At 40.1% G+C, this 72,089-nt stretch overlaps 4 protein-coding genes and 1 long non-coding RNA gene across 7 annotated transcripts; 3 read left to right on the top strand and 2 right to left on the bottom strand.

Annotated features, from left to right (window-relative positions):
- Positions 1-5,346: 5,346 nt before the first annotated feature.
- On the bottom strand, positions 5,347-10,761 carry LOC115745352 (FACT complex subunit SPT16). 3 transcript variants are annotated; one of them, XM_048283498.1, is made up of 4 exons: positions 10,594-10,761; positions 9,759-9,857; positions 5,670-8,932; positions 5,347-5,560 (listed from the first exon to the last, which is right to left on the bottom strand). In XM_048283498.1, exon 3 carries the CDS (start codon positions 8,904-8,906, stop codon positions 5,706-5,708), a length of 3,201 nt encoding a protein of 1,066 aa, XP_048139455.1. In that variant the 5' UTR covers positions 8,907-8,932; positions 9,759-9,857; positions 10,594-10,761; the 3' UTR covers positions 5,347-5,560; positions 5,670-5,705. The 3 variants fall into 3 exon arrangements, with proteins under 3 accessions (XP_048139455.1, XP_030536734.1, XP_048139457.1); XM_030680874.2 differs by lacking the exon at positions 9,759-9,857 and having other exon boundaries at positions 10,594-10,760; XM_048283500.1 differs by lacking the exons at positions 9,759-9,857; positions 10,594-10,761 and adding an exon at positions 9,502-9,584.
- Positions 10,762-12,845: 2,084 nt separating this feature from the next.
- LOC115745428 lies at positions 12,846-13,450 on the top strand. Its single transcript, XR_004015928.2, has 2 exons — positions 12,846-12,987; positions 13,042-13,450. It is a non-coding gene; the product is annotated as an uncharacterized LOC115745428 (long non-coding RNA).
- Positions 13,451-45,552: 32,102 nt separating this feature from the next.
- LOC115745437 (peroxidase 5-like) lies at positions 45,553-46,862 on the top strand. Its single transcript, XM_030680971.2, has 2 exons — positions 45,553-45,759; positions 46,095-46,862. The coding sequence occupies exons 1-2, from the start codon at positions 45,556-45,558 to the stop codon at positions 46,860-46,862; spliced, it is 972 nt and encodes a 323-aa protein (XP_030536831.2). The 5' UTR covers positions 45,553-45,555.
- A 4,163-nt stretch (positions 46,863-51,025) lies between these two features.
- On the top strand, positions 51,026-52,280 carry LOC115745435 (peroxidase 5-like). The gene is made up of 2 exons (XM_048284585.1): positions 51,026-51,236; positions 51,503-52,280. The coding sequence occupies exons 1-2, from the start codon at positions 51,033-51,035 to the stop codon at positions 52,268-52,270; spliced, it is 972 nt and encodes a 323-aa protein (XP_048140542.1). The 5' UTR covers positions 51,026-51,032; the 3' UTR covers positions 52,271-52,280.
- A 17,535-nt stretch (positions 52,281-69,815) lies between these two features.
- On the bottom strand, positions 69,816-71,440 carry LOC115745424 (aspartic proteinase PCS1-like). The gene is made up of 2 exons (XM_030680958.2): positions 70,352-71,440; positions 69,816-70,200 (listed from the first exon to the last, which is right to left on the bottom strand). The coding sequence occupies exons 1-2, from the start codon at positions 71,378-71,380 to the stop codon at positions 69,859-69,861; spliced, it is 1,371 nt and encodes a 456-aa protein (XP_030536818.1). The 5' UTR covers positions 71,381-71,440; the 3' UTR covers positions 69,816-69,858.
- Positions 71,441-72,089: the final 649 nt, after the last annotated feature.

Genomic DNA, 72,089 nt, shown 5'->3' with positions numbered 1-72,089 from the left:
CTGCAATGAGCGCATAAATTTATTGACGTATGCCCATTATTCGATCGCTTTAAAAACACCATACCATTCATTACTGGAAAAGGATTAGTGTCCACATCCATCGTGGACTTCCCTTTGTCCTCGCCGAATTTGATCTTCCCTTGTCGAATCGCTTCTTGAATGTTCCTTTTGAGGACTAAACAATCCGAAGTGTTATGGCTCCACGAATGGTGCCATTTGCTGTACTTCTTCCCCGCTAATTCTTCTTTGGATGGTATCTTCTCGTCCTTCATTACCCCGATTTTTCCGTCGCCTAGCAATATGTCGAAAATTTCCTCTGCCCGATTCGCGTCGAATGAATAGTACACTGCCTCTTTCGCCTTAGCCATTATAGTTGACTTCTCTTTCATCCTTGCTGGCTTCGGTGCTTGGCAAGTGTATGGCTTGTTGATGGTTAACTGGGCGACGGCCACTTCGACAGGATCCGTTGATTCTTCGTCGAAATCGGGTGGCTCGACAAAACTTACATCTCCTCTTCGGGTATGCCTCTTGTCTTTTTCCTTGAGCAGACTCTTATGCTTTGCCGCCATCGTGGACAACTCAAACAGATCTGCACATGGATGTCCCACCATCCTATCTCGTATTTCGAATTTCAACCCATTAAAGGAGAATTCAGCGAACGTCTTTTCGGGTAAAGGAACTAAGCACTTGTTCCTAGCCCGTTTGAACCTTGCAATAACCTGGTCGACAGTCTCATTTGTCATTTGCTTCATTGTTGACAAATCTGCTACCGACAAGTTCGACACCGCTCTTTGAAACCGGACATGAAATAAACGTTCCATCTGCTCCCATGTTAACACCGAATTGGGTAGTAGTGCGGTATACCATGTAAAGGCTGTCTTTGACAAGGATAATAGAAAGAGCCTTAATTTTCAGTGATCCGCATGTGTAGCATCTCCACATAATGCTAGAAAACGATTGATATGTTCATACGTGGACCGATCATCCTCGCCAGAAAAACGTGTGAACTCGGGTATTTTAAATCCTCTTGGATATGGGATCGTATCCATCTAATCTGGGTATGGTTTTCGGTAAAGGCTGTCTTTGACAAGGATAATAGAAAGAGCCTTAATTTCCAGTGATCCGCATGTGTAGCATCTCCACATAATGCTAGAAAACGATTGATATGTTCATACGTGGACCGATCATCCTCGCCAGTAAAAAGTGTGAACTCAGGTATTTTAAATCCTCTTGGATATGGGATCGTATCCATCTAATCTGGGTATGGTTTTCGGTAAACATTAGCTCGGTATCCTACCATTGGGTCAATGTATACGGGTATCCGGTCGAACACCGGCTGATGGTACTGCGGTTGATATGGCATTTGATACCCGGGTTGTGGTGCATGATACATAGGTTGCACAACAAACTGAAACATAGGCTCGGGACCTAGTGGTTGTAGAACTTGATTTATCTGCTGATATCCAGGTCGTAAGGCTTGATGTCCAAACCGTCTTGGCCCCCTAACTTGAGGAAATTGGTCCCGCCCCCTAGCTTGCCATTGCCCCCTAAAGGGTACCGCCTCCCGATTTTCGATGATCATGGATATAGGTTGTTCATTGATAGGGACGGGGTTATGCTGGGCAGCAGCCTCCCGACAAGCAATATTCTCGTCTTGTCGAACACGGTGTCCCGGAAACATAACAGTGTCCACAGATATATCTTGTCGAATATGATGTCTAGGGAACATACCCGTGTCTGCATTTACCGGAGGTCTAGGTTCGTTGGCCGGTAACGCCTCCCCTCATTGCGGAATCCGCGCAGGTGCTAAAGGCTGAGTATTCTGTCCTACATGGCCTACATTTAGCGGTGTCGTTATCGGTAACCCGCCACTTGCTGCTGGTACAAACCCATTCCCTTCTTGAACATGAGGTGGGTTAACCGTAATCCCATGTTGTCCTGCAGCACATTCGTGATATGTATTGATGATTAATGGCCCGACAACCTCTGTCATTCACTGGACTATGTGATCAGCAAACTCGTTCTAGACTTCTTTGATGGTACGCCTTATTGACGTTAACATGACAGGCGTCATTTCCGGATTCCTCCTTGGCTCCTCGACGTTACGTCGAGAGACCTCGATGTCCTCTTGATGGGCTATGGATGACTCCATTCGTTGTATTTCTTTCAGGGGTTCGTCTCCACCACCGTCTAAGTTGCAACGTCCTCGCGTGCGTGGCATAGCACTTCTCTCGAACCGACACCAATAGTCCCACCGGGCGTGCCAAAAAAGATTGTTGCGCGTCGAAATCCTTCGACAGGGCTTTTTTGGTTATGGGTTCTAGGCCCAAAATGGCTATAGCCCACAAAGGGTTACTCACGCGAAAATCTTTTATCGAACTTAATCCGTTCGTTTTTCGAAAATGAGTTTTGGGTCGGTTTTTGACAGAGAGTGTCAAATGCGGTAGATTGACACAAACAGATTTTCAACAACTTCGACGGCCCAATATGTGCAATAGTAGCAGTATGTAACAAATTTCGACACGACCCCGGAATTAAATCGACAGGATCGGGAGATGATGTAGGACACAAGGCTGGAATTTAATCAACAAAGATCGACGGGGGATTGTAGGACACAATACTAGAATTGAATCGACGATGCTGGACAAGATGGGTGAAGGGTGCAATACCGGAATTTAATCGACGGTGCTGAACCTAGTGAGTAGATGTCGGAATCTAATCGACGACACCTAACTATGGATATGATACTCGTCGGAATTGAATCGACAACGGGGATCCGAAAACTACAGCTAGGCTAGGCTAAAGGTTAAGAGCTAGTTGAAAATGCAAGTGTTTGGGGTTTGTTTTGTGTGTGTGTATCTTGCTACTGCGAGGTATTTATAGGCGAGCTCTTTGGTAACCGCCGAGCGGTTTCTTCCTTTGGCCCCACGCTTTGCTCTTTTCCATAAGCCACATGGATGACGGTTTCCCGGTCTTCGCACCTTTTCTTTTTACCTCGTGGGTATTACCGCCAACCGCTTCGATCGTAGCCCCCTTCCGCGTGCTTTTCTTACTCCGGAAGGAAGTGGCGCCAGAATTTACCCCGACACGTGACACCTTTTTGATTGGCACGTACCTTGCTTCAGTGTTCCTTCTTGTAGCTAATTATTGCTCCCTCACGTGCTTGTCACGAGTCTTTCTTAGATTATTTTAAGTGTCAACAAGATGGAATCAAGGATTGCTCATTAACACCGGGTGTATCATTGGTGACATAATCGGATGCTACCGCATCACCCAACGTGTAGCGGTTTATAACAAGCTATATCAGCAAACGGGACTGTTGTATCTTAACCAAAACGAGTGACAAAAGAGAGGCATATAATAATAATAATAATAATAATAATATGCAAACAAAGGGCTCGGATCTGTGTTTTCCAACCGAGTTCATGGGCTGAAGGAGCGAAGTCTCTGCAATGAATTACAATGAAAATGACAGATTCGGATCAGAAGGATTAACTAATCCAATCATTTACTATAAGGGAATAGCCCGAAAACGCCAAATCTCACCTAATCCTTTCGAACACTTACATGGCCAACGCCAATGAAACAGCCCCATCAGTTGAATGCTGACAAAAAAAGCAGAAAGGGACATCCACGATTAGGTTGCGAGCAATGTTTTATCACCTTTTCATGAGAAAAAAAAAGAAGAGTTGCAATGCCCTTATCAATTTGTAGAAGCACATTCCAACATCTTCCACTACTTTCCTACTTACCCGTCAAACGTGTCGAACCTCGCTGTCACGTTCCTTCTAAGCTAAAACTAACACTCGCGTCCGTTAGCATTGCAACTCGTATGCAGGTCATAAGAAGAGCACGAGGAATTGATGATGGTATGGATGCAGTCAAAGAAGCTGCAAAGGCTTGGTACTTGCATCGATCTGGGTCGGAGGAGAAGCCTATTCGTGAATGTTGCGAGACGGCCACGAGTTCAGGTCCTAAACCGTCTCGTTACAAGCTTGAAGCCTTGAAGATGGAGACATCTGAGCCTGCCGCAGCAGACTCCGAGAGATGATAAAGGAATCCGTAAGGAGAATTCTCTTCTCGACTCGTATGAAGTAGAGGCTATATACAGGCAATTCGACCAGTTCACACAATACCATCGGCATGGAAACGACAGTTATTCTAGAGCCAGAGCTCATCATCATCAACATCAGAAAGATAAAAGTAATGTGGGTAGCAAATTAGGGAGGAAGGTGAAGGTGTTTTGGCAAAGGCATGCATTGATATGTGGGACTCCCGAAGATGTGATCGATTCGATCGCTTTCAAGACTCGCACAGCATCACAAGCCAGCTTCGCCTCGTCGTCCTAGATCTTCCACTTCATTTGTTGGGTCATTGTATAGCTAAGGATTCAGTACAGATTTATATCCTTTCTTCTGGGCATCTAGTGTACATACGGCAGTGAAAGTCACTCAACTCTTGTTTGGGTCTAAATCGGGCAATTCATGCCGCTAACAAGCATGTATCTCACCAGATAAGTGATGAAGTACTTGTGTCTGTGATGAACCTACAGTGTCGATATCGCTCCAATATGGAAAACCGGAAAAGAGAAAATAGTGAGTTTGTCTCATGGAATTTAAGATCTGGGTAGGTTTGCATGAGTATTCTCTTAGCCATCCCTCAACTCTGCTCATACGTGAATCTAAGATTCATACTGAACAACCCTGGAGTTACTTTATATGTAGCGACAATGGCGATTGTACTCGTTCAGAAATTCTTGGTCGGGGCAGACCTGGGGAGTTCACTTAAGCACGGTAAGTTTTCTAATGTATTTACAATGGGCAGGACAAGAAAGCTCAAGAAGTGGATTAAACATAAGCTATTCTTAACAAAAATAAAGGATTTGCATCATGGACACGAGTCACCGAGGAGTTACGGGCTTCAATTCCAGAAGTTTGTATTCTTTACAAAACGATGTTATCAAAGCATGCCAAAACTGATCTCTCAACTAAGTTCAAGAACTAAAGCTGCCATCCACCACAGGCACAAGGCGGCAATTTTGCTATTTGGAATTTCAAACAGCTCTCATCAATCAAATAAAGGTGTGCAACTCCTTCGACTTCTCTCGAAAGAACACCTAATTAACCACTCCAATCACTCAAAAATTGACCCACTCAGCTGTATAGTTCATATCGGTTTAACCTCGTGCTCCAACGCCACTACAGACGTACACGATTCTTCAAAAGAACGTTGCAGAGAGGTCCTTCAAAACAAATATATTGCTGTTCACTAACAATGCATATCATCATGGACAACAAACAAATCAACAAATAGGTAAAGCAAAAGCAGCAATCACACTATCAGTTCAATTAAACAGTCGAGAGGAGAGAGATTTCTCCTTTAATCATTGACATTGCAGATATTTTACTTTTCTATGCAGCATCATTCACATGCATGCAGAAGCCAAATGAAAACTAACAATGCATCTTGACGATCAAACCTAAGCCATTCAAAATATGATAGTCAAACTGCATTTACAGAAGACAGGACGAACTGAGAACCGAACCAAGCAAAGCTATTTCTAAGCAAGCTCTAATAACGTCTACCGCATCTTTGCTCGCTTAGGCAGGCCACTGCTAGGTCCAACCCTACCCTTCCCAAAGGCCTTCATGACGAACTGAGAACCGAACCAAGCAAAGCTATTTCTAAGCAAGCTCTAATAACGTCTACCGCATCTTTGCTCGCTTAGGCAGGCCACTGCTAGGTCCAGCCCTACCCTTCCCAAAGGCCTTCATCTTCCTCCTCTTTCTCTCCTCCTCACTGTCAGATTCATCACCTTTCTCTCTATCTGCATTGCTTGCTTCTCTCTCCAACTCCTCCCATGTCTTCCCCTTCTCTTCCTCTGATTCTTCTTCTGAATCTTGGTCGTCATCCTCCTCAGACTCCACCAATGACTCACTATCAGAGGCCTCTTCTTCCGAATCGGATTCGGACTGCGCATCAGATGGTTCATAACCTTGGTCTGATTCCTCCGACTTTTCACTATCTGAGTCACTGACTTCCAAATTCAAAAACTCCCAGCCCCCATCATCTATGAAGCTCTGCGGATCATCAGTTATGGTCTTCAATATCTGTCGCCAGTTCAGATTCAATCTGCTTTCATAGTACTTGATGTCTGTTGTGTCAAGCCATTCCTTGATTCCATCAAGAGATGTAGAAGGGATGGAATCAATTCTAAGTACATCCCGCTTGAAGTCCTTGAAAACTATAGTCATATCAAAGTTCTTCTGTCCAAGACCAACTCTCTCCAAGTTCACAATCTCAATCTCGCTCAGTGTCACCACAAGGAAAGGAGTCTCTATTAGTTCTACCAGGCAGGTTGACGTTGGAACAATGAAAGCTGAAGCCTTGTAGGGAACCCCATGAAAGCCAAGCTCTCTTAGAGGCTGATCGAACTCAAGGTCCAGCCCACCAAAATGGGGCTGGCTCCAGAGATCATTTACCCTATTCACAAAGTTCTGGAAATCCATGTTAATCTTGTTCTTCCTGTCTCTCTCCCGTTGCTCCTCTTCAATCTCATCAGGATCATAGGCAGATCTCTTCCCACCACCTAAGGTTTGGACCACATCCATCACCTCAACATAGAACTGCACGTCCTTGGTTTTCCGATTACCAACCATTATATGATTGTGCAGGTGAAAATGCAAAATGGTTATCATCTCCTTCTCTGCCGGCTGGAAAAACGCATGTTTAATATTCCCAAACATGATGTCTACACGCTCATCCTGCCTGGTGGTAGAATACCGAAAACCATTGACATGAGCCTCAAGTGTACCAGGTAACTTCCTTCCACGACCTCCAAAAGCAGGACGGATCCAAAGGTCAGACAACTTTATTGGCTTCATTCTGTTCCCTGCAAGTTGGAGTTTCTCTTGAGTAACTAAGGTTGCCCTTTCAGCTCTCTCAGACTCTCTAGCCATAACTTGTCGCCTCAGAGTTTTTATCTGCTGCACGACTTCGCTTATGTGCCTGGAGTCCTTGGAACGGAAAGCTACTTCTTTCAGATAAATAGCGCCCTGGAACTTGGACGTGTTGCTGTCATGAGGATTGAAAGGAGTCCCAGGTACATTAAAAATAATCCGAACGTAGCAGTTGCGATTGGTGTCCTGCTGGCTTGAGACTGTCCTTATGGTTGCGACATGGAACGGAACAATACTCCCATATATAGGCAAAAGGACAGCTTCATTCTTCTGGTCAACCTGAATCATGGAATCTCTAGGAGGTGGTAAATCATTCACACTTTTATAAGCAACAAGGTCCGTAGAAGTCTTGGCAGCATTTCTGTTGTCTCCAGTCCCGGAGCGTCCACCAGCAAGCCGCCGTGCAGTTTCCTCATTTTTTTGACGAGCCAATTCTGCCTGGTGCTGCCTTCTCAGCTCCTCCTTTGATTCCTGGTTGTCTGACCTGAGCGTCGTCTTGGACATGATTGGGTCCGCACCATTAGCTTCAGGTTTGGCTTTTGGCCTTTCCTCTTCTTCCTCATCCTCATTGAATGAGTAAGCCACGTCCTTCACAGCTTTAGAACTCATGTGAGTCGCAACATCCGATTTTTCTTTTCCAACAATGACTGTATCAGCAAGCAGCATAGAGAAATTTTGATTCTTTGGGTTGTTAGTCTGGTTTTGCAAATTCTGGAAACCAAGCGATACATTAAAGACCATGTTTTCTTTGACAATTCTCTCATTTTTGGCATTAATGTTCAACCCTGACTCCCGAAATTCCAGACCCATTCCCGTCCCAGCTGACTTCGTCAGGTTTGGTAGTAGTTCAGGAGCATCCTTCTCAACTACTGAAAAGGCTGCCTCATAAGCTGCATTGAGCTTGTTCCCGGGCTTCAACATGCTAACTGCTGCTTCATGGGCCTTTAGAAGCACTTCATACGCTTTACTCTGCAGGGGATTGGCATCAATCAAGAATGTCCTTGCGCAATTAGAGCAGTAACTGTTATAACGAGATCCAACGGCGCATATAATCACGCTTGCAGAATCATAATAAAGCAATTCCTCGTTGCTGGCCGCACTGGGCCTAAGATCAAACTCTCCTCCACTCTGGAAAATAGGAGGATAGCAAATATCAATGCTATCTACCTTCAGCTTTACCTTAGCTCTAGATGGATCCAATATGGCTTTCTCAGTTTCATCCATCAACAATGAATGAGTCACTTTCTTTTCCTCATCAATAACATTCTCCAGTTTCGGAACCACATAATTCTTCAACACGTTAGCCGTCAGATGTGCTGCCTTTTTCACATTCAAAAGCTCAGCGTCATCCTTGACAGCAAACAATTCAGACAACCCATTGGTCACATCATTAAGCTGAAAGTCAGCAGCCTTAAGCTTCTCACCCCATGTCTCCAAAAGCTTACCTTCAGGAGCCTCTCTTGCTATATACCCGACAACAGGTACTTCTTGACCATCTGCCTTGGAAAGAGAGCGGATGGCACTGAAAATTGCCTCCATTAGTGCAGTCCCATCATCACTTCTCGCCTTCACATGAATCACAACTTCAGCTCCCACAGCTTCCTTGGCAGTTCTTTCGACAGGTCGAAGAACATCAGCCTTCTTTTGGCTGCATAAAAAGTGGATCTGCCTCTTCATGAAAACCATTATAGTCTCTGGGAACTCATAACCCAGCAACCACATGTTTAAAGCTGAAGATTTGAGATACCGAAGGTCCTCTGAATTAGGAGGAGCAGCTATAGCAAGAACATCAGAAGAACCCCACAAGTCATTCCTATGGTCATTCCAGTGAGTATAAAGAGTCTTCAAACGCTTGGCAAAATTGTCCAACTGAATCTTATACATAGGCCCAGCTGCTGCAGCCTTTCCATTAACATTTTGACCATTTCCACTCCGATGATCGCCCATTTAGAAACACCACACTTAACACCAGCCTGATAAGAGGCCAATGAAATACAAATCAACACAAAACAATACATGTTTCTTATTTCTCATAGTAATCAGACAGACATCATAGGACTTATAGGAAGAAAATTCTTAGTAGAGCTGATATTTTCCTTATCAAACATGAAAATAAACTATTGGCAGAAGAGACTCCAGGTTTATCAATGTGTCTAGAGATTGAAACACCTAGAGCCAATACATCTGTGCAGCAGGCTCATAACACTGTATTTCAAAAAATTTATGTTATTGCATGCAAAGCAATTAAGTGTCATAAATACCAATCTACTCTCCCGTTTTCTTTCCCATCTTAATCCTTCTCAAATAATAAACAGTATTGAGGCTAATGCAAACTGCCTTTTACACTAATGGATACATAGTCATGACATCAACAATTTTATGGCAATTAAAAAAGCATAAACAGATGCTATTCTACAACTATCTATACTATCTTTTAACGGAGAGTGTAGATGTAAACTTTGTCCCCAAAATATCCTTACAAAATTAAGGCACGTTAGGTAGTAGATTGTTGATTGTAATCTAATGGGCGTAACCGTCCAACCTGATGTGACGCAAGTGGTGGGCGTACCCCAAGTCAGATCTTGCACATTTTTAATCACTAGATGAGCGATCCACAGGCAGACATCAACAATTTTATGGCAATTAAAAAAGCATAAACAGATGCTATTCTACAACTATCTATACTATCTTTTAACGGAGAGTGTAGATGTAAACTTTGTCCCCAAAATATCCTTACAAAATTAAGGCACGTTAGGTAGTAGATTGTTGATTGTAATCTAATGGGCGTAACCGTCCAACCTGATGTGACGCAAGTGGTGGGCGTACCCCAAGTCAGATCTTGCACATTTTTAATCACTAGATGAGCGATCCACAGGCAGACAGGCAGCCACTGCTTTGCTACATTATAGAACAGATCAGGAAGTCAAGTGGCACCTCAACTTATCTACATCCCTTCGCAAGGTTAATTGAATGAGAGATTAAGATTGCAGGCACATATGAATTCAACCACGAGGCTACAATTTCTGCAAGCGAAAAATACTAATGACGATATTTGTCCGCAAATAGTAAGTCAGCTACAGATCCAAAATAATTTTCACACAAAAACAAGCCCAATATTATTGATTATCTTCAGTCGGTTCGTTTCTCCCTGCATTATCTTCCATATATTCCTCCAGCATATTCAGATAAACACGCCTTCTACTCCGTGAGCATAATAATCCTACTTATTGAAAAGTAAACAACCCCAGAAATGAACGCCATGCCAGGCCGCGCACTCCATTCCCTCTCATTCCCTCACGGGTGGGTGATTACAGTCCTTAGTTCATAACAGAGCCACCCTGCCCTAAACTAAGTAAATCGTCCTGAGAACTTTTTTCTTTCCCTTCAAACACTAAGAAATATCTTCCCCCGGCGGTCAAAATCAAGCAAAAGCCTCTCATTTAAGCAAACCCTAGCACCTCCAGAAACGACGTGAAACGAGCTACAACAGGAAGAAATCGAAGCACGGCCAAAAACGCAAACGATCGAGGACCGACAGCTCCGTTCCACCGAGCGAACATCAAAACTACTCGATCAAAGGCAGAGGGAAGAAACAAAGGACAGAGCGAGAATCGCGAAAGAGAGAGACGCTTACCGTTCTTCTTCCCGGACTCGTTGCGGCGACGGAGGAGGAGGAGGGAAATGGTGGTGGCGGTGGCGACTCCGTCGTCTCCAGCTACCGTCGATTTTGCAGCAGGAGGAGAGATTTCTCGACAGAGAGAGTGAGTAAGGGGGAGAGAGGGAACGAAGTGTGCCCTAGAGAATGCTGAAATGGAGCGAGGGAAGTCGGTCACGTTATAAATATAAAAAGAAAAGCAGAAAAACAATCAAACGGAAACGAAGGAAAAAATATAGAAAGAAAAATAAAACATCATAAATATAAATGAAAAACAGAAAAAAAAAAATCAAGCGGAAACAAGGAAAAAAAATATATAAAAAGAAAGAAGACACAAAATATGAATCACGAACAAGAATCATAACCTAAACATTCTGTTTGATAATTTCTTTTTGTGCATGCACAAAAATCTGTATGGGGGTGGGAATTTCCCCACGGGCTTATACCAAATCACAACAAAAGAATATCAAATTCGATCTTAATGTGATCGATAGCACGTGTATGTGTACAAGCAAATGGAGTCGCCATCGGTTTTTGAGGAAGGTAGATCCGGAAAAAGGTCGGAAGAAACCGTTCGATTCTGCGCAACCAAATAAATCTAGAGTCCGGAGACTTGGTTACCTTGGTGTTTCTACCAACGCCCTTTCGCCGTTGAAGTTAAGTGTTTTCTAAACGTGTTTCATGCAAATTTTTAATTCATTTTTAAACCTATGAGGTAAGCTAATGCTAAGTGTTCACATAGGTTGTTTTTGTCTTCTTGCAAATTTTCTAAAACTATACTAAGTCTAAAGTACTTAAACCTAGTCAAATTACAACCAATGAAAGAATCATGACATTGATAAATTGCATCATAAAACCCTAATGAAACCCTAAGGGCTTAGAGAAATGTGGTTTGGGTTTAATTTCAAAGGTATTTATTATTTTCCCAAAAAAGAATAAAATCTATGAAATCTAGGGAATTTAGGCCCAAATTTATGAAAATGAGGTCAAACTAGCCTAATCTAAGCTTTTTCTATTTTTAGATATTTTCTAAAAATTTTATAATTTTTTAGATTTTTTTCAAATTATTTTATTTTTTATTATCTTATATATTTTCCTTTGAATCGTTATGTTTTAGGTTGATTGAAGAGTGATGAGAGAACCGAAAGGAAAAAGTTAGAGATGTGAGATTTTAGTCTGTTTTGTGATTCTCAAAAGTGATTCTTTTTCTAGAACCAACTTTTTTTTGTTTCTTTTTTTTTTGCTCCAAAACAGTTCCCGGGAACAAAATCAAAATCAGAATCATTTACGTTACCAAACATGATTATCATCTTCTTATTTTTGTTTGTTTTAGATAGCAGAATCAGAGAACCGGAATCGTTGTTATGCAGCCCCTTAATTATATCTACTTAAAGCTTTCATATTTAGATTTGTCTATACGATGTTTTTTTTTTTAAGAGAAAGGTAGACTACCCGAAAAATAAATTGCTAATTTCTATTTTATTATTGTGGATTAGAAATATATTAGTAAACCAGCCGGAAAAGTAAAAAAACATGTTTTAAAGACAAATATTGAATGTTTTTTTTTTTAAAAAAAAACATTCGATATTTGTCTTAAAAACCAACTTCTTTTCATTTCAAGTAGATGATGCAGAGTAACAACCCAAATGGGCTTCAGAACAAAGAACATCCAAAAGAGGTTGTGGGGGTCTTGAAACCCAATTTTGAGGAAGAGACCAATGAAATTGAGCCTTAACAGCCTAGTCCGTAGCTTTATTTTGGCCTCTGGGACAATGGGTCAAGCAAATGTGAGGTAAAGAAGCAAGTGCGGCCTGGCCTTTCTTGATAAGCATAGTAACTTCCCATGGTGCATGATCTATTCCCAAAAGTAACTGAATTGAAGTTAGACAGTCAGACTCCAAAGAAGAAACACGACTTTCTTTTTCTCTCTCCCACTTGGCTGCGAACTCCAAGCCCTCAATAATCGATAGGGTTTTTGCTTGCAACACAGTTTGCGCCTTCACCTCACGGGCGAAACCACGAAGCAACACACCAGAGGCGTCTCTACATACTCCGGCAACGGCTCCGGTATTTGTTCCGGCTACGAAGGCCCCATCAATGTTAATTTTCAGAGAACCCAGATCTGGTGGCAACCACTTCAAGGGTAAGTCTCGAGCCCTTACTGGATTTTCATGCTGATTTTTACTCCAACTTTCAACATTTTCATTCATTGCAAGTGCTTCGATTACCACTCCTTGCAGATCTGGTGGTTTAGCTCGGAATATGGCCCCATTCCTCGCTTTCCAAATGAACCAGAGCACTTCAGATACTAGTTCGGGGGTGGGTGTACGGGGGAGTTCACTCTTATAGCCTAAAAACCATCGATCCATACTAGTAAGACTATGCTCCGTATATGTATACATAAATGTTAGTCTAACCAAGCTTTAGTTGTCCAGGGGCAGAGGAGGAACAAATGTTCTGCTATTTCTGGGCTTGTTTTACACAATGGGCATATCGAATCAGGTACGACTCTCCGTCTGAACAAGTTTTCCTTTGTGGGCAGGGCATGTTGGCAAAGATTCCCAATGAAAACTTTGATTTTGGGAGGGGCCTTTAAGTTCTAGACTTTGCACCATAGAGCTTTTGGCTTTTGGTGCGATGATGATGCATGTAACTGAGTGAAGTTGCTGCCTTCTTTCCTAAGTTGGTTATACCCACTTTTGACAGAATAATTGCCTGACTTTGCTGTCGTCCATACCATTCTGTCTTTCTTTGCTATTGATGGGAGGGGAATAGCCAATATTTCATTGACAATTCTTTCTTCAAACAAGTTTTGAAGGCTTTCTTCCTTCCATGAGGCACTGTGCCTGTCAATTAACTCGGCGACACGCTGAGGGTCTTCTTGGTTAGCTGGACCTGTAATTGTACCTAGCTTTAACCATTTCTCTTCTTGAATTCTAGTCGATTCTCCATTGCCCACTAACCACAAAACTGAATCCGATATAGCATCCCTTCCATTTAGTAAGCTTTGCCACCCCCAAGATGATCGATTACCTAAACATTCTGTTTGATAATTAGACAGAATAGCACGAAAAAAAATATTATATGCAATATGTTATATAACATAATCAATATGAATTAATCTTCAATTAATTTAAAATGTAGGATGAAATTTCACAAAGTAACTACGTAATTATTTGACTTAAATGACAAAAATTGGGAAGAGAAATTATTTTTGGGAACAAAAATTTTATGCGATTACCAAACGCGTTTCCGTTCTAGAAATAGAAATTTTGTGCGATTACCAAATACGTTTTAATTCTCTAAAATTCATCTAGAGAACAAAATTAGAAAAAATAGTTTTAATCATAATCATTTTTAGCATTAGAATCATTGTCATGCGGGCCCTATACCGCTAATCTTTTTACTTCCAAGTTGCAACTTCTCTTTTTCCTCTTCTACTCTCTCCTCTCCATAAATTTAATAAATTTTGAATTTGATACTCAAGTACAAATCATTTGGGTCGTAAAATTGCGCAATTTTACCCGCAAATCAATTCTTGACTTTTGACAGAGAAAAAAGAGAGAGGATATTGTTGTCTTTGTTAGGAATCGCATACCGATTCTAGAAAAATAATCCTAACAAACAGTTTACACTGGCGTAATATAATAATAAAAAAGCAGAATCAAATGAACACATCAAAGAATTTGTTATTGAAGTTCACCCAAACTTGGGCTATGTCTCCGCGTAGAGGCACTCTATGAATCCACTAGTCTTCGAGAAAAGTAGGAATACAACTAATGATCTTCTCATAAGATCGGGGCAAAAAAGAAATCGAGAACACTTAAAAATGCCGTTACGGCCTCTCTTTTTCTTTTTCTCTCTATTCGCTACCTTTGCGACTCTCTCTCTCTCTCTCTCTCTCTCTCTCTCTCTCTCTCTTGCTCTTATGACTCTTACTACCTTTTACATCGCTAATAAAAGAGGTATAGTTTTTAACCTAGGAGCAAAAAAGAACAAAAGATTAAAAAAAGCCCTTAATGAAATATTTTGACTTCACACGCCAACAATCTCCCACTTGAAGATAAATATATCCGATGGACCAAGCAATTTTGCATCTATCATCTTCAAAAACTAGTAACTGAAACTTGTGCCTCTACGATACTGCTCATCAATTAACATGGAATAATGCCAATAGTAGTAGTACAAAAAGTATGCTTCTCTCTGTCTACTACCTTGATAAACATGTCGGTTGGATTCTTTGAGCCATCAATCTTATGTAGCTTTAACTCATTATCTTTCAATGTTGACTCGATGAAATGATAAGGCTTCTTGATATATTTAGTCCTTGAGTGATAAGTTGCATTCTTTGCTAAGTGCACTGCACTTTGACTATCACTCCACAGTATGCTCACCGGTCGCTTTCGATGTAGCTCCTCCAAATAATCTTGTAACCACATGATTTTCTTAGAGGCTTCTGTGATCGCCACATACTCTGCCTCCGTCATCGATAGAGCCACTATTTTTTGTAATTGATATACCCAACTCACTTATGTACCTCAACCGTAAAGACATATCCAGGGGTACTCTTACCACTATCTCGATCACCCGAGTGATCCGCATCCACATAACCCCGCAATTGTAGAGATGTACCTCCATAATAAAGAGAGTAATTTGATGTACATGCTAGATATCTCAATATCCATTTTATTACATGCCAATGCTCTTTGCTCGGGTTCTGCAAATATAGACTCACAATTCCCATTGCATGTGCAATGTCTAGTGTCGTGCTCACCATGGCATACATCAAACTTCCTACTATCGACGCATATGGCATTGCCGCCATCCCATCTTTCAAAGCTTGAGTACTTGAACATATAACACTGGAAAGTTTGAAGTGACTCGCTAGAGGAGTCGCAACCGGCTTTGATTTATCCATGTTGAATCTCTTCAACACCTTGTTCACATAATCTTCCCGCTACAACTATAATTTCTTATTTTTCCTATCTCCGATGATTTTTATGCCAAAAATCTTCTTGGCCTCCCAAGTCTTTCATAGCAAACTGCAATGCTAACATCGTATTTACTTCTGCGATTCTCTTCATATTAGAACTAGCAACTAGCATGTCATCAACATATAAAGAGAGATATACAATATCACAATCGTCATACTTTTGAAAATAAACACAATGATCGGTCTCACAGTGTGCAAATCCTTTTTCTTCCATAAAATCGTCAAATTTTAATTATCATTGTCGCGGAGCTTGCTTTAAGCCATACAAGCTTTTCTTCAAGTGACACACCATATGCTCTTTACCTTTGACCACAAAACCTTCAAGCTCCGCCATTTATAACTCTTCATCTAAATCACCATGCAAAAACGTTGCTTTTACATCTAATTGCTCGAGATGAAAATCCTCCACTGCAACTATACTTAGCAAAACTTTGATTGATATTATCTTCACTACCGGTGAAAATATCTCGGAGTAGACGATCCCTTCTTTTTGAGACAAACCCTTTACTTCAAGTCCCACCTTGTATCCGGTACTACTACAACTTCATTTTTCTTCATGTACACCCATTTGTTTAACAAAGTTTTTTTTACCAATGGACAACTTGGTCAACTCCCAAGTTTTGTTCTAAAGTAATGAGCGCATCTCATCTTTCATAGCACGCTCTCACTATATGTGAAATGTGTCTTTCTTTGTCTCATCATAAGTCTCCGGCACTCTCGAATCTATATATAAGACATGACTCGAAACAGTATTAGGCGATGGATCAAAAATTTCTTTTGCCTTTCTCACACGTATGGATCTCCTCAAAACGGATACTTCGGGGTTGTTGGTCCGTTTTGGATCACCGCATGCCTCTTGAACTACCTGTTCATTAATAATATGTTCATCTTGAATCTTCCTTTTATATACACTCTGATCTGTTGGAATAATCTTTACTGAAATTGTGTCCAACTCAACATATTCTGATTCTACTACGGTCACATGCTCTGTCCGACGATCTTTGTACATCTTTTCTTCATGGAACACCACATTCCGGTTGTGAATAACTTTGTTATTCTCATAATCCCAAAGCCTATATCCATATTCATTTCCGCTATATCCAATAAAGACGCACTTTGGGACTCGGCATCAAGCTTCTTCCCGTCCTCTTTGTCAATTAAAGCATATGTAATACAACCAAAAACTTTTAGATATGAATAGTTGATATTTTACCGACCACTCATTGTTGCGATATTCCTCCATCCAACGCACTAGATGGACTCCTATTAATCAAATATACAATTGCATCAACCGTAGCAACCCATAAGTGTAGTGTGAGACCCCCATGTAGTCTCATGCATCTTGCACACTCTAAAATAGTCCTATTCATCCTTTCCGCTACACCGTTCTCTTGAGGGATTTTAGGAACAGTCTTTAACCCATGTATCCCTTCCCGGCTCAAATATTCTGCAAATTCATTGCTTGTGTATTCACCACCATTATCAGACTTGAGAGATTTAATCTAATAACCTGTCTCTTTTTCACCATGGGCTTCCATATTTTGGAACCCTAAATGCTTTTGATTTTTCTCTAAGAGCATAGATCCAAATCTTTCTTGTCGCATCATCAATGAAAGTGACAAAATACTTCTTACCACCATAAGAGAGTTCTTGAGCTAGTCTACACATATCGGTATGGATCAACTCTAGCTTTTGGCCTTTATTCTGTCTCCCATTCAATTGAAAACTAACCGCTTTTTATTTTCCATAAATGCAACTCTCACGTAAATCTAACTTAACTTTCTGCAAACTTGGAAGCAATTTTCTTGAGTGTAATGCTTTGCACCATTTTCACCAAGATGTCCCAAACAATAATGCCAAATAATAGACAAATTACTTGTAGACACTGTAATTGCAACCATATCATTGATATTGTCTCCCTATAGAAGGTAAAGTGTACTTATACGCTTTCCCTTTGCTACTACTCTTGCCCCCGAGGTTATCTTCCACTCTCGGCATCCAAAAGTTGTTACCGTGCCTTCTTGGTCAAGTTTACTAGTTGAAATCAGATTTTTCTTCAGCTTGGAGAATATGTCCGGTTTCACGCAAAATTAGACGTCTTTCACATGATATGTTCACAATCACAGTTCCTTTTCCTACAATCGAACACATGTGGCCATTTTTCACAATCACTTGTCCAAAATCTCCACTGGCATAATCAACAAATATATCCTTTTGTGAGGTGCAATGAAAAGAAGCACTAGAGTCAAGAAACCACTTATCCGTTGTCAAGTCAAACCCCGCAGATAAACACAAATTCTCTAGCAAAGGTTTATCGCTTACCACATTAGCTCATTGATTCTCTTATCGTTGCTTCTTTTTATAGGCTTCACATTGAAATCTACGGTGTCCCGTCCGGTGGCGGAACCAACACTTATCTTTTGCAACCTCTCTCTTCCCCCTTGATTATGATCTACCACGCCTGTTGAATTTTCCTCCGCTTTTACTTCTCTCACGTTTCTCCATTTCTAGTGCCATTAAAGATGCAGATGCCGAAAACTTATCTCCACTTGAAACTTTCCCTCGCATCTCTTCATCCATGATACTGCTCACAGCATCATCCAAAGTCAAATTATCTTTCATGGTGCTCGAAATTCCTTACACCGCGGTGTTGTAACTTTTCGGAAGGGAACATAAAACCAATAAAGCATGTAACTTCATATCCAGATTTATCCCTACGGATTCTAACCGACCTGTAACCTATGTGAAATTGTTAATATGCTTTGCAATAGAACCTCTGTCAGATAATTTCATGTTAACCAATTTCTTTAGCAAAAATATCTGATTTGTTGTGGATGATTTCTCATAGATATTTGTTAGAATATCCATGGCTTCTTTTGCGCTCTCCGCTTTTGCGTTGTGATACCCTGTATTTTTCGTCAGCCCTCAACGGGAAATGGACCTAATGCCTTTCAATCAAGAATATTTTATCCCGATTCTGCAGTCAGATCCACTTTCGCGAGTTCGGGTTTCCAACCCGCAAGTGGTGCATAGAAATCTTTTTGATAAAGATAGTCCTCTATTTGGAGTTTCCACCATTCGAAATCCTACCCATCAAACTTATCTATTCCGATTTTATTTCTACCATACTGTTTGCTTTCAATCTAATGTCACCGAAAAACCCTCGATATTTTCGATTAGCCAACCCAGGCTCGATACCAGCTTGTTAGGAATCGCACACCGATTCTAGAAAAATAATCCTAGCAAACAATCCACATTGACAGAATATAATAATAAAATAACGAAATTAGAAGAATACACTAGAGAATTTGTTATTGAAGTTCACCCAAACTTGGGCTACGTCTCCACGCAAGGGCACTCTGCGAATCCACTAGTTTTCAAGAAAAGTGGGAATATAACTATGATCTTCTCACAAGATCGGGGCAAAAAAGAAATCGAGAACACTTAAGAATGCCGTCATGGCCCCTCTCTCTCTCTCTCTCTCTCTCTCTCTCTCTCTCTCTCTCTCTCTCTCTCTTCGCTACTTTGCGCTTCTCTCTTTGTTTTTTTTGCTCTAATGATGGCTACTACCTTTTACATCGCTAATATAAGAGGTATAGCTTTTAACCTAAGAACAAAAAAGGGCAAAAGACAAAAAAGCCCTTAATGAAATATTTTGGCTTCACGCGCCAACAATCTTAATAATTATACCATCTCCCCTACACAACTAGTAATCTGAACCGAGATTACTATTCAAGTTTTATTCCTTATCATTAATATTATGACTTTGGTTGCCGTAGCCGTCCTCGACTCTTCTCAACTCATCCTCTGTCAATTGATATTCTCTCTGAAAAAGAGCTCGTTCTAGTGATTTGCATGGCAAAGACAAGGGTGCAACTCCAACATCCACACCGGCTATGACATTTGTAAAGGCTCCGTCTCTCCCCGATTGGTTAAGACGGCACACTTATTTATTTATTTATTTATGGAAATAATTCCAAAACCCTTCCCGAAGTGGTATCGATTAAACATAACAACTTCGTCTCCACAAAGCCCACGAGCTTATCCCTGATGAAAATTTGGTCTGACCGTTGAGCACGTGAATCTCTCGTGCACAAATCAAAAGGCTATTTTCATCTTAAAATTACAAATTAATGCATGAAATTAATGGAAAAGAGATAATTGAATTAAAAACCACAAACCAGAGAGAGAGAGAGAGAGAGAGAGAGAGAGAGAGAGAGGATCCGGTTTCTACTATTATATTCATATCATGTGAAGATGTGCTTTTCTTCTTATCCTTCTCATTTGGTAGGCCTGGCCTGGTTGAATTTCTTCAATTTGACTTCGTTTTCGATTGTTGTCTCTATGTCCTGTCTTAACAAGAGACCTAGAGCACCTCAACCTCTTCATTTACACACAGATGCATTTGAAAGCGTATTGCCCGACTCTCTCTCTCTCTCTCTCTCTCTGAAAGCGAAATTAGTGGCCGCAACGCTCATTTGCTCAAGTCCGACAAGGATGCAGGGTCCTTGCCGATGGCGCCATTGCTGCCCCTTGGCCGCTCTTTGGCTTGCGGTTTGTACTTCTGGCTTTCAATTTTCCCCGTTTTCGATTCCATTCATCAAATGAGATCTCAAGACGGAAACATCTGGTGATTTGTAAGAAGATCATGCACGTTAGATTCACGTGCTGGACAGCCTAACACGTTTTTGGGCTGGCGATAAGCTTGGGGGTTCATCGAAACAAAGCCATCACTTTTAAAGGGTACTTCAAAACAGATGCCACTCTTGAGAGAACTTTGACAAGTTGCCAACGCATGATATTTTAAGTCGTCGCTTTTTTTTTAATGGGTAAATAAAGACTATATAAATAGTCAAACAAGTAGAGGAGCATAGTCAAGATAGGGTACAAACAACATGACGGCCGGGGAACATGACCGTGTGACGTGATGCGCCTAGAGAATGTCCGAGAATCATCGACACCGCCGCCGGTCCTGATAATAGTAGCAGGTTCGGAAGCTCGGAGGCCGGCAATAAGCTCGGAGGCGTCCACGGATTGTGAGCGGGGTTTGCCGACGCCGCCAAGACTTTGTAAGTTGGGCCTTGTTCGGTGGAGGCCCATCATTGGATGTTCGAGGCACGAATGGGCCATATTTGTGAACCGTTTCCTCGATAACCATGCTACTCATATAGTCCATGCTCATCAACACAATGCGCTTTATTGTCATAAAAAGCATGAAATGTGTCTCTCTCGATAACAGCTGGGTCGAAAAGGGAACTGCCCAAATTGACCCGTGATTATTGCAACATAATTTTAGCTATTCATGTCCCGGCCCGACTTGGACTAGACCCAACGCGGCATGGCGCTCTTGGCAATGTTTCTCCTAAATTGGTGTCTCTAGAGGAACGGGTGACTCCATGGACTAGCTTGCCGATTCAGTGAGAAAGCTCGGGTCGGCCATATAAGAACATCTGCGTCGACGACCAGTGCAGCAGTGCTCCATTGCTCTCGTGAACCAATTCGCTTTCTCGAATTGGCTGGCCACTATGGCCGGCTTCATTTGTACCTCCGTTGAGACATTTGCACACGCAGAGCAAGAGCGGATGATTTGCTTCCAATACAAGTCTCGAAATATCAAATATGGGTAACAATTGTGGAAACATATTTGGCTATGATCTTTTGAAAGTTAATGAGCGTGATTTTCAACTACTAGTAGACAGAACAGTTGTCATCGGAATGATTACTACATCTAGAAGTATTCTATTGCTAAGAAATATCAAAGTAAATGGGCGATTCTTTGTTACTTTTACTAAATATAATCACCATTACTCAATCATTTTTCTAGATGGTTTATATTTGTTCTTCTCTGTTTCAAATTTAACTATATAGTAAGAAGCTTAATTTATCTTTAAAGGATAGAGAACCTCAATTCAGTTTACAAATCTGACTTTCATTAAGTGATTTACAAACAATAGATTAAGTTTCCTGCCAAGATGACAGATTGGCACCTTTTTCATCATAATCATATAATAAAGCCCTATGCTGAATCCCAATGATTATTCTTTCTTGATCTCAGAAAGAGTCTACGTCATGTTTCCACATTTAATTTAGTCTCCATCTTTTCCTCCTCTCTCAGGGTCTCTACTTGATGGATTTTATTTTACAGCAACTTCCACTTTACTTGCGGCCGATATCAACTAAATTAAAATACTTGTGGCCAATATCAAGTAAATTATAAACTTAAACTGATGGATAGTGGGAGATAACATCAAAATAAAGAGCATATACGACAATTCATTGACCGATACAAGGCAATCTTTCAACAAAATTACCTGAATTTATTCCTTTATTGAACTTACCTGTCACTTGTTCGTGTAGGAAAAATTGGATAGAAAGACACCAGAAGTGTTAATATTTGTGTACGGCGTTCACTTTGGTGCCAATATTTTTTTGGGATCACTTAAGTGCCAATTTTTTTGAAAAAAATGTTATGTGAGTGCCATCTCCGGTGAGCATTGCCGAAAATCTTAAATGGCGACTATATGGCATGCCGGAGGATCCACTAATATAAAAAAATTAAAAATAAGCTAAATAACTAAAAATTAAGCTAAAAATTTAAAAATAAATAAACAAAAGAACGTATAAGTTGCAGCAGTGAGGCCTTGTATAACCCTTGCCGCCACCTCAACCATCGCCGGCGGTGGCTAGAAAGGAGTCACCTCGTAGATCTGGAGAGTTCGAGCCCCTAAATTTTTGAATCCCACCTCCCACCACCAACCTTCAAAAGCTTGCGCTTTCTCTCTCTAAACCTTCTTGGGTAGTCAGGACAGAGGCAAGTTTTTTTATCTGTTGAATTAAAACTTTTCGTGTGCCGCGTTTCAATTTCCTACCCTGGAATTTACACTAATTCTTGCATTTCATAGTTGTAGGAGATGTAATTGCCGGGAATTGTTAATGGTTGCAGTCACGCAGCCGTGATGAGGCTCGGCCTCGCCATCCATCGGTGAGGGTCGTCGGCCACCGGCCGGGGCTCGGCGACCCTCGTTAGCCCATCCCCCATCCTTGTAGGCCACCGGCGATGGTGGTACGATGGCGGCGAAGGCTTCATAGCGCTCACCACTACAACTTCTCTTCCTTTTTCTAAGTTTTTAAGCTTATTTTTTAAATTTAACTGAATTTTCTAAAAAAAGATTAGCCACATGGACTTAATTTTTTTTAAAAAAATTGCCACGTGTACTGTCTTTTTTTTTTTTTAAATCCACATAATATTAAAAAAAATAAAAAATGCCACTTGGACTGTTTGACCAAAATTGGCACTTAAGCGAGTTACCAAAAAAGTGGGCTCCAAGGTGAACATTATACATAAATATTGACATTTGAGGTGCCCTTATGACTATATGACTGAATTGATCAAAGTGCAATAGGTTTAAAACTTTTTGGATAGTTTTTCTGTTTGTGTACATTCCTATAATCGACAATTGTCGTGATTTTGACTCGACTTATGTTTTAGTGTGGTCTTGATGACACGACTATTGACATCTGCATCAACTATTACCTCGTCTTCGTGCAAATTCGGAGCATGAGTTCCATTCAAATAAGGGTATGCTGATAGTATGTAAGCACCATAAGGGTATGTTTAGGAATTTTTCATATGACTTTGAAGTTTAATGAATGTTGCTTTTACCTTGTAAGTTATCTTTTGTGATAAAAAAATTATCTTTTGTGCAAATTCAACAGGATGGCTTTGTTATATCCATGCTTTGTTGATCTCCAAAGTAATCGTTATATATCCATGCTTTGTTGAGCACGGTCGTAACTATCTATCTCTATGATCGAACAACTCATTAGATTTTGAAATTGCATTTGTAGCTACTTTTCTGAATCATAAAATTCCTAAATTTGGAGGACATCATCAATGGTAGAGTATATGTTTTGTAGGATTCAACCTCTGTTTATGCGGCAAAGGAATCTAACATTCGTAAAGATCCATATGGAGGGCAAGCATTATGATAAGACTTCTAGATATTATACAGAAGTCTCTTTGAAAATGATGAACCTCTAGTTCGGCCTTGTGGAAGCTACAAAACCGTTGGAGCATAATTCTCAATTAGTCCTAAATTTATTGTACAAGTGTTAATTGGATTATAAACTTTTTAAATTTACCAATTAAAGGCGCGAAATTTCAATGTAATCGTTCCGAGCTTATTACCAATGAAAATTGCTGACATGACGTTCAATAATCATCGGCTATCTTACATGGCATCTAACGTGGACAACTTGTGGATTGTCATGTCGGCGATTTACGGCGGCAAGTGGCATAAGGATTATACTGGAATCCTTGTGTAAATATTTAGGATTATATTAGCAAAATTGAAAATTTTCGGACTAAATTGAGATATGTGCAATAGGTTCAAGGCTAAATTGAAAATTCTCCAACCGTTGGAGATGTCATTGGAGCAATTGGTGCTCGGCCATTCTTTCTAAAGTTATATTATGAGGTAAAGAAGCTTGGTTATATATCTACATTTCCTTTTCAGTTTATATAGATACTTTTGAGAATTGTCTTCGACCTGATCGATCAATGAAGGTTAACAAGTTCACTAGGATATGCAACCGGAATTCAACTATTGAAAAAAGATTCGTGTTGCTTGTTGCGACCTAAAAATTTCAAAAAATTTCCCAAGCTAATGGATTATTAGGTTAATTATTTAACTAACATAACTCGGACTCTCCCAAATCCATACCAAATCGTAACTTGAGGTTCAGTTGATTAACATGCAATGTATTTTAATTTTGGAACCGCCACTAATCATTTATGGTAGGTCGATTAGAAACCTAAATAAAATAGCGGGAGAACTATTTTATTCCTACGAACCAGAGATTAAGAGTTCGAGGACTTGATTACGCCGGATTACTCTAACGCCCTTTCGGTACCATTTTATTTCATGAAAAAATCATTTGAGAAGGCAACATTAATTGATTTTAACTTAAGTCACAAACAAAAGTTATCATGCAGATGCACAATCAATTAACGAACATCCAGAAATCAATATAATCAAGGGAGCATGCGCCACACAAGATAGTTCTTTTATTTTTTATTTTTTTTTTATGAATGCATGAAAAACTATACTATATGCAATGCAATGTTATGAATTAAATGCAAGACTAAACAAGATGACATGCAAATTAAACTAATGTGCAAGTGAGACCGTGGTTTAATTAAATTAACTACGTGACATATAAATTAATTAAAACCTAGACATGCAATTCTAATACGCAATATAAGCTAAAATGCAACCTAATATGACATGGCAAGAAATAATGACGTGGCAAAGATGACGTAGCATGGATGACATGGCATGTATGACATGGCAAGGATGACGTGGCAAGGATGAATGATTTTTTTTACATTTTCGGATGAATTAATTTCCTAAAATAGAACTATGCCAAAACAATATTTATCTTGCATATTTTAGAGTTCAAATTGACCTAAACCCTAATATATTAAGATAGATTATTTTAGGCATAAAATTCTATTTAAACATGCAATTTCTATTCTAGTATGCAATCTAACCTAATTATTTACAAAAAGGATTAGATATGCAATTATCTACATGATGCTATTGTTAAAAGATATGCAATTTTTAAATATGGAAAATGGATGAATGCAATTTTTTTTAGAATTTTCGAGATTACATCATGCGACGGATATATTGTAAAAAAGATACGACAACCAAGCAATTCAAATCAATTTGGGAAGGTGAATATGCCAATCAATTCAATCAAGAAAGTGGATATATCAATCAAGTTTTGGAATATTCGTGAATATTTGAGTCAATCTTTAATTCGTAATCTTACGATTAACGATTAAACCCAAATCCTTGCCTAATCGAGTATTCCATTAATAATCCTAAAGATAGACGTTCTCGATCGTGTGACAAGTTGCGGATTAGGAAAGAAAATTTTCCTAATCAACCTGTGTTTTGAAAAAATATCCACTTCGATGCAATATTCAAGATATGCAAATAAATCACAAAATAAGCAAGTGAATATATCAAAGTTCGAGATAGGAAATTTAGCTTGTCTTGCAAAATTACGCTTTCCTAATTTGAATTTCACCAAGGATTGCACTCCACGAACCAATTAGCTAGGGACTTGCTCGAGGTGATTCACGCATGGCTCGGGACTGGACTCGTTGGTGTGCGATGGACTTGCGGATTAGGACCGCCTGAGGTCTACGGACTAGTGGGGTTCGTAGCTCTACTTTTGATGTTGAAGTCGTCCACTCACGAATTGAACATGAAGAAGACAAAATTTTCAGAGATCCACATGGCTTTCTTTTGAGTAATAAATATTACCTCTACTTTTCTCAAGTTTCTGTACATGTGTTCTCCAATGTGCAGCACATGTTGCCTTTTTTTGATGACGTGGGAGTAGCAAGCCAGGAGCAACTCAGCACAACCAAGACTAGCAGGATGTCAATGGTTGACTAGGGACTCTTCGTGGACCACAAGTCGCAGACTTCTCAGTTTTGAATTGCTTCTTGGATCCGCAGTTCATGAGTTGCGACTGAAGGAGCTTCTCGAGACTTGTTGGTCTTTGGATCTTCAAGCAGTAGCTGTGTGGGCATTGGACGAGGAAGGCGTCTCGTAGCTCCAGCAAGTGTAAGATCTAGCAGAAAGCGTCAGGTTCAGTAGATGGTGTTGACCAGCAGCTAATTCTCTCCATCAATTCTCTCTCAAAATTCTTATGTCCCACTCAAAAAATTCCCCCCCTTCAGTCGCTCATGGGTCTCTTTTATAAGCGAAAAAGTCTAGGTTAATGAGAAAGAAAGAAGATTTTGTTTCCTTTTGTGGCTTTTTTTTTTTTCTGCTCAAGCCCATGGACACGTGAAGAGATCTCTTTTCTTTATTTTATTTTTTTTGTGTATTGCAAGTCCATATGCCCTCAAGAAGAACGTGCCATGCTTTCATAAAAGAAATATTGCTCAAATAATAGGGTGAACTATGTCTTTACGTATGAGATTGTCTCTTGTGCAATATTTCTTTTTTTTTTTTTTTTTTTTTTAAGGTAAGTATGTATTGAACTTTCAAAAGCTAGATACAAAAAAACCGGGCATAGAAGCTATGAACTCAACATGGCACATAGGGTGCCATGGAGAGTTCAACGTTGACCGGTTGCAAAATACACCCAAGAGAGGGGCCAGAGCCAAAAGACTAGCAAGCTAGCAGGGGAAAGAAAAGGCCAAACAAGTAGCCAAACAAGACTTGTGCAATATTTCTTTCCGTCCTCTCATCCGAAAAATCTGCATTCTCATAAGATCCGAGATCTTTTCACCAATGGGCTTGGACGAATTTTCATCATTATGGGCTTAGTCCTCTTAATTTTCTTTTTGTGGCTATATACTGACAATGAAAGTAACCCCCTAATGGCATTGTAAATTTCGAGGATTTCCTCCAATTATTGCTAAAAATTACATGGAAGCTCGGGTCCATTGCTTGTCAATTTAGGCTCCATTTTTCTGCCGTCGATCCAAATAAATGTTAATGCAATGCTTGAGAAAAATTAAATATGTTATGCATGAAAATTATTTTTGGCGAGAACTAAAGTTAATTCTCATTTTTTTTTTATGAAAAATGAATAATTTAAGGAAAATCAAAATTTAGGTGTCAACATTGCTCATTGGAAAATTATTTTCGTTAAGGGTGCATTTGTTTGAGAGAAAGTGCTTTTCAGGAATTAGTTTTTTGGACTTTTACCCATTTGATTCGTCGAAAATGACTTGGTCAACGGGAAACACTTTTCGGTCAACAGAAAATTCATGCACAAAAATTAGGAAAGTGAATTCCCTAATTTGTTCAACAACAAAAAAAATTCCCCATGAAGAAGTGAAAGCACTTTCCAGAATTACTCCTCTAGAATATTTTTATATTCTTTTTAACATTCTAATACTTAATATTTTATTTTAACATTTTTTTCCCTTGTCCAGTTGCTAGGGCTCGGAGATGGTCGATGATCGGCCACAAGTGCTGCAGGCCGGTAAGGCTTGACACGCTAGGCGAGGCCGAGCCTCGCCATGGCTCGACGACCGGTGAGGTAGAAGAAAAAAATTAAAAATTTGAATTTATTTTTTGGCCTAAAATTAAGTCATGAGATTGAAATCATTTTTCAAATGAAAACCAAACATCAGTAAATGTTTTTGGTTACATATCACCAAATAAAGGAAAACAAACAGTTAGTTTTGGAAAATGTTTTTCCTGAAAATCATTTTCCTTTTTCATAGAGTCATCCGTGAAACAAACGCATCCTAAGACTCCATTTGTTTATCGAAAAATGAATTATTTGAAAATCATTTTTCTAAAAAATAATTGCTTATATTGCTTGAAATAATTAGTCAATGAAAATTACTTTCATTTTCAATAAAAAGTTATATATAAACATGTTTGTGTACGATGAAATTATTTCATTCAATTTTGTAAACGATACAAGTGATCATTTTTCAGAAAATATTTTCTGCATTATTTATTTTTCCCGAAGCAAACGGAGCCTAAATCTTAAAGAAGCATATTTCAATCTTGAACATTGTATGTTGCATATTTATAGATATTCTTACACTTTTTCTTAATGAAATACTTAAAAGTGAGCATTTTATCGTGCATTTTAATTTTTGAACATGAATATCGGGTTCTAAATGGTGACTAAGAATTGTAACTAGAGTTAAAATTATGAATAAATTCTAATTGCCTCAAATTAGAATATTGAACACAAATCAATTTATCAAAAGAGAATTATCAAAAAAAGTCCTAAATCTATGTAAGGATGCTAATTTAGTTTTAAACTTTTCAATTTGATTAATTTAATCACAAAATTTTTAACAATTTTTCAATGTAGTCCTTCCAGCCAATTTTTGCCAAAACACGCTGATGTGAACGCTAATCGTACATCGAGCAAACGTATTTATTTAAAAATTCAGCTACAATGTAAATTTTTTTTGCCTGAAATATCATTATAAGAGGCAAACATTTCTATGCTATAATGAGATTTTTCAACTAAGTAATTGCCACAAATCTGCATTTTAAAAGGAGGTATGGCCACTCATTAATTTGCCACCCCACTCGAGAAAATTGTCGAAACAGTCCTAAACTTATTGTAATTATACCAATTTAGTTCCAAATATTTTGCATTTATGCCAATTCAGTCAATTTGGCTGGTTGGCACTAACGTGACCAATTTTTAATAATATTTTAGTATCTTTTTGACTTTATTTTTTAATTTTATTCTCTTTCCTTTTTTTTCTTTTTTTTTTTTTTTTTTCTCCCTTCTTCCTCCAATTGGCTACCGAGCATGACAATCGGCTAGAGGTGGAGGCAAGGAAATAAAAAAATAAATTCAAAAAACTAAATTGATCATGTCAGCGTCGGCTAGTCAAATGGACTAAATTGACACAAATGCAAAAGATCTAGGACTGAATTGACCAAAAAAAGGTTTGAGACTGAATTAACACAATTGCAATAGGTTCAACACTTTTTTGGTAATTTTTTTCCTAATGCCAATTTGAGGTAAGTTTATCTTTTGTTATTACAAAAAAATGCTAGAGAGGCAAAAGGATTGTTGCTATAGTATGTTATAAGAGGAAAAATATTCAACACAAAATACACAAATGAGGGTGGATGATAAACTACAATTAACCGATAACCAAATGCATTCCACGATTAGGGTACTCATGATACTTAATTTAGGGTTAATACCACAAAAAACTCCATACTGCTATGCTTGTGACAAATTTACCCCAAACTATTTTTTCACTAATAAAAATCCCAAATTGGTGCACATGTGACAAATTTATCCCAAACTAATTATTTTGACTATCAAAACTAAACCGATACATATGTGACAAATTTATTGTTTATTAGTTTCTGTTAAATTTGATTAATATCACGAAAAATTCCAATTGATAAAGACAATAGAGGGTAGAAACCCCAAACATGTACATTTGAAAATTGCTACATGCCATCCAACTCAGCAATTTGACGATAAAATTTAATGAAAACTAACGGAGGATAAATTTATCGCAGATGTACTAATTTGTCATAGGTTTACCGGTTTGAAGTTTTTGGTGGTCAAAAAATAGTTTGGGATAAATTTATCATAGGTATACCAATGTGGGTTTTTCGTGGTATTAATCCCTTAATTTATCCCCCACTAAAAGCAAGAAAAGTACCAAAAATGTCTTAAACTTATTGTATTGGTACTGATTTAGACTTAAACTTTTCAGTTGGTCCAATGTATCATAAACATTTTCACATTTTGTCGGTTGAGTCCATCCAGCCAGCCAATTTTAGCCCGAAATTGATGACATGCATGTTGGCCATCCTATGAGGCACGGCCAACATTGACATGGAAAATTTTTATAGTTTGTTTCGAAAAAATTGAATTTTTAATTATATTTGTTCTCCTCTTTTTTTCTTCTTCTTTTCCTTGCATTTTAGTTGGCGAGGGTCGCTGCTAGATTTGGGCGAGGGCCATCTCACTCACGACCCTTGCTAGAAGCCAGCGAGGGCTCACCCTCGCCAACCAAAATGAAAGGAAACAAGAAAAATATTAAAAGAAAATAAAAAGATATAAGAAATCAAAATATTATATAAATAAATGTCTATGTCATCATCGGCCATACCTTGAAGGATGGGCAGCGTCTACGCCAGCGATATTCGATCAAAATTGATTAGGTAGACTCAATTGGTAAAATGTGAAAATATTTAGACTATATTGATACAATTCAAAATTTTATGACTAAATTTATACCAATACAATAGGTTTAGACTTTTTAGTACTTCCCCACTTAAAGCTTCAGAGCCAAATACTCGATCTCTAGAGGTAAAATTCTATGTCTCATATTCCCAAGTATATTGTAGTGAATGATCCAATTATTCTTGGACGATTCTCATCCTTTGTATACAACGATATGAACAAACTCGTATGATTACATGCAGTAATATGATCATAATGTAATTAGAAATCATCACGCGGTGCGGAGAATCTAATATGGTTGACCGAACCAAAGTCACATACGCCTGCATAATCAAAATTATCAAATATTTATTGATCTAACACTGCTAAAACAAAGAAGAAATCAGAAGTAGTACACTGCTAAGAACTTGAGAAGGTGACGCTGAGCTCTCTGCAGTCCTCCCATCACCAGGTTGACATATTTGAAAGTCGGAAAAATTGTTCGAAAAGTGCTAGACATATTTAACAGTAGATAATTCAATTCTCCATTTTTTAATTTTATCAATTTAATTATAAATATTTTGACGATTTGTCAATTTAGTCCAATTGTTCGGAAATCGTTGACATGGAGTCTGCAATTGATTTATGATTTTTTTGACAATTTTTCTTTAAAAATCACAGCTAAAATTGGCTGCTTTCGCTTGCAATATTTTAGAGAGAGACAGACCTTGTTTTTTTCTTTCCCTAAAGACCAGTTCACGAAGAACTTTCCAAAACGTCCACACTCGTAGACCTTCATGTTGAAGCTGTTTTCTGCTTCTTCTTCTTATTCTTATATGTGCTTGCAAAGGCACAGCTGCAAGACTCGCTTTCTTCTACGAATCAACCAAAACCGACCTTTAATATTACCTTAATGTGATTGTCACCTCCAATGCCGATCTATAAAATCCCATTTCCCATTTCATCTTCTCCCCCATCACCCACTTGGGGCGCGCATGGTAACACTTCTGCTTGAGAAATCAACTTCTGGCCAAAAGTTGATTTTTCTATTTCTCCTCAAAAGGAGAAGTCGATTTTTCTACTTCTATTCCAGAAGTTAATTCCGATTAGAGTAATTCGTTTAGTGACGGTTGAAAATTTCTACTTCTGAAACATTATTAACACAAAATATTCTATGAAAAATTATTATCGGCAGTAGAAAAATTTTTACTTCACCTTTGAACTTTTTAAATTTCTTTAAAAATAAATTTTTATTATTAAAATATTACTTAAATTTTAAAAAAATTATTATTTATTTTTTACTCCGATTGCCAGAGACAATGACTTGGCGGCAATGGCCGATGCGGTGGTCGATGGTTGGTCGCGGTGGTCGATGGTTGGTCGTAGTGGTCGACGCGGTGGTCGATGGTTGGTTGCGGTTGGCGGCGGTCGCGGCCGGCGAAGATCGGCCGTTCGCGGCAATCGCAGCCGGCGAAGGTTGGCAATGGGCGATGGTTGGTAGTTGGTGGCGGCGGTGGTCGATAGTCATGGGCAATGATGGGCGGCTGCTGGTGGAGGTTGGCGGGCAGCGATGGGCGACGGCCGGTGAAGGTCGGCGGTAGTTGGTTACCGGGGATGGTCGGTGGGTGGTAGCGGAGGCTGCGGTGGGCGAGGGCGAGGCAATGGTCGGCGGTTGGCGGTGGTCGTGAGCAACAGCCGGTGGAGGTCGGCGATGGGCGGCGGCAGGCGACGATCCACGGGGGCGAAGGTTGGCGGATGTGGGTATGATAAAAAAGAAGGCGACGGCATAATAAAAAAAAGGTGAGACAAAAAATACTTCTTGAGTTGGACAAGCTATTTTGTTTAACTTCTCAAATTTGGAAAAAAATAACTTCAGAAGTGAAAATTCACTTTAGAAATTAAAATTTTTTGTAGAAATAATTTTTTTTACCAAACGGATTTCTGTTTCAGAAGTTACATTACCAAATAGATTTCTGCTCTAGAAGTATTTCTAGAGCAGAAATCCACTTCCAGAAGTGTTATCATGCACACCGTTGATTTCTCTCTTCCTCCATATCGTTATCGCCTTCTTCCAGACTCTCACTTCTCAAGTGATCTCGCATTCAACACTCTCTCCGATTCATAAGTTTATACAGTAACCTTTTGCCAGCTTCTGTCCTGGTTCATTATTCGAAATGAAACCTATGGGAACCTCTTTCGGCTTCTGTGTTTTCTCACTCATCACCATGCTGAACTCGGGTTTGGCAACTCTCCAATTGGGATTCTACCGCTCCACTTGCCCGGCTGCGGAGTCCATCTTTCGGAAAGCCATGAACAAGGTAGTGGCCAAAAATCCCGGCATCGGCGCTGGGCTTATTAGAATGCACTTCCATGATTGCTTTGTTCGGGTATGCAAATATTTCTTGCAGCATTGATGAAGTCGTAGTAACAATCTCGCACTTTTCCTAGCGGAAAGCGCTCCTTTGATATTTTGTTGTTACAAAGGATATGATTTAGATGCGAGTACAGAATACGTTTCACATTTCTATCACAGGTCTTCGAGGCTTTAGTCTAACATAATAGCAACATATTAGTCTGCGCTCTACGTTCCTGACGCAGATGCATGTCAGCGATCCTGATAATTCTTTTGTTTTTCGACGCAATAACAGGTTGTGATGCTTTGATCTTGCTGGATTCGACCCGAGGCAACCCATCAGAGAAGGAACATCCCGAGCTTACGAGGTTTTGAAGTCATTGATGAGGCGAAGGCCGAACTAGAGTATTTATGCCCCAAGGCAGTCTCTTGGGCGATATTCTTGCGTTCGCGGCCCGAGACAGCACCTATGAGCTCAGAAGAATTAACTACGCAGTTCCGGCCGGTCACCGTGATGGGCTAGCCTCCCTCGGAGATGACTCAGATGAGCCGTCCCAGAATCTTCCTCCTGCTTCCTTTGATGCCCAACAGTTAGAAGCTAATTTTGCAAGAAAAGGCCTATCTAAAGACGAAATGGTGACGCTATCCGGTGCGCATTCGATTGGAGTCTCGCATTGGTCCTCCTCCTCGAACCGCTTGTACTCCTTCAATGCCACGTATAAGCAAGACCCTTCCATGTGTTGGGATTTTGGTGTGCAAATCCCATAGAAAGTGAACAAGAAGTGTGGATGGAGAAGTCCCATATTGGATGGAAGAAAGATGGGAGATGGATTTAAATATTAGAACTTCACAAATGAATCTTAGGGGTGAGCGGTTCCAGGTTCCGGGTAGGTTCCACTTGGAACCCGGAACCTACCCGCTATTACAGGTTCCTTATTTTTCGGAACCTAGAACCTACCCTCTATACCCCGGAACCTGGAACCTACCCCATTACGGGTTCCGGATCCGGTTTCGGGGTACCCTAGAACCTGTCAATACAATTCGCTTTGCATCAAAATAGAAAAAAGAGTCCAAAACATCCACTTCGGAGGAAATGCCAAAGCCTATTTAGAACAATTTTCTGAGCGTTCAAAAAAAGTCCAACAATCGCGGAATATTTTTGAAAAGATCAACACCACGCCCCACATCGGTGCATGACAGGAAAGATCTTTTTCCTGGAAGGCACCCAATATTGAGGACAACGAGCTTGTACCCGGAGAATGTTAAAACTTGCAGCAACAGTGCACAAGACTAAATCAATATAACAAGCTAAACTAGCAAACTGAAGCATCACACATTACGTAAAAATGACATCATGAAACAATTGGGGAACAGATTTTGGCTTCTAAGCGAAATTGTAGTCCGGAACCATTGACATCCCATACACAATCGACAACTCACTTTAGGACAAGCATGGGAGAAATAAAGGACAGGATTGCCCAAACCAGGAATCGAGACTAGAGAATATAGCCTTCAGCCACAATTACAGGCAACCACACGCAACACACACACATAGAGAGAGAGAGAGAGAAAATTCGTTGAGAGTGCACCATCCCAGTTGAACTCGGAAGCGTCGGGGTAAACTTGTGATCAAAGGTATAATCTTTAGTCAACAGATATGCATTTAAAACTAACAACGTTAGTCAAATCCAAAACACACAAAAGATTAGGGAAGATTAAAAGCTGCACACCACTACGAATTATTGGCAACTATCAAAACATTTGATTTTTTTGGGCCTTCTTATGTCGGGCATTCACTCTCAAAGATAGATGCTGGACCAACTAGAAGACTATCGTGCATCCATCTCACTGTCCCACTGATTTCACAAGTGCTGTGAAAAGTAGACACATGCAAGGCGGGTATCTTAAAGAGACACATACTATAATAGACCACGCAAACACAAAATGGCATTGCACTAAATTTGAGCCTGAATTCTTGATAGCTTTATGATCAAGAATTGATCATGTTTACTAAGAATTATATCATACAATCACTCCTCATTCTCACTTATGTTCGCTCCAAATCACTCAAATACTTGGAAAAGAGAATAAAGCAGTAGTAAAATTAACAAACAAGTGACAAAAGTTGTTTTGCTTGTCATCATGTAGCAATAAATTACCAGATAAGATCACAAAAATGCTCTCGCTATGTTTACCCATGAAAATGGAAACAGGTAGATCTTAGTATTAGCCATCACGTACTTGCAATTCTCAGCATAATAAATCAAGGCAATTTTGAAAATAATCATTTCTTCGAGAAATAGGTGCATCCACATGCCAAAATATTCTTTCAATGAATCAGTATAACATATCAAAGACCTTTCCAAAAATAATCATTTCTTCATGAAACAAGTGCATCGACATGCCAAAATTTTCTCCACCAATTAGCTATTGATAGGTAAAGGATCAAAAGTAGAGTTTACCCACAGCTATAGAGAACATTGTGAATCATATTTATCCACTTCTCCTGTCAACAATAGGCAAAAAGCATTCATCCATTATTGTAAGCGCCACGGCTAGCTTGAAGTTGCATTCCACCCTCCGAGGAAGCCCTTGAAGAGGCATATCAAAATCCGCATCTATCCTGCGAATGAGAGACCATGAAAATCCACCTTCTATTTCCTGTTTGATCCCAAGATACTTCTGAAGATGTTCAAAAAGCTGCAAAATTGACAAAAACTTGAGTCACCAATACAAACTCTGCATAGATAATGTAAATCTACCCGAAAAGGTGGAGGAACTATAGGGCTAACTACACACAATATAAGAGAGGCAACTAATGAGGAGAAGCCATTATTTTTTAACCTTTAAACATAATCTTCTAACTTCAGATTTGTTAAAGTAAACAAAAAGAAAAAGAAAGTTGAATCAACAAGACCAGTAAATCAGCAAATCATTATTACTTTGCTGACATTAGAGATCATAATTTTCCTGGAAAACATTCATTCAATTTCCTAGCGGAATATCTGACTCAATATAAATAGGGGCATTAGAAAGACGAAGAAGGACCGACAAGCTGATGTTTATGGCATCTATCCCTTAAAGATTAGTTAGGATGCCAATATCAATACAATCTTTTGCGAAAAGGAACATTACCTCTTGCCCTTTCCCAATATCTAAGACCCAAAATCTAACCACCTGAAACCAAACGAAACAACAAACTAATATTAGTTTTAAAGTAAAATTACTGCTAACTAAACTAAAACAATTAATAGAAAGCCTCACCACATATAGCAATTCCACTTCAACCAAGAAGCTTTAATTACCAAGGATAATATCCTCATTAAGACAATCCATATCTTAAAAAAAAGAAGGAAGAGATTAAATAAAGCGTTCATTCGAAATATATACAAAGGAATTACAATATATAAACATATAAATATTACTTACCCGACTCAAACTTTTCTGCATTCTCAATGCACTCTTCAATGTTAATCGGCATACGAACGGCTCTTAACCAATCTTGAGTGCAAAGCAAAGCTTCCACAACTTTAGGAGTTAATGAACTCCGAAAGCCATCAAGCACACGACCCGATGTACTAAAAGTCGACTCCGAAGCAACAGTAGTTACGGGAATAGACAAAACATCCCGAGCCATCAAAGATAGAATTTTATATTTTGAGTCGGTAGTCTTCCACCACATCGGAAGATCAAGATCAAGAGCTTCTTCATCTTTATCTTGAAGATATTGATCAAGCTCGGATTTGTTGCCATCGTGTGCTTTTTTCTTTGAGAGAATATAGGTTTTCCGCCAAACTTGGATGTCATATTTGCTGTTAGCTTCATTACCAACGGAATTGGAGCTACTACTACTAGCACTTAGACTTTGGCCACCACGATTTTGTTTGCTTGAAGCAAAAGATTGCTCATAAAATTCATATAACTGCTCCAATGCGTTCTTCACCTTATCATACATCTCACTGATTCTCGATTCATCATCATAAATTTGTTGATAACAGAAACTCACATAATTCAACTTTTTTGTAGGATCCAACACAATGGCAATCAACACCAGCATATTCACCTTATCTAAATTCCCATAATATTTGTCAAATTTCTCTTTCATTGTCTTTCCCATAGGTCCAAGCTTAGGATCCAAAGAATCCGCTGCGTCTTTCAAATATTTGTACAAAGCAGCTATCCCCTCGAAATAACCATTTGAAGTAATATATGAACTCCCCGACATCACTTTGGTGGCTTTATAGAATTGTTCTAGAAAATCAGAAAGAATGATGGCATTTTTCCAATCATCATCTTTAGGAAGATCATGGTTAAGCTCACCCACGAAAGATAAATCCTCTTCTTCCATCCTTTCAAAGGCTTTTCTAAACTTTATGGCGGTGTTTAACATGAGGTAAGTGGAGTTCCATCTAGTGGCAACGTCAAGACAAACCGAACCTTTGTAAGTGATCATTTCACTCTCAATGCAAGACTGAAATGTTTTGGCTCTCAAGGGAGAACTCCTCACATATTTAATCACATTTCGGACACGTTCAATAGAAGAAGCTACCTTAGACAAGCCATCTTTCACAATCAAGTTCAATATATGAGCAGTGCACCTCATGTGCAAGACCTTGCCATCCGAGATCAATGACCATTCTTTTGAAAGTTTATCCTTCAAATAACCAACTGCAACATCATTCGAACTAGCATTATCTACGGTGACTGTGGACACCTTTTTTTCTATTCCCCACTCGTAGATGCATTTCTCCACCATTTTCCCAATCTCCCTACCTCTGTGACTATGCATCACCACAAAATAGATGATCCTCTTATGCAACTTCCAATTTTCATCGATAAAATGTGCAGTGAGACACAAATAGTTCATGTTTTGAATGGAAGTCCATGTATCGGTGGTGAGTGCGATCCTTGAATTATACTTACCAAAATAAGTCTTCAAGCAAGTTCTTTCACTAAAATATAATTTCATGCAGTCTCTAGCCACTGTAAATCGTGATATATGCTTGAAGAGAGGTTGTAACTCACCGATATACTCACGAAATGCAACACGCTCAACCAACGAAAAGGGTTGTTCATCAACTATGATGAACCGAGCAAGCTTTTGCCTACAACGATCTTGATTAAAGGTCCAAGTGGATAAAACACTACCAGTACCAGGATCTCCCCCTACCTTGCCATCTACGTTGGCATTACGCGGTGCAAAGAATTTCTGCCTCTTATCTACATTGCGAGGAAACTTCTTGCACGTTGCCAAATGCTTTCTCATTGAAGAAGTACCATTAGAAACATTGTACTTTAACTGGACCCCACAATGCATGCATCTCACGTTATTTGCTTTTCTAGTCTCCTCATTTATGATTTTCGCAAAATGATCCCGGACATCAGATGTATTTTTCTTATCACGAGGAGGAAGACTAGCGCCAAGTACCTTGTTTGTCGCACTCGCACCCATAGTCGAGGATGGCTCTTCTCGACCTTCATTGTCCAAAAATTCCAATTCGGTGTCCGGAGTTATCTCCTCAAGTCCTTCCACCTCCATTGACATATTATCTTGATACATTAACTTCACACCTACAACCAAATAGTGTAATAAAGTTAGAAAGAGAAAAAGAAAGTTAGAAACCAAGAAGCCTAAACAACATTTTTACATAGATGACGTATTAAGAAGACGTGCCCAAGTCTCCATAAACAACTCCAAGACTCTAGAATGAAAGCTGAAAAAGCAATAGAGCAGAAAATTTCTTTTCTCTATACATATTTCGTAGCCTACCAGCCTCCTCATCCATGGGCTGATCAAGCTTATAACTACAGAGAGCTTATATAGAGAGCTTAGATCAGATTAAGAAATTTTTATTAATCACAGCAGCAAGAAGAAATTTTCGGATAAGACTACATTTAGCGGCGGATGCAGAGTACTCAAATAAGAGATCGACAAAGAACCCGTCATGGCTACGGGTGAAATTCACTTCATTTTATCGACTCTTCAATCACCTTTCAAATTAAAATTCAAACAAGTCGATTCACACTACAACCTGAGGTTACGTGACCTTTTTTTGCTTTACAATAATAGTTGACTCATTCGTGCACGAGCAAATTCTGACATGATATATGGAACCCCGATTGTCTTAGACTTACTGCTCAAGAAGATCCCGAAATTGAATGTTAGCTCAACATATATGCACCACCAGTAATTGCCTGCTGTTTCTTGCAGCTTTGTGCATTCTCTCAAGCATAAATTTCACTTGCGGGAGTTTGCGCCTTTAGCATATAACTCTATGCAACCATGTCCCCGTGATATGACTTGAATAAAACGTAGAAAAATCATGGGCTTGAGACATTCCTATGCCTCTGCAGCATAGTCTTCTCCATTGCTATGTATTGACAAACGTCTACAAGTTCAGCTAACGATATCCGAAATTCTAAATCACACTATGAACAATGCTGAGATCCCTTAACGGAGAATCTAATCATGAACAACATCCTGGTAATGGACTCTCCAATCACGTACTCCCCGATCACCTTACCAATTAAAGAACTTGTGACATTGGGTGTAAATATTCTGGTTGATTCTTTGCAAGCGTCTAGGATAACGTGAAGGAAGAGATGTTCTAGTAAAGAGACAAGCAGCTACGCTAGTATTGGAGTATATTCCCGGGTCCTAAACCAGCAAAAGCATCATTCGCTTATCTATTGAACTTTAAGGGGTTCACTTAAGAGTCGCAAGAACAAGGAAAAAAGAAGCAAACAAATTGATTGTGTAAAAAGCAAAATCAACCCACAAAATCAACGAACCTTGGGCGCCGTTGAGGGATGGTCGTCCGAAGTCGTCGAGGGATGGCCGTTGGGGCGTCGGTGAGGGATGGCCGTCGAGCGTCGTTGAGGGGTGGCCGTCGGGCGTCGTTGAGGGATGTCTGTCCGATGAGGCGATGGACGCGAGGGAAGGGCCGTCGTTGAAGGGCTAGAGAGGGAGCAAAGCTTGGTGCATGATGTGGGATGGCCGTCGGGCGTCTTGTGTTGGGAGGTTTCGGAGGATTGGAAAAATTTCTCACGCGAGAGAGGAGGAGACCATCGGGTGTGTAGTGTTGAGGAAGAAGTGAGAATAGAAAGCAAAAGTACACCCACCGAAACAGAAAGTAGGAATTAGGAAATTAGGGATTTAAAAAAGCCGGTTCCGGTTCCGGTTCCGGTTCGGTTCCATATGGAACCGAGAACCGGAACCGGAACCGGCGGTTCTTCAAAATGCAGAACCGAAAACCGAATCCTCACATATCAGAACCGGGAACCGAACCGGAACCGGCGGTTCGGTTCTCCGGTTCTCGGTTTTACCCCGGAACCATGCTCACCCCTAATGAATCTGGGCCCCAAGGGATACCTCACTTTTGTGGACAGGAGATGATCTACACAAAGTTGGGATGGCTCACGCCCGCCCGTCGGCCGGCTCGGCTCCTAGGCCCGGCTTGTTCCTATTTTCACTTTTTCTTGTCCAAACAAATATGTAAAGAGTTGTTTTGGTTCCTAATCCTTCATCGACGAAACCGCATGGCTTCGTGACTCTTCGTCAACGTTCATTTTTAAACCGACATAAATAGTCCTCAAAGGGATCGGTTAAAATATAAATATTCGATTTTTTCTCTCGTTTTCCAAAACTCGCATTCCATTCTTTCGTTCCTTCCTCCTCGTTCATCATCGTCATTTGTGCGATTATTCTGTCAAGTTGCGCTCGAAGGTTTTCTCTGAAGAAATACCGCTTTAGAGGAAAGGCGATCCACTCTATCTTGGGAGGCAATTATCCAAGAACCTTCGATATCGATGGAGGGGGAAATTTTGTCTTAAGGACACAACGTGAATTCGTTGGGCTCGGATCATTCGTCTACATTCGGATTACTCATCTACACTTGATTTCAAGTTTGTCGATTAACTTTATTATGCATACGAACACTTAGGCAACTTTTGCAACTACACCATGGACCCCAAGTTGGCCGGTGAACTGAAAGCAAAGTGTCCAAGCAATTGAGGCGCCAGCGATCAGAAGGTGCCACTGCCATTGGACTTTGTCACACCCAACAGGCTCGAGAACGAGTGCTACACTAATATGAAGAACCACAGAGGCCTATTGACTTCTGATCAAACGCTCTTTAATAGCCCATCGACGGCTAATATCGCGAGGATGAACGCCAATAGCGGCAGAGCATGGGCTAACAAGTTTGCAGCGGCAATGGTGAAGATGGGATTGATCGATACTCTCACCGGGAGCCAGGGCGAGATTAGGAGGAATTGCAGGGTTGTGAACTAGACAGAGCTTGAAAGGTTTCCTAGAACCTATATTAGGTTTCATTTCGATTATTTTTTTAGGCATCGTTTCATTCATTCATTGCTACTTCATATGGGTATTCTTTTTCTTCCTCCTCAACTTACGAGTGTGTATTTATATGATGGAATGGCCAAATTCTACTCTTTCAATCATTCATTCATTTATTTTTTTCCCTCGCCCCCGCCTCTTTAGGGTTTCCGCTGCCAGAACCTGAGGGAGACTCTCTCGCTTCCCCTTCTCCCCCTCCCCTACTCTTTCAAGCTCTCTACCTCTTTTATTCTCTATTTCCTTTTCTTGTTCTTCTTTCGTTTGGAGCTTTTCTCTTCGCATTTATTCTAGATCTGGAGACTTCTATCTCCCATTTCGGAGAGATTTCTATCCCGATCTATTCTAGATTTGGATTTTTTTGCGTGTATATTTCCTGGATGTCGCTTTTTTCGAGTTTCGCTAATGAACAAGTTCAATTTGAAAGAAATCAGAAGAGCTTCGTGAAGGTCTCGATCTCACAGGTGTTAGATTTATACTCGTTCAACCTTTTTACTCTGCTCTGTGATGGTGTTGAGGACGTCACATATAGGCGCGGACCACCGTGAGGCAAAACCATAGCATCAAATGGAGCTCTTGGTGTGTGCTCGTTACTGAAGACGGATTCGGTAACCGGCCATCGATTTTGGTATGAAGAAGCCATAGGTGTGTTCTTTGAGCGTGTCACTTATAACCTTGTTCAGATGATTTCTCCTGTTATATGGAGCTTATTTTGTGTTGAAGTTGTCCGGGATTTGTTTTGGTTTAAAATTTTGCTCTTTGCACTAAGATGTTTCTCTCTTATATTTTGATTGAGGAAGTGAATGCAATATTATTTTGACAACAACAAAAAAAAAAACCAGTCATTTATTTTCGACAAAATAAAAATCATTCATTCATTTCGATTATTTTTGTTTTGCCGGTAAATATCTAAAAGTCATTATGTGACCAAAACAATTGATTAAATAAAGTTACCAATCACCTAATTTTTCAATAACTTGTGGAAAGATTACCGAACGAAAAATATATGGATAAGCAACTCAAATGAATGTTGGTAATCCGATACCAGTTGGTTATTTAATAGAGAAAAGTCTTATACCCGGAAAAAAGGAGAAAAACCAGTAAGACGCGTGAATTTAGGTTGATAATCTCTAAAAAAAGAGTTGCAAATATAAGGGATTGCTAACCAATACACATAAAGTTGGTAACTCAACTGAAAAGTTGATAACTAAAAAAATTAATCGGTATAAGTAACTCAAATAAGAGTTGATAACCCAAAACTAGTTTGAAATTTATTTTGTAACTTCATATAAGAGTTAGTAAATTCGAAAAGTTAGTAAGTTATGCAAATAAATGTTAGTAACTTAGTACAACATTGACAACTTCATAAAAGTGTGGATAAGTTATCGATAAATCATATTGTTAAAATGTCTGTTTCGAGTAGACCCATATTCAATTGGTTTTGTTATTATTTGAGTTAGTTCTATTATGTAAATAGATCATAAATGGGTTTAGAATGGTAAACACCAAAAAAATATGGATGTTAAATGGATTTACAATTTAACTGGAATCAATCCACGTCTATGACTCCTCTCCCACCACACTCAATCTCGCGTTAGCTCACCTCGTGTTCTTACCTTAGTTCGAATATAAGTTTTCCTAGATTGGATTAAATATTGAATTGTTTTAGAAATATGGATCGAGTCGAGTATATATTGAGTCAGATATGAGTTATTAGATTTGTATTGCATTAAAATAAGTCAAAACAGCTTAAATAGACCAATTTGGATCGGGTCATTTCCGACCTGATCCCGACCCGCCCGTTTGATGGGTCTAGCTCAAGCCGCGTGATGGGTGTTATATGATCCATTTGGATGCATAGAAAGGCGTAAGGCCGATAAGTCAAGATTATCATTAGTATAACTATAAGCTATTGAAGAATAATTTGTTTCTTCCACCACCATAATTCACTTAACCAGAAAAAAAAATAGTATTATAATTAGTATTGCTAATATTGCTGTTGATATTCTGGATATTCAACTGTAAAAATTCTTTGTCGCACGGATTTTCAAAACTAGTTAGTGATCGAGGTAACATTTTTCTATTATTTTCCGGCCGTATATTAGAGCCTATCTGAAAAAATTAGTGGAGATAAAGATATTGCAGTCATTTAAGAAGTGTGCTACGATATGTCGAAACTCAATTATTCCATTTATTTAGATTACGAAATTAATTAGTGGATGTTTTGATAAAATTGAAAGGGGTCGTTTTTATTGGAATAACTCTTTGGTAATCTTTTCTCACCCCTGTAAAGAAAATCAATATTTTTTGAGAAAACTATTAAAGGAGTTCTAAACTTGTTGTACGTATGTCAATTCAGTTTTGAACTTTTCAATTTAGCAATACAGTCCTAGACCTTTTGACGGTTAATTAATGTAGTCATTTTGATGAATTTTGGTGGAAATTGCTGACGTGGATGCCAATAGTATGATGTGGCGCGACCAGAGCTAATGTGAACAATTTTTGCAATTTTTCAAAATCTTCCAAACTTTTTGCTTTGTTAAATAAATATTCTAATTTTTTATTTTATTTGCTTTTTCCACCATTGGTCGGCGATGCTTCCAGGCCACAGCGGAGGGCATACACGCCCCTATGACCGAAAAGGGGTGGTCATCGGCTATCACCAAGGCCCAGGCAACCCTTGCCAAACAACAATGGAAAACGAAAGAAAGAAGAGAAACAAAAAAGAACGAAAAAACTTATAAAATGTTAAGAATTCTTTCTTCTTATTTTTTTGGTCAGAAAGAATTTTTTTCTTTAAAAAAAAGGCAAAAAAATTGTATGTTCGTGCCAGCCATGCCACTTAAAAAGCTTGGCATCGATCTAAGCGATATTCGGATATAGGCAAATTGTCGAAAGGTTTAGGATTAAATTGGCTAAATCAATTTGATCAAATTTTTTTTGGCTAAATCAAAAAGTTTATGATTGAATTGATATTTACGCGAAAGATATATGAGCTTTCCCGATGTTCTTTTGAATGTCTAAATTTGAGACATCTTGCCAAAACATCAAGAAATGAAATGATGATGTGTCAATTCATCTACAAATTGATAGATTTCATTCAAGTTCTATAATCTATATCAATACCCAGATCGCAAAATACTTGTATTGTAATATTTGTGGTGCAAAAGTAAAAATTTACTAAAAAAGTTACAGCAATAATCAAAATAATCCTCTGTGCACATGTGTATGTGGGGAGACTTACCAAAAAAGTCTTAAATCAACATTTTTTTGCCATTTCAATCATAACATTTTGTGTTTGTAGTAATTCAATCCATTTGGCCAATTTTGATTGAAATTGCTGAAGTAGTGCAGCAAGTGCTGGCGTGGAGCAGCCAGTGTTAACATAGACAACTTTTAATGGTATTTTAATATTTTTTGCCATCATTGGGTGAGGTCGCGCCTCGTCATGCTTGGGTGAGGCCGCGCCTCGTCATGCTTGGGTGAGGCTAGCCCTTGATGGTGGCTGGCGAGGGCGAGCTTCGCTAGAGGTTGATCTCATCGTCCCTCACCTGTAGTTGGTTGTGGACCTTGGCGACCAGCTCGAGGAAGAAGAAAGGGAAACAAAAAAGATAAATAGAAAAAAAGATAAGATAAGATAAATAAATAAAAAATAGAACATTATTAGAAATTGTTTACGTTAGCACCGGCTACGCCACGTCAACAACTTCCGACAAAAATTAATCTGAAATGATTGAATTGACATAAATACAAAAGGCTTAGGATTGAATTAATAAAAAAAAAAAGTTTACAGTTGAATTGGCACAATTCTTATAGATTTAAGACTTCTTTTTTGTTAATTTTTCCGTCTATGTGCATAGCTAGCTCATAGTAAAGAGAGTTTAATTTAATAATCGCCACGCGGTAAGGCATGAGTTCCAAAACATTAGGTAAGAACTGAAGCCAGCACGATTGACCAACTTACATATCCCAAAACAGAAATCAGAATTGATATACAGCTGAGATGGTGACGAGGTCTCGGCAATCCTGTCCATCGCCAAGTGGACATCCTTGAAAGACAGAACACAGTTGGGCCGTCTACGTATGACCTTTTCTTGAAAAAACCCATGCACGAAGAACTGTTCAAAGTCAAAACTCATGCACCTTCTTCTTCTTCTCCATCTTCTCACGCTTGCGCAATCGCACAGCTGCAAGACACGGTTACTTTTTCGAATCAATCGGCGCCAACCTTTTATGTTTTTTTTAAAAGAGAGATGTGGATCGTCTCTTCAGGTGCCGATCTATAAATCAGATCGAGCATTTCATCTCACTCCGCCCCCATCACCTGGTTTCTTCTCTCTGTCTCTGTATCGTTCTCCTCTGCTTTCAAGCTCTCACTCTCAAGTGATCTCCATATTCTTTCCTCTCTCTCTCTCTCCCACCACCACACACACACACCACCCCCACCCCCACCCCCCCCACCCCCACCCCCGCCGGACTTGCCGGTGTACAGTACCTTAGTTTATTAGGCTTCTGTCCTGGTTCATTTTAGCTATGAAGACCTCTTTCTTCTGTACCATGTTCTTGTTCATCACCTTACTGAACTCAGGTTCAGCAACTCTCCAAGCGGGATTCTACCGCTCCACTTGCCCATCTGCGGAGTCCGTGGTCCGGAAAGTCGTGAACAAAGCGGTGGCCAGAAATCCCGGCATCGGTGCTGGGCTTATTAGAATGCACTTCCATGATTGCTTTGTTCGGGTATGCAAGTAACTTCCGAAGTAGTGGTTATAATCTCGATTTCAATAAATACCTATGCAAGGATAACCCTTTTTTAGCAAGTTCAAAAATTTCTTTGGTAAAAAGGTGTGTGGAGTAAATTTCACATTTCTATCACGTGTCCATGATTCTTGAGTTTATTCTAACTTAATAGTCACATAATAATCTATGCTTTTTACTCTCACCATTCTGAGGAATAGTCCATTGCATGTGGAAAACCTCAATTATCACAAAAAAGAAAAAGAGAGAGAGAGAGAGAGAGAGAGAGACTTCAGCTATATTGATAATTAATCTGTTGCTCTTTAATCCAATAATAGGGTTGCGATGCTTCGGTCTTGCTGGATTCAACCCCAGGCAACCCATCAGAGAAGGAACATCCTGCGAACAACCCGAGCCTACGAGGGTTTGAAGTCATCGATGAGGCAAAGGCTGAGCTAGAGTCTGTGTGCCCACAGAAGGTCTCGTGCGCTGACATTCTCGCCTTCGCGGCACGCGACAGTGCCTACAAACTCGGCAGCATCAACTACGCAGTCCCGGCCGGTCGCCGTGATGGGCTAATCTCACTCAAAGACGAGCCCTCCCAGAATCTTCCTCCTCCTTTCTTTGATGCTCAACAATTAGAGGCTAATTTTGCGAGAAAAGGCCTCTCTAAAGACGAAATGGCGACACTATCTGGGGCGCATTCGATTGGAGTCTCGCATTGTTCCTCCTTCTCGAATCGCTTGTACTCCTTCAATGCCACTCACACCCAAGACCCTTCCCTGGACACCAAGTTCGCTAGTGATCTGAAAGCTAAGTGTCCGAACAATGGAGGTGCTAGCGATCCCACGGTGTCATTGGACTATGTCACGCCGAACAGGCTGGACAACAAGTACTACAGTAATTTGAAGAACCACCGAGGCCTATTGACTTCTGATCAGACCCTTCTTAACAGCCCTTCGACGGCTAGTATCGTGAGGAGCAACGCAAATAACGGCGGAGCATGGGCTAACAAGTTCGCGATGGCAATGGTGAAGATGGGATCGATCGATGTCCTTACCGGGAGCCAGGGTGAAATTAGGAGGAATTGCAGGGTTGTGAACTAGCAGACGCTTAAAAGTTTATTAGAACATATGCATGCTTTTATTTCGACCTTTTTTACATCCTTTCATTCATTCATTGCTATTTCAAATGTGTATTTTCTTTTTTTCTTTTTCCTGAATTTCAAGTATGTATTTATCTAATGGAATGGGCCAATTCTACTGTTTCAATCATTTCTTTACTTTGATTTATTTTTCGTGTTGGTAGATTTTTGAAAGAGCCGGGACGTGTCAAAAACTGTTCATAACAAAAGTTTCGAATTACCCGATTGTCAATAACTTGTTGGTAGATTATGGAACCAATTAAATATTGAACAACAACTTAAATGAATGTTGGTAATTCAATATTGTGCATACACACTAGTAAAAATTGGATACACAAAGACAAGGTAAACATATAATGGCAACCCTAACAAGTCCTGTAAAAAGATCATCCTCTATGTCGTCACTTGGCCCCCCACCTCAAGTTGTCAAGTTCTCGAGGCGAACAGCTAGCCACTGCATCATAAGCATATCTTGAGACGACAACCTGGACATGTCCGGCAAGTTCTTGGTCCAAAACAGTTCTCATGCCACCTACACCGCGGAGAACGAGTTGATGACGGAGTTGACGGGGCCGAGCACATCCTCGGACTCCAAAGAGACGCATCGAGGGTCTACAAATCGACCCGGTTGTGCTCCGAAATGCGACGATTCAAAGAGTTGACAGGGGTAGCAGTGGGAACGATGGGGAGAAGATGGACCGCAGCTTGTCCTTGATGAAGGCAAACAAGTTAATGCTCTTGAGGAGCCAAGCTGAGGACTTTGACCACACGCTGTGGCTGTGGAAAGAAGACCAGGAGGATGCTTACAATGGTGGAATGAGATAGGAAGATTTCATGGGCCAATTTTGGAAGCCTCTCACTAGGGAGATCAAGATTCCATTAGCTTCATATGCTTAATTAAAACTCTTTGACACGAACTCAAATTCATGAACAGCTAGAGGAGAACATGGACATCAAAAAGCATGGAAAGCAGAAATAAGAAGAAAATGGAAGGTGGGACCCGCAAAGATAGAAAAAGAAGAAAGAAAACAGAAACAAAGTGATAGAAATGGTGGGCCACACAGGGGTTAGTATGATCAAACCATAAAAAAAGATTGTTTAAGCCAAAAATGGAGGGGAAAAAGCGTAACCCTAGAAAATATTGTCATTTTCTAGAAAAATGAATTTTCAAAAAATATTTTATAAAAACATCACATTTTTCGCAAAATACACAGACTGGAAAAATGTTTTTGTTCCTAATGTAAGATATTGCTGTGATATCAAAATCATTGTCTAAGACATTACTATTGCATGAAATATAAATTTTGAACTGTTTCATTATCAAAATAAAGCAAACTAAAAAAATCCCGAAAGAATAGAAAATTCAAATAATAAACAAACTTAATTTCTCAGTGCTCATAAAATTTCATGTAAAAATGGTTCTCCATTCTATGTGAGCGTGCATGTGTAAAATGAGCTAAAGAAAACAATGGAAATGGTTTTTCTAAATTGGTTTTTTTTCCCTGAACGTAAAGTTTTTCTATTGATTATTCACTTTCAGCGGGAAGAATTATCAAAGAAGTCCTAAACATATTATAATTGTGTCAATTCAATCGTAACCCTATTTTTTTTTTTCCAATTTAGTCCATTTGGCCAACCGGCGTTGATGTGGAAATTTTAAATTAATATTTAACTTAATTTTTTTTTTGGTAAGGTATTTAACTTAATCTTTATGATTTCTTTTATTATTTCTTTTCTTTTCTCTAATTTTTTTTCCCCAATTCTTAGGGGCTATGAGGGTAGCCGAACCCAGGCAAGGGCATCCATCCCTTGTTGGCTCTGGACAAGGGCATCACAACCCTTTTCAGCTCTTGCCTATTATGGGCAAAGGTCGTGACACCCCTCACCCGGCTAGATCCGGCGAGGGTGCCACGGTCCTCGCCAGATCTAGATGAGGGGCTGCGCGCCTTCACTTAGTGTTGGTGAGGGTGTCCCGGCACTAGGGGTTAGGGAAAAAAGCTACAAAAAAGAATAAAATTAAAAAATTAAAATATTTGTATCATTTAAAAAAGTCCACGTACGCACCGGCCGGCTAAATGGATTGAATTGGTACAAATGCAAAAGGTTTACATTTAATTGACAAAAAAAAAAGAGTTTATGACTGAATTGGTACAATTACAATATGTTTAGGACTTTTTTGGTAATTTTCCCCTTTCAGCTAACCAAAAGCATGAAATTTTGAAAAATCATTTCATCAAGATCATATTTATAAAAACAAACCCACTCTTAGTAAATTTCAAACGCTAGTAAGCTATACAGATAAACGTTAGTAACTTACTTCAAGGAAAAAGTATAAAAAGAAAACCTAAATTTATTATATTTGTGCCAATTCATAACTAACTTGTCGATTGCACTAGTTTAGTCTTAAACCTTTTCATAATTTGCCAATTTAGTCTATTTGGCCAATATAATCTGAAAATTACTGATGTTGACACTAATAGTCCTATGTAGTATGATCGACACTAACGTTGACATTTTTAAATTTTATTTGTTTATTTTCTTGTCATTACTCTCTCTTTTTCTTTTTCTTTTTTTTTTAAATCTTGGACTGAGGACTAACGACCTTCTCCATTGCAGCCCATGCTAGCTCTAGGCGTGGGTGTCGTAGCACTTGCTTGATGCCCTCACTGGCCGCGGCGCCTTTGCTAGCCAAAGTAAGCGTGCGCGGTCCATCCCCCAGATTTGGCGAGGCCGCAACACCCTTGCCGAGTTTGGGCCAAGCGAAGTAATGATGCCCAAATCTAGCGAGGGTGTGTGGCCCTTGCCTGGAAGCGATGAGAGTCGGCTAGCGATCTTTGCCAGCCCTCGGTAAAAAAAAATGGAAAGAAAAGAAAAAAATAAATTATAAATTATGAAAATGTCAACATTAGAATCGATTATGCCATCTAGGATGGTTGGTATCCAAGTCAGCAATTTCCGACCTAAATAGGCCGGATGAACTTAATTGATAAACCTTGAAAATATTTAAAACACAATTAGTATAATTGAAAGGTTCACAAGTTTATGACTTTTTTTTGTACTTTTTCCTTCGATACAATATTAACAACTTCATGAAACCATTAATAAATTATTGATAAATTACATTGATAAGATGTCCGTTTTGAAATTAGCTTTCTCAAGTTGCGGGATGTGTGTTGTACGATTCATTTGGACGCATTAGAATATATAAATAGACCTATCAAAATTGGTCTAGAATCCATTTAATAACCCAAAAATATTTAAATGGGTCGTAACAAATTTCTCATACCGGCATAATGGGTCTACATAATAAAGAGGTCAAGTAAGTTATTAATGGGTCCATAGTAACTTTTTTCAGTGTAATAAATAGTGAAAATGAACTCATCGTCTTTCGTGATTTATCTTGGCTCATAAAGAAAATCAAATGTTCTTCTGCATGTCTCTTAAATTTTACGACACCTTGGGTAAACATTAACAAATGTCGGTGTTTAAATTAATATACAAACTGACAGATTTCACTCAAATTTCTATGTAGATACCCAGATTGCAAAATACGAGTATTGTATTGTTACCTTATAGTAAGCAAATTTTAATTTGATAAACGTCTCGCGGTGAGGCGTGAGTTCCAAAACATTAGGTAAGAACTGAAGCCAACACGATTGACCAACGTACATACACGTAATCGTTAATAATTATTCAATATAAAAGTCATAACACAAAACAGAAATCAAAGTCAGAACCCCGTTGGGCCGTCTACATATGACCTTTTCTTGGAAAAAACCCATGCACGAAGAACTGTTCAAAGTCAAAGACTCATGCACCATCTTCGCCCCTTCTCCTTCTTCTTCTTCTCATGCTTGCCCGAGCACACAGCTGCAAGACACGGTTTCTTTCTCGAATCAATCGGCGCCAACCTTTTAGGTTTTTTTCAGAGAGACGTGGATTGTCTCTTCCGGTGCCGATCTATATAAATGCCACATTGAGCATTCCATCTTCGCTCCATCCCCATCACTTGGTTTCTTCTCTCTATCTCTGTATCGTTCTCCTCTGCTTTCAGAAGCTCTCTCTCTCTCTCTCTCTCTCTCTCTCTCTCTCCAACTTGGATTGTCATCTTCTGCCCTGGTTCGATTTTGCTATGAGGACCTCTTTCTTCTGTACCATGTTCTTGTTCATCACCTTACTGAATTTAGGTTCAGCAACTCTCCAAGTGGGATTCTACCGCTCCACTTGCCCGTCTGCAGAGTCAGTCATCCGGAAAACCGTGAACAAAGCGGTGGCCATAAATCCCGGCATCGGGGCTGGGCTTATTAGAATGCACTTCCATGATTGCTTTGTTCGGGTATGCGAGTAACTTCTTCACACATTACGGAAGTAGTGGTAATAATCTCGACTTCAGTAAATACTAATGAGAGGAAAACCCTTTTTGAGCAATTTCAAAATTTCTGTTCGTCTACGAGATGTGAGTGTGTGGAGTAAATTTCACATTGCTGTAACATGTCCATGATTCTTGAGTTTACTCTAACTTAACAGTCACAAAATAATCTATGCTGGTTTTGCAGATGCACCTCAGCTATCTCAAATTTAATCTGTTGCTCTTTAATCTAGGGTTGCGATGCTTCGGTCTTGCTGGATTCGACCCCAGGCAACCCATCAGAGAAGGAACATCCCGCGAACAACCCGAGCTTACGAGGGTTTGAAGTCATCGATGAGGCGAAGTCTGAGCTAGAGTCTCTATGCCCACAGAAGGTCTCGTGCGCCGACATTCTCGCATTCGCAGCACGCGACAGTGCGTACAAACTCGGCAGCATCAACTATGCGGTCCCGGCAGGTCGCCGCGATGGGCTAGTCTCACTCAAAGACGAGCCCTCCCAGAATCTTCCTCCTCCTTTCTTTGATGCTCAACAATTAGAGGCTAATTTTGCAAGAAAAGGCCTCTCCCTGGACGATATGGTGACACTATCCGGAGCGCATTCGATTGGAGTCTCGCATTGCTCCTCCTTCTCGAACCGCTTGTACTCCTTCAATGCCACTCACACACAAGACCCTTCAATGGACGCCAAGTTGGCTACTGAACTTAAAGCTAAGTGTCCGAACAACGGAGGCACTAGCGATCCCACGGTGCCATTGGACTTGGTCACACCGAACAGGCTAGATAACAAGTACTACAGTAACTTGAAGAACCACCGAGGCCTATTGACTTCTGATCAGACCCTCTTTAACAGCCCTTCAACGGCTAATACCGTGAGGAGCAATGCAAACAACGGCGGAGCATGGGCTAACAAGTTTGCGGCGGCAATGGTGAAGATGGGATCGATCGATGTCCTCACCGGGAGCCAGGGTGAGATTAGGAGGAATTGCCGGGTGGTGAACTAGACAAGGACCATTGGGTATACCTTTGATTTCTTTAGCCGACAATTATTCGTTCTTTTATTGCTGATTCACTTCTAGTGTGTATTATCGTTTTCTTGTCCTCAACTTCAAGTGTGTATTCATCTGATGGAATGACATTGATTTGGTTTAAGAATTCTTGAGGAACGAGATAAGAGGATATTGTTCTCCCTTATCTCCATGTTTTCATCAAATGGCCTCGTTAAAAACTTTTACAACCGTCCAGTCAGCCCCCTTTCTCCTCAGCTAGCCCATCAACGAGGCCGCCGCCACTGCCGCCGACTTATATGATCCAACGGTGCATGTGTATTGGGCTCACATGCAACGGGTTCATGCAATAATGACTCTTCAATTAGACATGGGTTATTTATGAGCATGATCAAAGTGCTCTTTTTTAAATTAAGCGAATAACAAATACTATGTTGCATGGTATGATAACCTAATTTTGATAAATAACTTGTACTTAATACGTACTTTTTTAAAACGTACATTCGTATAATTAAGTGGCCGTGCCCCCTGCCCAATGCCCCCGAGAAAATTTGTCCTGTTCGAGCCGGGAGCACCGCGGGACGTGGATCCCCCTTGCCCTGTGCCCCATGCCTAGGATGCATGGATGGCGAGCTCGTCATCTTCTGAAGAAGCCAGTCTCTTTTCTTCCGGGTTGAATCTCCATCTTCTTCGACTTCTTTCCTTGGCGAACGATCCTCGATTTGGTGTCGGGAACTACCCCCGAGCCTGAAGCTTCTGATGTAAATAGGACAGGAAGGGCGATCATGCTGTACACCTCACCCACTCTGGTCTTGGAATTTTCTTCTCTGAAGAACGATTACACTGTAGAAATTATTGTCTGGCCACAGTCAATGTCTACAGAATCTAAGCCTTGTGATGCCCCAACAGTTGCGTACAGGAATAAGACCAGCAAAAACAGTAGAATCCCATTCACGCCACTCCTCGTTCTCAGTCACGATCATAAGTTGGCGAGGAGGAAGAGGGAAAACGCCCCAACATAGTAAAGAATTGGTGCAACGACACAAACGGTCTCGAAACTTTGGCCCAATACACAATATAATCCCTAAACAACGCAATCCTCAGATTTTTGGTACATGTTCGATTCAATCCCTAAACTATATTGAGATGTTCAATATTGTCCATCTATTCATTCAAATTTAGGGATAACATTTTGACATTTTCATATAGTTTGGGTATTGATTCAACATGTACCAAAAGTCCAGGACCGCATTAAATAAATTAAAAGTTCAGAAACCACGTTACAGTTTTGATTTACAGTTCATGGACCCTATGGAACAAGTTAAAAGGTAAGACATTACACATTGAACTAAAGTTTACTGACCATTTTTGTCATATTCCCTAAAGAATTAGAGCTCAATCATGGGCATCCGACAGGCTTGTCCATTTTGGCCCAATGGTTGAATTTGGGCTGTGTCCAAGCAGAACTTTTCCAAAGTTTAAACATACCTAATTTGGGCCTTTAGCACTAGTTAATCATAATCAAACTAGGACATAGACGATACAGGTACACGAGCCGAAAGTACTACAAACACAAGCATAAGGCCATAGAAAGGCCCAAAACAACCAAAGAGGAGAAAGGCCACATAAGGTCCAAGATCAAGTCTACATGAGCGAGGAGCATCAGGCCCATGCGGAGAGAATGATCCATCGGAAACTAGGATTTCAGACAAGGAAAAACCCTGGCAATGCCGATGACCGCAACTCCTTCGGCCGGCAGCCGCCGCAATGTGAGCTCTAATGAGCAGCTGGGCACCGGACAAGGGTATGTTAAGTGCATGACCACGAAGCTATGGCGAAAGAGAGGCGGCAAGCTCCCAACACCAAAAAGTCCATTGTACCGCTAGTGATCGAACCGGTCAAACAACCGAGAACCTAGCGCATTGATCCAACCGATCCAATTTAGACCGGATCACGCGGACTTCGTTTGACCAATTTTGCACTTTGTAGAAAAATGTTGTGATAATCAGCATAAGAGTCGAACCCTTAAAATTTTCTACCGGGGCTACGTACGCCCTTGTTGATGATAAACTTGATAAGGTCATAGAACTTTTTTTCTATAACATGTCTTCTACGCTCGTTTCCCAAAAAACGCAGAAAAGGACCATCAGAGATTTGCACATATGCGTTGCAATGACTTTGCTAACGCATTTATTTTATGATGGGAAAACTCACTTTTGGTGGGGGTAAGTCTCAAAATCATGGAACATTACACGAACCTAGGTAAAACGCGAGTCAGAATTGGAATGAATGACCTAAATACGAAATTCTATACACTTTCTAAACGAAGAATCGATTCCTTATGTCGTGTTTATTAGAGAGGGGGGGAGAAAAAAGGTGCCTGCCCCGAAATTGAAAATTCCACCGACCCCTTCGATCCTCTCATGACTCACAGGTTTGGATTATTGTGCGGTCGTCAAAGACGACGGCAGGAATGGTCCGCGGGGAAAGATTGATTGATTGATTGATTGATTGGGTCATCAATCTTTGCTTTCCACATCCTACAAGCGTGCGTCTCTCGTTCATGCTTTTACTCATTCCACCTCCCTTTTATTTCACTTTCTCTTTTTCTATCTTCTTTTTCATGTGTTATAGAATAAATACATAAGTATTCTATGAATTTTAACTCAACATATAAAATGATTTTTAAATTTTTTTAATTTATTCCATATGATCTATAAACTTTATTTCAATATGTAATTTCATTCTCGAACCTTTAATTCGTTCAACGTGATACATAAACTATATCGAAAATATTTTCATTATTATTTCCAAACTTAAATTACTATAAAGATAACGTTAAACATATTCATACAACTTATGGATTAAATTGTAAAGTTCAGAGACTGTATTAATTAAATTTAAAGTTTAGGAACGATAATACGTATCATACTAAAGTTCAGAAACTATATTTTAATCACATTACACGTGTAAGCCGAAATTCATAGGCTTTTTTTGTGTCATTTTCTCTTCATATATGTATTCGTTCTCATTCTAGTCAAAGGTGCCGTGCCTTCTTCCAGCACCGCACGCCTTTTGCCTTCTGGCCACAGCTGTTCTCTCGCACTCGCTTCCCTTCTTTTTGTCGGCTTCTTCCATCCATCATGACGCTTCTTCTCTCTTCTTTTGGCTCTCGCACGTGACCTTCGCAAGTGGGGATTGATTTCACTTTGAACTCATTCGGTAATTAGTACTTTTTAACCTCCCTTTCCCTCTCCTCATGAGCATTTTGCACTCTCGTGGAAACATGAACTGGCAATTATGATGATGATGATGATGATAATGATGATAAAGGAAACCCCAATTTGGGATTTGTGCGTCAATATGGAAGGAGTGTTTAGGTAACTCTTCTCAAAATTTTGCATCAAATGTCTAAAAATAAGTGACCATTGGTACTGAGCTTTTCAAAATTGGATAATATTTTTATTTCAATGAGAAAGCCATGATGAGCGTATTAAGAAACGGTCATCCTGAAGGAACCATAGTTATTTTTGCTTTCGCGACGTGTCGGATTTTAGGTGATGGCGGAAGTTTGTTGTAAGTTGGGGAACGACAATGAAAAATGAAAGAAAATAATTTTCCTTTACATAAATTGCAAAAAAAAAATAAAATGAATAAATTGACTCACCAAATTTCTAGAGTTGGCCTTTTGGCGGATTGTCTTCATGTTCTTGCATCTAGTCGATCCTCCAAGAATAGGTTATATATAGACAATCATTTCTCCCCTCAACGGAAGAATAGGTTATATATATAGACAATCATTTCTCCCCTCAACGGACTTATACTCTACTAAGAGATTAATGTCAAATAAATTTTTGAGGTGTTCTTATTTCGCTGAAAATTCCATGATGAAAGAAATATTTTCATGAAAATTATTTTCGAGGATAATGTTTAGTTTTCATTTGTTTGATGGGTTAGAAAATGTGATTTTATTCTTGCTAAAAGCGGGAGTCATTTTCCCACTTTCGAAACTTGTTTCAGTCCATGTAAAACGTTTTCCGTAATACAAACACCGAAAAGTCGGAAAATAATCTTTTGGAAACAATTTTCCTTCAAATAAACGGAGCCCCAATTTCACTTAAATTACCGGAGCTCGAGACCCGCTAGAAATCATATTTATTTATCTTTCTTGTCTTATGAATGAATGAACATATCAATTCTACAATAAATAATATGATTTTTGGTAAAATAATTTTGTCCTCTCCCGATTCAACCTCCAACAACTATGGGAGACAAGAGAGCTAAGCTGCCTGTTCCCCTTCATGTTTAAATTATTTCTCACCAAAAGAATCTCGAACTTATTTAAAACCTTGTAATAGTCATTGCTTGCATCGAAAAATGAAAGGTCGACTCATCATTAGGGTCTTTATTTTCCGTTTAACGAGTTATCATTAGGTTCGCACAGGAGATATAGAGACAACTTTTGCGTTCAATTTGTGACTCATGGACCACGGTCTCGAGATGCTACTTATTATTAATCACCCTCTCTAAAATGATTGCTACTTAAGTACTCCTTTGGAGATTTTAACCTACGTCGAACTGAGGTTTATTCTGCTCTTGACAACCGTTTAGAGTATGGGTGGCGATTTTTGAAAAGATATGATAACGCGAGTTGAACATGACACAAAATTGACGGTTTTGGGTTGAGGCTATCCATGTTCCAGTTGATTTTGTGTCAACTTGCAGGACACGACTTGTAATCGTGTTGCGATTGTGTCTCTTAAATATGTCTCGAGTTTAAAATTGTTATTGGCACCACAAGACAAAATATGGGGACCACGTTTGATCATTACTCAAGATTTTGGTCTGATAGAAAAGAAAGAAGAGCACATGGCTTCTTGAGTAATGGAAGATCAAGATTTGAAAAAGGAGAGAGTGACCCACACATTATTCTTTCCTTTACTCCTCCTCCTCATTGTCGTTCATAAAAGAAGAAAAAGGTAGGTTTTTGTTTTACTCCCTTTTCTTGAACCTACAGAAGCCATATAAAGAGAAAGAAAAGGGGGAGGACCAAAAGCGAAAGTGAGCCGCACAAAGAAGAGAAGACCAAGTAGAGAAAAGCCGCGCGAGAAAGAAAGCAAGAGACGTTCTGGTTTCTTGGCCGTGCGCGAGCTGTTGCTTGGGCTTGAACACGCGGACGGATTTGTGCTTCGTGAGTTATATTTTGTTATATCCAAGTAAGTTGTTTATTTGTAAACACTTTGGGTTTGGGTATAATCTAGGTGCGGGAAACACGAGCGTATTGAGCGATTGTAATTCCGATTCTCCGATTATAGTGGATTGTTCTTCTTTGGCTCTCCCGTGGATGTAGGTACCGATATTCGGACCGAACCACGTAATTCCCGGTGTCATTTATCGTTCCTTGTTATTTCTCGTGGCTTTTCGCATTGACTTATTTGCAAGATCCGGTTAGCTTCCGCACGTTATATTACAACAATTGGTATCAGAGCACCAGGTTCGGATATTCTAGATTGTGATTTGGGGCTTTTGCTTGTCCGATTATTATCTGGATATCCTGTTATTGCAATTATGTCCGGAGTGAAAGCTGAAATTGAGAAGTTTAACGGGAGGAACAACTTTGGGTTATGGAGTCTCAAGATGGAGGCGTTATTGACAACTCAAGGTTTAGCAGAAGCATTGGAGGGCAAGGCCGAGTTGCCCAAAACGATGACGAATGCTTGAAAAGGATGTGGTAATGAGGAAAGCTAGAAGTTTAATCCCGTTGAATTTATCGGATGAAGTGTTAATAGAGGTTGGTGAGGAGAAGGATACCGCAAAGCAATGTGGGCAAAACTTCGGGCGCTCTATGTAACGAAGGGTTTGAACAATCGCTTATACATGTTGAAGAGGATGTTCCGGTTCGGATATATCGAAGGTACGTCTATCGAACCCATCTAGATGAATTTAATAAACTCATGATGGATTTGAAGAACGTCGGTAAGACACTTGATGATGAAGAGCGGGGCATGATGTTGTTAGCTTCCCTACCAGAGTCATGGGAGCACTTTACCGATTCATCATTGCAGGGGCGTACTACGATTACCTCGGAAGAGGTAAAGTCCGCCTTATTTTCTAAAGAGTGGCGAGAGAAAGTTGCGAGATGACGATCCTAGCGCAGGATGTAGCGCGAGGACTAGTGATTCGGGGTAGAGAGCAACAACGAGGGTTCGATAGCAGCAGAGGTAAAAGCGGATCTAAGTCACGCCATAAGAAGTCCAAGGGACGCGTGAAGTGCTTTGAGTGTCACGAAGAGGGGCACATCGGGAGAGATTGTCCTAAGTTGAGAAACAGAGGTGATAAGCAGAAAGCCACAACCAGTGTGGCGAACGTTGTTGAAGAGAGCACTAGTGATGCAGAGGCTGTTTTGTGTGTGACCGCGGGTTCATCGGGAGATGAATGGGTGCTAGATTCGGGGTGTTCTTATCATATGACGCCTCATAAGAACCGGTTTACTACTTACCGGGCTGCAGATGGTGGTAGAGTTCTCGTTGGGGAATAACGCAGCCTGCAAGGTTGTGGGGATAGGGACGATTCGGATTCGGATGCACGATGGCGTGGTGCGCACATTGACGGACGTGAGGCATGTACCGGAGCTCAAGAGGAACCTTATTTCTCCGGGGACACTCGATGATATCGGGTGTAAGTACACCGCTGAAGGTGGAGTGCTGAAGATCTCTCGAGGTGCTATGACAGTGATGAAAGGGAAGAAAGTGAGTTCTCTCTATCATCTACTGGGAGAGACCATGACAGGAGCTGCTGCGGTTTCATCGGGTGAGTCAGATTCCGATCTAACTCGTTTATGGCATATGCGTCTAGGGCACATGAGTGAGGCGGGTATGACGATGCTGAGTGATAGAGGGTTGTTAAAGGGTCGAAGACAAGTAAGTTAGACTTATGTGAGCACTTTGCATCTTTGGGAAGCAAACGCGGGATTAAGTTTGCTACGGGTATTCATTCGACCAAGCAACCGGTAGAATATATTCATTCGGACGTTTGGGGCCCGTCTCCTGTTCCTTCGAAAGGAGGTGCTCGTTATATGCTGACATTTATCGACGACTATTCCAGGAAAGTATGGGTATACTTTCCGAAGCACAAATCTGATGTGTTTGATCGGTTCAAGAAATTTAAGGCATTGATTGAGAAGCGATCGGATAAACAGGATCAAGTGCCCGAGAACCGATAACGGCATGGAGTTACGTGGTAAAGATTTTACCGAGTTCACGAGAGAGAAGGGATTGTGAGACACCGCACAAGCACTGGGACACCACAGCAGAATGGCGTGGCGTAACGGAAGAACGAGAACTTTACTTGAGCGGGCTCGGAGCATGCTTTCGCATGCTTTGGAATAGGCAAGGAATTTTGGGCCGAAGCGGTGAACATGGCATGTTACCCGATTAATCGATCTCCATCATCTCGCTATCGAGTGGAAGACTCCGGAGGAAGTATGGTCGAGGAAACCCGTTGATTACTCCGGATTACGAATATTCGGATGTCTCCGCGTATGCTCATGCGAGTGATGGTAAGCTTGAGCCGAGGTCGAAGAAGTGCATATTTCCGGGTTATGCACATGGGGTGAAAGGCTACCGGCCGTGGTGCACCGATCCCGGATCACCCGGTTTTCTAATCAGCAGAGATGTGATTTTCGACGAGATTGCAATGCTTCGACGGAGGAGTTACGAGACACAACCAGCAGAGCGGACGGATCATGGTGTTAGTAGTGAGGTGGAGCTTCGGTGGAGACTCCGAGAGACCTCGGAGGTAACGGATGTTCGGAGGCTGCAAGTAGCCGCGGTTCCCGAAGTCGGTGATAGTGAACAACCGGTACGGCCGCAAAGATAGTATAGCCGCAGACAGACAGAGAAGGCAAATTAAACCACCGGTACGTTATGCTTATACAGATTTTGCTTATGCTTTGACCGTAGGTGATGAGGTGGAGACAGATGAGCCTTCGTCTTACTCTGAGGCGATGGCTAGTTACGAGTCGTCGCAGTGGCTAGGGGCTATGAGTGAAGAGATGGAATCACTCCATCGAAATCGACATGGGAGTTAGTTAAAGTACCCAAGAGCCGAAGATTGTCGGAAGTAAATGGGTCTACAAACGGAAAGAGGGCATTCCTAGCGTCGAGGCAGCGAGATATAAGGCGAGACTTGTTGCGAAGGGGTATACCCAGCGGGAAGGCATTGACTACAATGAGGTGTTTTCTCCCGTGGTAAGGCATACTTCTATTCGTGTTTTACTTGCCTTTGTTGCTTGCACGGGATCTCGAGTTGGAGCGACTTGATGTGAAAACGGCGTTTCTTCACGGTGAGTTGGAGGAGCAGAGATTTACATGAGGCAGCCAGAGGGATTTGCTATTCCGGGTAAGGAAGATCATGTTTGCTTATTAAAGAAATCTTTGTATGGGCTGAAACAATCTCCTAGACAGTGGTATAAGCGGTTTGACGCTTTCATGGCTAGTCGGGACTATTCAAAGAGTCGGATGGATAGCTGTGTTTATTTCAGGAGATTGGAGGACGGGTCTTTGATATATCTGCTATTATATGTTGATGATATGTTGATAGCGAATAAAAAATATGTCCGATATTGATGTGTTCAAGAGGCGGTTGAGTGCTGAGTTTGAGATGAAAGATTTAGGTGCTGCGAAGAAAATATTGGGTATGGAGATTTTGCGTGACAGGACTGCAGGATTATTACGTCTGTCTCAAAAGAAATATATTGAGAAAATTGTTGCACGTTTTAATATGCAATCGGCGAAGTCCGTGAGTACGCCATTAGCAAAGCACTTTAAACTTTCGGTTAAGTTATCGCCGCAAACCGAGGAGGAAGAGGAACATATGTCTCGTGTTCCTTATTCTAGTGCCGTGGGTAGTATTATGTATGCTATGGTATGCACTAGGCCCGATATTTCACAAGCTGTCGGTGTGGTTAGTCGTTATATGAAGCGTCCGGGTAAAACTCATTGGGAAGTCGTGAAATGGATCCTCGAGATATTTGAAGGGGACATCGAGACGTTGGTATAGTATACCGGAGGGACGATAATGGCGAGTGAGACCACCGGTTTTGTGGATTCCGATCATGCGGGTGACTTGGATGAGTGCGGGTCTTTAGCCGGGTACGTGTTTACTCTTGCGGGTGGTGCGGTTAGTTGGAAGGCGTCCTTACAGGACCACGTAGCCTTGTCGTCGGCTGAGGCGGAGTACATGGCACCGACCTTTGTAGCGAAAGAGGCGATATGGTTGCAAGGTTTGCTCATGGACTTTGGGTTAGAACAGAAAAATGTTGACATACACCGTGATAACCAAGGTGCGATTTATCCGGCATATAATCCGGTTTATCACGAGCGAACGAAGCATATCAATATCGGGTACCACTTCATCCGAGATGTCTTAGCGAAGGGTAAGGTTGTTGTGAAAAAGATTGCTACAACAGAGAACCCCGCGGACATGATGACTAAGCCTGTTCCTTTGGCAAAGCTCAAGCTTTGCTTGAGCACTATTGGCGTCCGTAGAGAGTGAGCGCCCGTGGGGGCGTTGGGAGAGCAGCATGGATGATGAGCATTATTAACTTGGCTTCAAACATCGAGCCAAGGTGGAGAATTGTTAAATATGTCTCGAGTTTAAAATTGTTATTGGCACCACAAGACAAAATATGGGGACCACGTTTGATCATTACTCAAGATTTTGGTCTGATAGAAAAGAAAGAAGAGCACATGGCTTCTTGAGTAATGGAAGATCAAGATTTGAAAAAGGAGAGAGTGACCCACACATTATTCTTTCCTTTACTCCTCCTCCTCATTGTCGTTCATAAAAGAAGAAAAAGGTAGGTTTTTGTTTTACTCCCTTTTCTTGAACCTACAGAAGCCATATAAAGAGAAAGAAAAGGGGGAGGACCAAAAGCGAAAGTGAGCCGCACAAAGAAGAGAAGACCAAGTAGAGAAAAGCCGCGCGAGAAAGAAAGCAAGAGACGTTCTGGTTTCTTGGCCGTGCGCGAGCTGTTGCTTGGGCTTGAACACGCGGACGGATTTGTGCTTCGTGAGTTATATTTTGTTATATCCAAGTAAGTTGTTTATTTGTAAACACTTTGGGTTTGGGTATAATCTAGGTGCGGGAAACACGAGCGTATTGAGCGATTGTAATTCCGATTCTCCGATTATAGTGGATTGTTCTTGCTGGCTCTCCCGTGGATGTAGGTACCGATATTCGGACCGAACCACGTAATTCCCGGTGTCATTTATCGTTCCTTGTTATTTCTCGTGGCTTTTCGCATTGACTTATTTGCAAGATCCGGTTAGCTTCCGCACGTTATATTACAACAGTGTCCAACCCGCTAGACACGGAATCAGACACAATTAGCTCAAATAGTATTCTTTTCGATGCTAATCACTATTAAGATTTCTAATTAATAGAGTATTGCAATTCGAGAGTAGGTTCTATGTAAAAATAAGGAAATTTGGTGCCCAGTTTGTGTGGCTGTGTTGATATCGTGTCGTCGAGTTGATTTTTTGTGGTAATGGGTCATGCAATCGTGTTGACGATTAACGCATTGTTTTGGAGCAAACTCATTAATTTTAAAGACATGTTGATTCGAGAGCCGTGCAAAAGTAGATCCATGCAATTAACTAACCGTGTCATGTTCGGATTGATCTACTTTGTAGTATACTCTCGTGTCGACTGACACAACCGCAAGCCGTAGACAGAAATTACATCCTTAGTTTAGAGTTCGGACAAGTTCATGCTACTCCGAACACGAGACATATCGGTTTTAAATGGAGTTCGCATTTTAAGATCCTATAGTCCTTGTTTAATTCAATGCCTCGTAATAATAGTTGCTCTGGCTTCCCACCCATCCTGAGATTAATCCCATGGTAAGGGCCTTCCCGTACTTACGTCTCATATTTGATGGCTTGGTTCGATTCCGACCTTGGGAGACTCATATTTAAGTGGAAGTCGTGGCGGTGAGTTACTATGCTAATCCCTTTTGAGAAAATAACAAAAATAATCCTTGAATTTTATTTCAATATGCAATATCATCCCCGAACATTTGATTTGTTCAATATGATATTTGAATTTCTCGTACATGTTCAAACTAACCTCTGGACTATTTGAAAATATTAAATATTGTCCATGAACTTAAATTTATAGATGGATAACATTAGATAGCTTCATGTATTCGGAGACTGTATTGAACAAATTAAAAGTTTAAGGATGACATTGCACATTGAGTTAAAGTTTAGGAATCACATGAACAAATTAAAAGTTCAGAAACCACATTATATATTAAGCCAAAATTTAATGACTATTTGTGCCGTGTTTTTGAGTTATAAGAAAAGAAAATCTTCTGTCGTGGCTTCATGAATTAAAATCTCACAACTGCAAAACGCCATATTGATTGCAAAGCTTTTGTCTCCTTGTAACTTCTGTCACGGATTGTATAATCGGCCACATTAAAATGAGTTTGATATGTCTTCGGCATATTTGAATGAACATGATGTTTGGCCAAAACGGAATTTCGTCTTGCTTTTCAAACTTCATTTCAGGCTGTCAAGCACTCTAAAAAAAAAATCGAGTCCTTTGTCTTCTCCTTGGCAAAACATAGTATATTTAATTTTGGTCTGCTTTCCTTCCTAATTTGAGCTTTTTATCTGTACATACGTGCTTTTCATTTTGGCATGGGGAGTTGGACCTTATTTAATATCAACCGTTTCAAATCTCTCACGTTATAGAATTGTTGATATATCGAGTGATTTGATCAAGATTAAACGAACTCCTTTCTTTGGAAAGTCAAAAATGTGCTTTTGACTCTTGATTTTTTTTATAGATTCTTTTAACCAAACTCGCACTCACATCTCTTATTGCATGTTTGGCTATGGAATGCTCGTTCCATCCAACCCATGTTTGGCTGGTGTCCATAGCTAAAAACATGTCATAATTTATAAACTATATTAAACAGTTTAAGGTATAGTCAGTTTATTGCAAATGATGGACAATATGTTCAAATTTTAATTAATTAATAACTTCAAAATTTAAATAGAAAAACTATCCAGTTACACTTAAGTAATTATGTTTTTATTTTATTTTACATACATGATGAATATAGATAAATAGTACGGCAAGTGCAGTGTAAATTTAATTATTAGAGAATTCTGATACAATTCCGTTCCCGCAACATTTTTTGTTTTCTTACAACCAAGCACAAAAAATTCCGTTCCTACAACTCATCAAATAAAGACATTGGTATTATTATCGTTCCACTCTTTTGCTTCCCATTTAATTTGGTCGTACCAAAAGCAAACGCTGATAATAACATTGTTTTGGCCATAATGAAAGAACGATGTCAATGAGTGCCTTAATGATAATTATTCCCAACAATGTAAAAAAAAGGGGGGGGCAAGGATTCAACTTCCATCACAAAGTTTGCGAAAAGAGCTCGAAGTGCTAAAAACCAAACGTTTTCCCTTTTGTCTTCCGTTACTTCAACCTCAAAGGGCATCCATCAAAATTTGACAACCTTAAAATTGGGAAATCCTGGACAACATCGTGAGTAGTCCCGTCGGTGGTCCTAACATCATTATGGCGAAGGTTTCACGTGTTAAACGTGATTTGCAATGCTTGACCGAAAAAAACAAAAGGTGACTTACAATGATTTGTCAACTGTCAAATACTTTATCCATCCCGACATGAGCTTGGCAAAGTTTACACGTGTTTGAATTCTGATGTTGATGTGAATTGCCGACGATAAGAAGCGACGAACCGGGGGAGAAGTTATCCAAAACATATTAAACCTATCACACTCTACCAGTTTAATCTTCAATATTTTAAATATGCCTCTTGAATCCTAAATATTTTCACGTCTTGCCAATTGAGTCCATTCGATCAATTTTGATCGAACATATCCAATATGAATTAAACTATTAATAAAAATTATTCATGTCGGCGTTGATCGTGATACATAAGAGGCGAGATGTTCACGTCGGCGATTCCGACGAAAATTGATTGGAAATACTTTAATTAAAAATTTTAAAATCGAATCGATAAAAATATAATATTTCAGATAATTTTTCCACGCACCCTCCTTGCAATCAGCAATTGCCAACACCTCAAGGATCAGAAGCGAAACAAAACAAATGAAAGAACAAACGTGGCGATCGCACCGAAGTTTAAGAAAGCTTTTGTTTTGTCACGCTATAAACATCATGTGAGTATGTCGGGATAAATGGTTACAAAAATCCGACGTTCCAAGCTCGACACCACGCCTTTTTCCTCGTTAAAGCACGGATCTTTGCCACCAGCTCTTTTGTTCTTTTGACACCTGGCCCCCCGGTTTTGTCTTTAATGTCGTCTTCCTCCACACATTTATTGCATATCCAACTGTCTATAACCTAAGATTTTTTTTTTTTTGTGGGGTCTTCCTTTAAGTTAGATTTTCGAGGTAACTTTCATGTAAAAAAAAAAAAAAAGCGAAAAAGGGTATGTGTATTTCGATATTTAGATACTTCAACACTCCGGAATTTTTGGTTTAAAATTGAGAGTAAAAATGTATAATAAGAAAGATAAATAAGAGAGTTTGGGAAAATTGAAACTCAAATTCCTTACTCCGATACTTTCGAAAGATTTTGTAGGATCGCTTTCAATTATTTTGAAATCTTAAATTAATGTATTGGTTGATGTTTGAATGTTTTCACAGTTGAAGAAAACCCCTTGAGCAAGTGTAGTAAGAATTCATTCAGTAACAGATATTGCCGGTGAATGTCACGACAAAAAATTGATTCTCGGCAAGTGTTCGTGTTTTTTTTTTTTTTTTTGGAGAGGGTCGTATTCTTGGCAAGTGTTAAAAAGATGACTATTGGGGAGAAAAAGCTACACATTATTTTAGTCAGATCTGTTTGGTAAGAGTTCATTCAATTGGCACCTGATCAAATTCGTACACGACCTTATTACCAAGCGTTTAAGAAGGCGGGTGTTGGAAAGTCGCACAGAGGACGATGCAGAGTGTTGAAAGGACTGGCGCCTCAGTTATTACAACTTATAAGATAGGGCATTCGGCCAAGTGCAGGTTCTAGCCTGTAAGACAGTTTGAATTTGAATGAATTGAACCGAGATTAATGTGCTTATTTCTGGGAGCATTTATTTTACGAAAAATAAGTAGTATGAAAAATATTCTGTTAAGAAAAATTGACGAATACCCCTTACAAAAACGAAGGAAAAATTTTTGGACATAAATTATTATCGATAATGGAATATTTTTTTTATCAATTGATTATTTCAAATAATAAACGAGCAATTATTTTTTAAAAAATATTTTTTAATATCATTTGATATTCAGACTCTGTTCGTTTCGCACAAAATGCACACTTAAACACGGAGAGATTACTCACATAACGCATGTCATCTCCGCATGCATAGTACAAGAATTAATAGTAAATTTGCATAAAGAAATGTGAAGTCCAATTTCGCAACGCAAGGCTCGAGATTTCGTGTAAAAAGGCATGAAGGTTCGAGTTCTCTTTGAGACATGACATATTGAAAATACTAGACGATCGTAAGCTCGATCTCTTCACGGGTGCGATCCGTATGAAGTTGTTCCCTTTCTCGGATAAGTCCGCCGGAGAAGAAACACATTAATTTGGGGGATTCTGCGACAGCCCCGTCGAGGTGTCCAAGGTTGAAATTGATGGTAGTGTCCCCTTTGGACGCTATCAAAAGGTTCCGGAGCTGTCCATTTTGGCACTTCTTAAGGTCATGTCTCTTTTTTTTAGACGAAAAAAAAAAAAAAAAAGGGTCATGTCTTGTTTCACATCAACATTCCCATGCATTCCCATATTCTCCTTCTTGTTATAATTTTCTTTTCTAAGAATATACAAAAGAAATATCTCATCTTCGATCAAAGACTACTTACGTATCTCTATTTTTGCATATCATTTACATATGTCTAAACAAAGTCGTATGTTGGAATGATCGAATTGCCCCGCTTTGCAAATTCAATTTAGCATCTTACCAAGTGATTGGGTGATTTGAGGGAAATGTGTCGAAGAAGTCCTAAATCTTTTGTATTTTTGTCAATTCGATTCTAAATCTTTTCATCTTTTACCAATTCAGTTATATTAGTAGAAAATTACCGATGTGGGTGTCGATCGTCCTATGTAGTATTGCTAGCGCTGACATGAATAATTTTTAATAAATTTTCAAATTTTATAAATTTTTTTTTTTTCTTGACTTTACGGAATTAGTGGCCGGCAACCTCGCCGGCCACTAGCCTCTAAAGGAAAAAAAATTAAAAGATTATTTAAAATTATCTACGTCAATGCGGCGGTACGAGGTAGGATGATCGGCGTCCGTGTTCGATTTCCGATCAATAAGATTGAATTGATAAAATGTGAAAATTCTTGGGACTAAATCTATAAATTTAAAAGGTTTGCAACTGAATTGGAAAAAGTACGAAAGACTTATGATTTTTTTTTTTTTACAATTTTCCCGGTGATTCGATATTGAGTTGGTTTTGAGTGTTTTGGGTAGGCGTGGTTTAGAATTTCCGGTGCGCCGTTTTCGCAAAATAGAGACGCGGGGATAATTGTTGTGAAGATGCAAAGTAGTCTTCAAAAAAATAAAAGTCAGCATTTTCAAACGCAGACGTATGGAAGTGGTCGCGAGTGAAATGTGTGGTCACGAGTGGCAATTCCTCTTCTTCTTGTTTCAGTTTAAGTGTCAGGTGATGTCAGCACTCCGACTAGTGCATGCCCTCGATCAAAAAATAAAATTTTGGTCGAATCCTCGATCAACTTTTAGAGCGCACTTCTCTTCGTCGGCCTAGTGCATTTAGAATTTTATTCTTTAAACGCCCCTGACAAGGCTTGAATCCAATCTCGCCAGAAAAAAATAGCAAACTTTCATACCTCATGGTCGATTCACTTTTTATTTACCTCAAACGAAATTTACCGGTACTTAACGCAAGAATTACTAAATGATGCTAATCATGCACGTCTCGTTTTCTTCATATGAATAATCTATTGATCGCAACCAACCCTTTAAAGGATAATCTAGATCGGCTTTTGCTTTTCATTTTTACTCAATATAAATTTTACACCTCGAACACTTGACTTCTTCGTCTTCTTTTTATGTTTGAAGCTCCCGAAACATTCTTAACACTTAATAAAGTAATATGTAGTGTAGACTCACGTGCAAGTTTCTCATAACATATTGATGAAGCTCCCGCTTAGATTCCCTCCCTTCCTTTTAAACGCAGATTAAGATCGAGGGCGGTGACAAGGTTCAACCCTAACACTCAAACATTATTTATTCATCTCGTTCTCTTCTATGAAGACGATCCAGCGTCGTTTTTCAGTTCTCAGTATATACTTTGACCCTTCAAACGCAAGCTGTACAAGAAAGCAAAGTCATTCGTCCACGTCCATTCTTCTAGCAGTTCACGATTCTCAACGTACCAATTCAACCAATCAACCAATCAATCAAGCAATTCTTTCTCCCCTTCAAAAAAATTTAAAAAAAGAAAGAAGGAAAACAACATCAAAGACTCTCAATTATACCCACCGTGACACATTTATCTTAATTTTATCAAAAATCCCAACTTAATACTCTCGTGATATATTTACCTCAATTTTTTTTATGATACCAAAAATCCTAAACTTGCAAGCGATAAAAATAATTTATGACAAATATATCACACTATATAAATTTGGGTTAAACATATCACATAGGTAAAATTTTAGAATTTTTTTCACAAAAATAAAATTGGGTAAGTACATCAAAATAGGCATATTTTAAAGTTTTTGGTGGCTTTTTTTCTGAAAAATAAATCGGGAAAGAGTTTGGAAGTCAGGTCTAATTGTCTTGTAAATAACACCGTCAAGGCCCTTGTCCTTACTAGGAATTAAAAAACTTTGCTAACAAAACAATTTTTGGGTGATCATAAAAATAATAACATATTATGAATCATAAATTCTTAAAAAAATAAATCTCACAATAATTTTTAATTATTTCTTATTTATTTTTTATAGCTCAAAACATATTGTTAATCTCACGGTAGATAAAACAGCCATTACATAAACATATTTCTACAAAAGATAAGCACTTACGTGTACACTACGATATCCACATATATAATTAATCTGCTCTAAAAAAACTAAGCCTCTCTCTCTCTCTCAGTCACTTTTTAGATACACCGTACGTTAACCTAAAAAAAAAAGGAAAAAGTACCACAAAACCCTAAAAAAAAAAAGGGTTGGGGGACCGGACTCGCCAACACTAATTTGCCAATTTGCATGGCCCATGATGTTGTCTTTTAATTTCCCTCTCCATGTTGTAGGACAACCTCTCTTCAATTACGACATTTATCACCCTCCTCCGTTCCATGTCCAACCCCGACCCCATCTTCCCCTTATTTTCACTCCTCGGCTGCACAAATACAAACCATGTTGATTTCCATGTCTCGGGCTATCGGTTATCTCACGTGACATGCAGATTTTGTCGATCATCTTGGGACCGGCACGTCGGAGGAGGCATAAAAGTTGCCGTCGAGGCTCCTGGGTGCCCTACGATCTGCTGCAATCAGCCCTGCCGAAGCCGACCCGGTGGTTGGCCAGGTCGAACTCGACCCACAGGTCCTGCTGGTGGAAGTTGCCTATGATGTTGCTTGCGGCGCTGAGCATGCTGGACCGCCCGATGGCCACGCAGTGTACCCCGCCGTCCACCTCGGCCAGGACCTTCTCCTTGGCCACCACGATCTCCGCTCCCTTCTCGAACTCGAAGGCCATGTCGCCTATGGACCGCCCGATCGCGGCGGCATCACCGTCGAAGCACATGTCGGCCATGCCGCCGTACACGTACCCCTTCTTCATCCGCGGTCCCACGAGCCTCACCACTTCCTCTCTCACCTAATTAGTGATTCGTGGCATCGGTTATGTCGGTCAAATTGAAACGATTTCGTGTCGTAGTAAATGGAATAACAAGTGTTGAATTACGGAAATTTAAAGTTTGATCGAGGTGGGGACACGAGTATAGCTCGTACGTGAAATATTTTCTCACCTTGTCGTAGGCCTCATCGACCAGGTAGGTGAACTCGGAGCCCGAGTCGATCATGGTCTGGCCCGACCCACCCGTGTCGGGCCGGAAAACCGTCGGAGGTATGCTGAGGCGCCGGCTCCCGATCCTGATACCCTGCATTGGCACCGTGTAGGCAAGCGGGTCCAGGTTCGGCATCCGTTGACTTTGACCCTGGAAGAAGGTCATGAGGGCGACGTACTGGAAGGTCCCCGAGTTCGGGTTGTCGCCGAGGTAAAGCGACCCGGTCGGGGACGGTCCATATCGGGCGGCCCGGGCGGGCACGCAGTACGAGAACTTGGACACCTTGGCCTGCGAGGGGAACGAGAGCCGGCCCAGGTTCATCCCGAGAATGCCCTTGTCGTCGCCGGAGCTGGTGGCGCAGCCCAGGATGAGGGGAGCGGTGATCTGGGTCCTGGAGAAGGTGAACTTCTCGCGGACGAGATTACCCTCGGCGAGGGTGCCGTCGGCGTAGAAGTAGGAGTAGTGGCAGAGCCGGTTCTGGTCGCAAGACGTCGGGAGGGAGAAGTCGGGGGTCCGCGGCTTGCAGAGCGGGTGGTTGCAGGGGAGGACCGAGAAGGAGGAGGACAGAGACGGGTCGAACGTCGTCGTCGACGACGAGGGCTGCCCCGCCGCGTCCGCAGACGGCGACTTCTTCTTGGCCTTGTCGTGGCACTGGATCCAGGAGAGCTGGCTCCCAGTGTCGAGAATCATGTCCTGGGTCTGCGGGGGAGTCCCGATGGGGAGGGAGACGACCGGTACCATGGAGTACTTGAAAGGAGCCTTGACGGCGACGGCGGAAGCGGCGGTGAGAGATGAGCGGAGAGGTTTGAGCTTGTGGTGGGGCAGAGCGTGGGATTTGAGAGGGAAAGAGAGAGAGAAGGACGAGGACGAGGACGACTTGTTCAGGGGATGGTGGCTCTGTTCTTGCTTCGAGTGGGAAACAGAGCAGAAGCAGAACAAGAAGAAGAAGGCTGCGATGGCGACGACGGAGCTTGTTCTGCGCACGGCCATGGCGTCCGGAGAGAAAGAGAGGGAGAGGGAGAGGGAGAGGGGGGGGTCAAGTGAGATGGGAGGTTCGGGGGACGGTTCAGTATTTATGGCAATCTCGTGAATGGAGAGGAGAAAAAAAAAACAAAACAAAGCAGAGAGGAACAAGAAGAGAAACAGAGTGAAAAAGGAGTACGCGGTTTCTTTAATTGGAGCGGTTAGGCTTTAATTATGGTCGGATCTTTCGTTTTAGCCGCTAATGACATCGTGTGGCACCCAAAGAGGACTGTGTTTGGCTCAAGGAAACAAATTTCAGTCTCTAAAATCCAAGACACTGAACACATATAATGAAGACATTAAAGAGATCGAGTTTAAACAGACTTCAATTATTTTATAATCATTTCTATCGAAATGGGCATTTTTTTTTTCCGTGAGGCTCAACGTGGAATCATAATAACACCAGTCAATCAAGCAATTCAATCGTCTTAACCTATCGCTACTTTCAAAAACAGTAAAATTTTTCTCCGTCGTTTAAGGTCAGCATTGAGTACCCGGCCCATCGCAATCCTTTTGTCTACGCATTTCATCTCAAATCCATCACGGTCAACGTGGGTAATTCTATTTGTAATAAGTAAGTGACAGACATGGAATATGTAAGTTGCATGGTAAATTGTACATTTACTATAAATATTTTCGATATATTTACTCAAGAGATGTAAGTAAGAATAAGATG

This window comes from Rhodamnia argentea, chromosome 8, assembly GCF_020921035.1.
Source record: "Rhodamnia argentea isolate NSW1041297 chromosome 8, ASM2092103v1, whole genome shotgun sequence".
NCBI lineage: Eukaryota > Viridiplantae > Streptophyta > Magnoliopsida > Myrtales > Myrtaceae > Rhodamnia > Rhodamnia argentea.
Note: the sequence above shows the minus strand (reverse complement) of the source record. Positions and strands in the feature narration are given on the sequence as shown.

Excerpts from the sequence above, each read along its gene's own strand:
- LOC115745424 (XM_030680958.2), bottom strand. The coding sequence starts at position 71,380 with ATGGCCGTGCGCAGAACAAGCTCCGTCGTCGCCATCGCAGCCTTCTTC. Across the intron at positions 70,201-70,351 it reads TCGATGAGGCCTACGACAAG|GTGAGAGAGGAAGTGGTGAG; the intron begins GTGAGAAAATAT and ends ATCACTAATTAG.
- LOC115745437 (XM_030680971.2), top strand. The coding sequence starts at position 45,556 with ATGAAGACCTCTTTCTTCTGTACCATGTTCTTGTTCATCACCTTACTG. Across the intron at positions 45,760-46,094 it reads TCCATGATTGCTTTGTTCGG|GGTTGCGATGCTTCGGTCTT; the intron begins GTATGCAAGTAA and ends ATCCAATAATAG.
- LOC115745435 (XM_048284585.1), top strand. The coding sequence starts at position 51,033 with ATGAGGACCTCTTTCTTCTGTACCATGTTCTTGTTCATCACCTTACTG. Across the intron at positions 51,237-51,502 it reads TCCATGATTGCTTTGTTCGG|GGTTGCGATGCTTCGGTCTT; the intron begins GTATGCGAGTAA and ends TCTTTAATCTAG.
- LOC115745352 (XM_048283498.1), bottom strand. The coding sequence starts at position 8,906 with ATGGGCGATCATCGGAGTGGAAATGGTCAAAATGTTAATGGAAAGGCT.